Source organism: Euphorbia lathyris, chromosome 2, assembly GCF_963576675.1.
Source record: "Euphorbia lathyris chromosome 2, ddEupLath1.1, whole genome shotgun sequence".
Taxonomy (NCBI): Eukaryota; Viridiplantae; Streptophyta; class Magnoliopsida; order Malpighiales; family Euphorbiaceae; genus Euphorbia; species Euphorbia lathyris.
Genome location: NC_088911.1, coordinates 37,999,214 through 38,070,736, shown reverse-complemented (window position 1 = coordinate 38,070,736; position 71,523 = coordinate 37,999,214). Strand labels below are relative to the sequence as shown.

Below are 71,523 nucleotides of genomic sequence, written 5' to 3'. Positions count from 1 at the left end.
TCCACAAGTTATCACAATAATATTTAAACCAGAAATTACAACTCACTACAAAAAAAGTGCTTTACCGACAAATTTTTATACTTTAGCACGGTTTTAACCTGTACAGATATTTGCGATGGTTTCAAAACCATCGGAAAAGTATTGTGAATGCTAGCATTGCTATTTTACCAACGGTTTTTCTTGGACTTCGGGGTAAGGTTTGTTAACATGGCGGTTTAAACCGCCTCTAATATCGATTTTCATTAAACACAATAACACAGTACCATCGTTAATCCGTCGGTAATCTGTGTAATGTTGTATTCCGTCAGTAATTTTAACATGCGGACTTTTTATAAATTAACAAATAAAATTTTCTGTCGCTAAATTCCTGATTAGTGTTTGCCCTATAAAAAAGTTTTGATGATTTAACCTCAACATTTAGTAGTGCATCATGTCATTTAAAAAGAATATAAGTATAATCAGCCTCATCTTGACACCAAATATTATCAAATTTTAAAGTAAAATTAACAAAATCCAAAATAATTATAACCAAATTCCACAATCTCTGATTTCCATATGTTGCTACAGAAAAGTGTGCATAATCAGTACACACTACCATGTGTTATCAATTCTGGATCCAAGGAAAGGGAAATTTTGAGCCCTTCTCCAAATTTTTATTGATTTCAATCCATAAATCCTTGAACTTCGAAACTTGCCATAAAAAGAGCCTTGTAACAGTCAGTAGAGTCATCATAGCCCAAACCAGAGCCAATGATTCGGACCTGCTGAGATGCCAATTGATAAACTTAGGTTGTCGATGACTGCCCATAACGATTTAGAAAGACATCCGCAAAGCAAAACAAACCTCACTGGCAACCATAACAAGATTTCAATAATTAAGCCTGAATCTCCCTGGATTATTGATGAATCAAATTAATACTACTCTATCATGTGGGTTATGAACTTTACCTGTTTGTCAAAAGACAACGGAACAATAACCAAGATACAGGTTATGAGCAAAACATGTCTAAAAGCATATATTGATGCCAATTTAAATGCAAGAACTAGAATCAGCAGCATGACAATTGTCAAAGCAATGCGAACATTTTGTAGAAGCATTGCATTATTCATTCACACATTTCTTTCGATAATACTTACAACAAGTTCACCAAATCCGGGATAAGCTGATTCAATTGGCACGATTTCCATCCTTAAGGCCCAACTTCCATACCCTTCAACAATTGGAGTTACCTTCGTCTGTAAAGTTATGACATCTAATCCTCAGGTAAATTACACATGCGATATGCAAGAAATGTGAACAGTTTGAAGTCCCACAACATTACCTCGCAGAAACTGAGGACTTTTGCCAAAGTGTGGACAGTTATAGAATACCTGCAATCACGCAATATATAACACTAAACAACCTCACAGTCCTAACTAACCAATTCAAATTGCAAATTAATTTCACATAAATTCATCAAGTGGAGCTTACGATTCCAACAGTATTGTTCACAAGGTTATCATTACTTTCTGCCTTTGCTTTATATAACATCTGGTTAACAACCAGGCCTCCCATGCTGCAATCAGTAGCAGTAGATTATATTGTTTTTATGCAAATAAAGCATGAGAGTTAATAAAAGGAGAGTATACAACCAAAAATGAAAATACTTTTTCTTATCATAGTCCAATAAAATTGGCTGAGTTATAATCCACACTATTAAGAAACTTTTAACCTGGAAGCTATGTTTTGTATAAATTTTTTGCATTTGCTGTAGTCATATCCCAATGGCACAAATGCCAATTTTAGATATCTTATCATGCTAGATATTTGAGTCTCCAAAACACTGCAACTTAGTTATATTTGATGAAACAAAAACTAAAAAATAGTACAAAATTTTAGTTTTCTAATAGTAAAAATTCATTTTGGTTAAAAGATATGAATTATCACATACCTGTGAGTAAGGAATACAACAGGTCAATTCCCAATGCATGCAGTAACAAGCTTCGGCTAACTTCCTACACATTTGAATGCTGACATGAATTATGCTATAAATATAATAGCATAAAAAATATGATATTTACAGCATTGGGTCATTAAAAAAGCGAATAGAGGATCAATTTGAATCTCCAACTTGACTTGCAGGGTCAATTTTGCCCTAAAATGAATTTTAGGTACATTTTGGCCCTTAACTTGCCATTTGGGGTTAAATTAGTTCAAAATGATATGAGTCAGCATACGAAATTGGCATGTGTCAAAAAGCCACCAATATGCTATCAGAAAGCCACCAAGATGCTAACACATTCATTTTGGGCTAATTTGACCACAAATGCCAAGTTGAAGGGTCAAACTGATACCTAAATTTTATTTTTGGTTAGTCCAAAAAATTGACCATACAAGCCAAAGTTTAGGGGCCAAATTGAGCCTTTATCCCTAGAAAAGCAAATGATAAAACTGAAGATTAAATCTTTTTAGGAACTAGAATGCTACCTGAAAGAGGAAGGGTAGCTCCAGACCATTGTGTAAGATTAGTCTGCATCAAACATTCATCAAGAGTTAGAATTAAGCCAATAGGCATCATGAAAAATGTATAATAATTAGAAATATAGATAAATGGGAACAAAATTTCAAGAATCAATCAATGGGGAAAAAAAATACAAATTCCTAGCATATCAAGAAATACTTAAAAAGTATCAATATGAAGACAAACCTTGTATTTGATGGTAAACATGCGCAGTTGAGGCATATCATTTGATAACCACTCAGCATGCCAAAATGTCCCTAGCTTCCCAGCTTCCTCATCAATCTTCTCAACCAAGCCAGATTTAGTTGAGACTTTGTTCTTAGATAAGCGCCAGGATTTATAAGGTCCACCTCGCAGGCCATGAACAAAAACAACATCTAGCTGAGGAGACACTGCTTCAGAGTTATTATGGAATTCACTGGCAGAACCAGAACATTGGCTTCCATTTGAACTTCCAGTCATGGATGAAGTATCACCATTTATAAGATCATCATCAGATAAAGAAAAATTACGGCCCTCAATTGTCTTAATACCCATATTATCACAGCGCTTCCAGTGGCACAAATCAGGACTAATCAAACCAGAATCTCTACGTGCATGGTTACAACAAAACACATTTAGAAGTTGAGACTGAATGATTCAGACAGATGATAAACTAGTGCAACAGATAATCATTAAAACTTTATGTACTAATTTCTGTGGCCTTTTTTTAATCCAAATTATATGCTTTACTCATGTGACACATGATTTTACATGTGATAATTTGTAGCTGCCATTCGCACTGATTAACAGCTCAAGGTTCTTCTTTAATTCGTCACCACCCATGTAGGGAAGCCTAATTTATTTTAGGGAAATGGGATGGATGCTAATTGAAAAACTGAACATTTAAGAAGGCAAACGATATACATAGAACAACTTATAAGTTCACTTTCTTTGAGAAACATAGAAAACACAAAGCAATATATAGCATAGCAATAGTCATACCAAATTTAACCATTCGATCAGATGTGCGAATGGCATCTCCTGGCAAATTGGCTCTACTATATGCTCTAAAAACAAGCCAAAAAAATTTTGGGATTAACTTACAATGCTGATATTCTCTAATCTCCATCAAAAAATCCCATGCTACTATAACAGAGCCCATCACAATCATTGGGAATTCTTCAGCTTCCCTGCTAAAAATAACAATAAGAACATAAAGGAATAGAATCTTTTTGTCAAGTAACTCTAAAGAGATTTGTAAATATTAAAATCAAACAGCTAGATGTGCACGTACCTATAACAAACAAACCACTGAATGGAGCTCAATGGCAACAATAACACTAAACAAATATTAACGGCAAACAGGGAAAACCGATCATAAATAACAGAATTGCTACTCTCTCCAAAATACGCCTGAGTGATTATAATATATAATCTAATCCTATAAGTTCAGAAGAAGCTAAAATCAATTCAAAGTTAGAAATATAAACTCTTTTGAAGAGTGATTGAACACTCAATTTCAATCTAAACTAAGCCCCTATTGAACCTACTAAATCTGTTCTCTATAAAAAGAGTAATTATTCAACAGCTGATCAGATAACTACGGAAACAAACCGTTTCATCTACAATAATAAGATGCTGAACTGAATGACGTCACTTAGACTGTGAAAATATCAGTTTCTGCTAAAAATGCTTATTTTGAGAAATTAAGGTCTTCGTTGGCAAATTTTTTTGGAAGGTATAATGAAATAAGTGAAGTTGAATAAATGTATAATACCTGTTGAACCTGTGAAGAAAGCAATTTGCCTGCAATTTATAATGAAGAAAGAAAGACTAGTGTCAATTTTTGTTCACAAACCTTCACTTTCAATCTAAATTAATCCCTTAAAATTAAAATCAATTGCTCAAACTGCTCACCTTTTTTAATACCGATGATCAGATGGGCCTTTTCTGGCTGAAACTTTGATTTACACCTGGATTGGTGAAATCTTGGACACAACCCTTCTCTTCTTCCTTCAAGCCTTCAAACTCATGCCCAAACTTGGTCAGGTGTTGAAGTCGAAGATGGAGATGCAGAGGAGAAGAAGAAATACAATCTCAGAAGTCCATGAAGAGGTACTTCGAAAGTGAAGAGAAATAAAAATCGTTGATCAGCCACGATGAGAGTGAAGAGAAGAAACTGGAAGCGACCGGAATAGAAAGTAACAAGTTACACGGTATAAAATTCTAAAAGAAACAAATTGATGTGTGCTTGTATTATTGGTTTAGAAAACAAAGTAAATATACTTTATTTTTTAAACATAGTGAGGATAGCAGGCACCATTAAAATAGTAATATACATATTCATTAGAAACGGTAATTATAACTATTTTTAGTTTTTTTTTCTTCAGTAAAACTGAAATAATTTAATCAAATTATGAATGATTTACTCAAAAACTTCTGTAAAATTGTATTTTGAGTACAAACTTTTTTGTTTTATTAAATTAATTGCATTAGCCAATTTTGGTTATAGACTAAGACATGTTAAAGGCCCTTTATTTTTATTGTTTAGTCGAGAAAGCAATATTAAGTTATAAACCCGTGCAATGCAAAATAAAGAGGAGGCAACATTAAGTTAAAACATAAAGACATTGAAGCAAGATTTCACAAAAAAAAAACCATCAACACAACTCAAAATGAAGAGGTATATTGCATCCGTGTTGAAAACTTTTGAAGAACATTTACACAAGTGATTAAAAACACTTGTTGAAAGATTTTAACTTCCTCTCCATCACGTGACAAATAGACTTCTCAAAGAATTTCAATGCCCTCGAAGGGCATGCTCTAGCATCATCCATGTCAGCAACACTCTCCATTTTTAGTTATCTTGTCTACAAAAAAACCAAAGCTTAATCTTGCCTCTTCTATTAAAAATGAGAAATTAACTTAAAACATAGGATCAAGTTATAACTTTTTGAGTTGAATCTGATTTATAAACCAAAGCTTAGAAAAATGAACATTAACCAATACATGTTAAAGCCCGTTATTTTTTAGTTGATAAATTGGATAATAGAAATATCTAGAAAGGTCCAAAACATGTTTTTTTGCCTTCAGAGAGAAAATAAAAAACTGCTGGTTCATCGGTCATTAAATTCTTTTGAAAGGTACTTAGGAGTATACATTAAATTGTCTTTCTCTTCTTAGTGTCATATACTTGAAAAAAATCATATTAATATGTTAATTACAACATCATACTAAAAGCCAAAATGCTAATTCAAGATCAAGCACATTAATCAAAACATTAATGACATAATGCACATTTGTATGTGCAGAAGAGGAAGCAAGTCGGAAGGTTCCATTACAACCTATAGCAGAACTTAAGAGCATGGAAAAGAAAGAGACAAACAACTAAAGCTTTCTAAATAGAAAAAACTGAGAAATAACTACAAACTTCCATCATAGCCAAAACCGAGAAACAATTCATCATAAATATCATTAAAAGAACACGTTTGATTAGTCCATGATTATGTAGACATAATTGCAAAACTCATGAAACATGTTAAGCAACTTAGAGAATTCTAGAAAAAAATGCTCATTTAGTCATAATATGATCTTTTATAAAATTTTGAACTTTGCTCAGTTGAAATAAATAAGATCCAAGAAGATTACTAAATAGAAAAATAAGATAAAAATAGAGTTCAAAATTAGCAACTATATGTATTTGATTTTAGGAAAATTAGGATTTAGGTAAACTTACTCTTTCAAGCTATGAACAACTTCCATAACATTCCTCATATAGTCCTCGAAATTACCTTGCAGGAAATTATGAATGAAAACAAACAATAGTTAGAAGAAAGATGAAGAAATAAGAAAAAGAAGATGCATTAATGCAATGAAAGTGAACTATGCATTTAAACAACCTATTGTATTCCACTATCCATAAGAATGATGCGTGAGATACTAAAATGAAAACCAAGAAAAAGTTTATAGTGACAGCAATAAAGGGAAAAAATTGGGAAATGAATCAAAAACTGATATACATAGACCTCACAACTTTAACACACTTCTAAATGTATTGTGTTTCTAAATGTATTAGAAACACAATGGATAAATACAACACAATTATAGAAAAAAGTGGAATCTCAATTTATACTTTGTGCTTATAAATTGAAACTGAAGAGATTTTGAACAAATTAAAGTTAAGGAATATAAACACATGCCATAATTGAACAGGGCAATCCTGTAAGAATGTTTTACTTGAAATCCATATAATGTGAAGATCTTTAATTGCTAAGTCATCACAATGAACCTCATGAAAGAAAATTGATAGAGTTGAGGTATTTAAATCAGGGAAAAAAATACTTCAAATTCTTGATTGTAATGGTACCTGGTTTTGAGCTTTTTAAAAATTCTCCAATCTTCGAATGTTGGCTTCAAATAGTTGCTCTGTTTCTTCACAATGAGGAACATCAATGGGTATACAGCAAAAAAAAAATCATGATCAGTAAATATGAAAAGAAATCAAGATTTCTTAGAAACCACAAATATAGGAGAAGAGAATCAGAAAAATTCATCGAACAGGGAATTCATACAGTAGAACATCTGGTTTCAGCAAAATGGTAGAAGGAATTAAAACCTTTGAGAAACAATTCAGACTGCAGCACCAATTGACGACTATTAATCTGACATTTCAATTTCACAGTGAATATATATGGAACTATCCAACATCTCAACTTCTCTTTTTCTTCTAGCTTTGGGGTCTCTGTATTTGGTTAATTAGATTTTTTCACCCAACAAAACCATGTCAAAAATGAAACGGTGGAGTGCTGATATTCCATAACTCCAATCTTGAATCTGCCACCAATCACAACAAAATCATGCCTGATATTTCCTCGGAATCCGAGGCCTGCACTTCGTGGAATCAATCAGATGGTTGAGAGACGGTTTTGGATTTGGGAGAGAGAACAGTTGATGGGAGTGGGTTGAAACCATAATAATGAATTCAGTTTGTGAAAACTAAAATAATCTTAGCAAAAGGTGGACATAGTGTGCATAAACTGTAAATATCACTTTTAATAAAATTAAATAAGTAGTATTAAATAATCACAATAAATTAGGAAATTACAACTCAGCTGTTAGAGAATAAGAGAAGGACACAACATTTCTATTTCTACAGAATTAGTATAGAAGTATAGATAACTAACATCTATAAAATGATTTTACTTTTTTCTTTTTATTATTGTGAGGGTAGATACGGTAAGTAGTAAATAAGACCCTAATAATAAATAAATAGGAATACAAAAATTAGAAAAACCAATTGTGAATTACTTGAAAATAACACAATTTTTTTTATTACACTTTAAAGAATATTCTCTGGCATAATTTTATAAAGCATTTTTGGCACGTTGACCATTTTACCTGAGCTAAGGAATATCCTTGAAGATGCTCAAGATATCATCCAGCCATATGGATCAAAGTACTGTTCGGCATAGAATCAGTACAATAAAAGTAGGAGAGCCTTTAGACCATGAGAGGAAGTTACGCAAAGGACACATATTATATGGTAGAGCATCTCCAACATCATAACAGTTTACAGGCCTCGTGGCCAATCAAAATACGACACTTAGTGTATGAGTCACTAGATAAACACTTCCCAATATTACAACTACCCATGAAGCTACTGTATATAGATAATAAGATGAGCACCCTAAAAATGTATGTAAAAACACAATCACATATATTCTAGTTGTCTTCAACTCTCCTTCAACCTTTACTAGCTTAAGTATCAGAGCTGGTTTGTCAGACTATGGTTCCTCTCTGGCCAGTTGTTTCTCCCTTTCAGGTCATCTAGGAAGTTACAAGAAGGCAACATATATTGACCGACATCAATTGGTACCGTGAGCGTAGATCAAACACGAACTCCCAACAAATAATAGATCTAATTACTAACACAGTCCATTGAGCTACAACCAGTCGAGCTCCACCGTCGATGATTCAGGGGGGAAAGGGTAGCGAGATCTCAAGAAGATTCTCTACAAGTCTCTCACGATCGATACTACTAGGAACCTTTAGATCCTCAGCACTAGCGGTTCCTTGATAAGTGTAGTTGAAATGTTTTCAAACCGTTTACCTTATTCCATTGTGTGAATTAGGAAGGGGCACCCATAATAAATTGACAGAGCTAGCAATCCTGTCTGTGGCGGTGGTGCCTGTCAAACCCGATCCAAAATAGAATCGGATATGATAGTGAGACATTACCACAGACATGAACGAGTCGGAAGTAACATCTCACAATCAAATGTTAAGAATTACAAATCATGTTTGAACTTAAAAACATTTTCTACATATACTTTTACATTTGTAAAAGGTCGAAAATCATTTATAATTTCCAATTACGAATCCTTTTCTCGTGCGTTTTACCAAAACGAGTTCGAAACATAGAAAATTACTCCAATTCTAACATGTTAACTTTTAATTTGCCTAATCTCATAAATTAACACCATAATTGGACATTCAAACCAAAATCCGACATACCACAACTTCTTTATCCTTCCAAAATTGGCAACTCGGGTGCCTAAACATTCGCAAGCACAAAACAAACCTATATCTACATGTACAAAATGGTATGCAATACCCAAGAAAGACGACTTGCACAATCGTGGCCGTATCCAATCCTCTCCCTAGTGTCGAACACTTCCCTCAGTACCTCGTACTTCTTCGCCTAAAAACATTAAAACATTTAAAAATATGAGACAAAAATCTCAGTAAGCAATTATCAACTATAGAAACTAGTTTTTACGTAAAATAGCTATATGTATACATTTGTGAAAACATTTAACTAAACCAAACCTTAAACTTATTAACTTGTAAACAACATCGAATTAAAACGGAATCTTAATCAATAATCTCAAATCAAACTTAATCGAAATGTAATGATTCTTATATAAACGTTTACTAAAAACCAAAGTTCGAATCAAATTCAACATCGTATCCATCACCGAGTATCCCTTCGTAAATCGATCCACAACACGTAAACATAATCGAGACGTATCTTTAACCATGCCTAATCCCGTATTGGTCTTACCCAACACTTCGCTGCCAATACCCGACTAGGTCTTTAGACTATGTACACAGGCCATATTTCTCACTGAACATGGTCTTCAAATATCAAACCACCCGTCCGGACTACTCCTGATGGATACAAACTTTACCCAAAATCCAACCAAACTTCAATTGTATACATTTTCTCAACAAATATATCAAACTTTACTTCAATCATCAATAAATCGAAATCCAACGTTTACTGAACCAAAATAGCAATTGAACCCCTGAAGAAATCCAATTTAACACTAATTGACCAAAATATCATTAAAACCCTTAAAGAAATCCAATTGAACACTAATTGAACCAAAATAACATTAAAACCCTTAAACAAATCCAATTGAACACTAATTGAACCAAAATAACATTCAAACTCTTACAGAAATTCAAATCAACATCAATTGAACCCAAATAGCACTTAAACCCTTAGGGAAACCAATTTCAACATCAATTGAACTAAATCATAATCAAACTCTTAAGAAAACCAATTCAACATCAAGGTATGAATCAAAATAGTCCAAAAATTACCATTGTGAACTCATTTTCTTCAAACTTGAACACAAACTCAAATCAACAACCAATACTCAAATCATTTCTAGGAAAACCCTTAGGAGACAAATTCAAGAAAATTTATAGCTCAATATACATATATTTATACATGCAAACCAAAAACTAGTTGATATTTACTTACCTTAGCCTAAATTTGAGAACAACACCACCAAAACCCTAAATCTGTCCCAAATCTGCCTAGCCCGTATTCTTTGTACACTACTCTAAATCAAAATCCCTCCGGTCAGAAGTTGCTTCTATGTGTCTAGATTCTCCAGTTCAAAGTTGAGGTGATTTGGACGGTTAGATCTCAGGCAACACCAAAAACGGTGGAGCTGCCCTGTTTTTGGTGGTGGTTGAAGGTGGAGGAGAAATGAGAGAAAATGGAGGAAGAACAATGTAGAAGGTAGTGTTTTGATCAAAATGATTAATAATTCTGAATTTATCCTATATATAGGCCTTGATTTGAGTGGATAATTATTCACTTTGGTCCTCCAAAAATCTAATTTTTTTTTAAAACTTACCCTAAACTTATAATTGTTATAAAAATGTGCAATTACCCTCAAAACTATACCCGTAACACCCAATTAATCGACTAATCCTAAAACGAATATAATATAACTTAGGGTTCGGGGTATAATAAATAAATAATTAAGGACACGGACGTGACAGTGCCAGTGGATTCTGAGGAGTTTTTTTTATGTCTTTCAATGTCCTGAGCGGTTGTCATAACTCGTTTTACTTTGTCACTTATTTTACACTTCCAATGGAATTAGAATAAATCAAGATACATTATATCATCTATCACGGATTCTCTCCATTAATATCTAGTTCATCGATATTTAATCATTTTTTCATTTACTCTCGAATACTAATTTAAGAATGAAATTGAAAGCTTCAGTCACTGGCTATTCTCTGACCTTTATCTACCTCATTTTATATGATATCGAGACATAACAGACATTAGATTCCCATATTACCCTTTTCTCCATATAACTATACATGTACATCATTTTTTATTAAGAAAGAAAGAAGTGGAAAACAGAAACAAAATGAAAACAATAGGAAGAAACCAAAACCAACTGGAACAGAAACACATCGAAGCAAAAAGAAAAGAAAAAAAAAGAAAAAGAAAACTACATCGGGGCTACTTTAAGGAGCTTGGTCTAGAATCATGATCCCTAAGGGATAAATGTGAGATTGTGAGGCCATAAAATCCGAACATATGTTTCTTTCGCGACGAACATATTTATACTAACCTTTTCGAAAAGACTAAGCATGTTCTGGATTCCCCATATGAGACTACGGACTGAATGGTGAAGGGGACATTTATTTTTATGCTATTAACAAACTCTAGGAAGTCTGCCTCAATCTCTAGGACATTCAAGCCCTTTTGAAGAGCCATAGAAGTTCCAGTAAAGACACCTCATGGCTGTAATTCAAAGGGTGGCACAAACTTGCATTCTGCCAAAAACCAATTACTCATTTACTATTATCGTTGCGGATCAACCCCCCGTCGTGATTTTCTCAGAATTTATGTTCTTTGAGTCATCAATGTTTAGCTTTCGCATCCCTAATGACGGTCTGAAGCAACTCAAGTTAACCAATTGTTTATCAGTTTTATTCATAAGTCTGTCAAGTTTATTCCAGCTGCTGTTGCAAATTTATTGTATTTTCTGATATACAAACTAACCCATGTTTGTTGGGATTTGGCCTTTCTCGTTGAATCCACAGATAATCCATAGTGATTACAAAGGTTGATTTCCACTTATTAGTTTCAAATATATTATCTTTCCTCGATAAGTAGAAGCTAAATGAATTATCTTCTTGGATAGAAAAGAATGTTCTCTCCACTAATTGGGGGATCAATTCCTTTCAAGTTTTTGCACGTACTGGAAAGTCCCTCAAATGGGTAAGCGATTCAACTCCTGTATTACAACTTTGGCAAGTTGCATACTCAACTAAATATTTTCTCTGTCTTTCTTAATTAATCACAAGCTTATTATGGTAGTGTATACATCATTTTAAGAGCTCTTAATTATTATTAATTTGGTTATTAAAATAACATAAATAGCCTTGTAATCGGCATTTTAAAGAAAATGTAGAACATATTATATGTACTTATAAAACTGAATGTTAAAACGATGATATGTTGGCAATTCTTCTTTCTCTAAATGAAGTTTGAATCATACACATAACTAGATTGTCCAAGAGAGGCTTAATGTGTTAAAAAAAAAAATCAAGAGTTTAATGTCTCAATTTAAAAGATTAGAGACTTAATGTATTTATAAATAATTGATTAGAAACTTATTTTATCTATTTAAACAATCAATGACTTAGGAATGAATATTTAGTTATCGCGGGCTTAAATATGCATTTTTTCTTTGTTTTTTCTATTTGCTAAATTTTCTTTTATTCTTTATTTTCACTTCCTTCGCACTGTTAAATAACTTTATTTTTGCATGTTCCATCATGATTAGTAACATCATTTACCACCGAACCAACCTCCATTTCTGTCAAGGTTCTTGATAATTTATATACATATTTACCCAACTATTTTTCTTTCGGCTCTCTTTTTCCGATTACAATTTCTATGATCTCCATACTTTTTCTTGGTTGTTTTGATCTTTCTTTATCCGTCAAATTAGAAATTGGATATGAGAAAAATAGATATTTCATATTTGGCTACAAAAATAAAAGAGAAAGTTAATCTTGATGGAAAAGATACGCCTTTATGTGAATTTTGCTGGTCTTTTGGATGCATTTTAACATTAATATGAAAGAGATAAATTAACATTTTTTCTATTTTCAAGAAAGAAAAGGAATGATAAAAATGATAGATTAAAAAAATGCTTGAAATACAATAATATTGCAAAATTTATGTTTGAGTTGGGATCTTTTAAATAATGTTTTAATATTAGTATTCAATTTTACATGTATAGAAAATATTTTAATTCTAACACATTTAAACTAAAATCTGTTATTTCATAATTTTATTTTAGATGTATTAAATGTGACACGTTAATCTGAAATAAAATGAAGATATCCTTCAAACTTTATACTCTAAAAAATCTACTTATTTTTCTATCATTACTAATTTACTATTCCATGACCGATCAAATTTTCTAAGTTCATCACCTTCCGAAATTTTCCTAGTTTAAATTGTAATACACATCAAATTCAATTAGGCAAATACTCTTTTGATATGATGTACAATATATATTTTTTTGAATCATACAATATATATTACTTTAGTTTAAACATAAGTATTAGCTCTGTTATAAAAAAAAACATACGCATCAGTCGAAATATGATAATAGTTAAATTTAGCTTATATAAAGCCATCAGCTGGAATAGCTCAGTTGGTTAGAGCGTGTGGCTGTTAACCACAAGGTCAGAGGTTCGACCCCTCCTTTTAGCAAAAACTTATTTATTTAAATGCTCTTTTAATATGATGTAAAATGTTCTATATATTAACCGAGCTTAGATATAACTATCAGCTTGAATAGCTCAGTTGGTTAAAGTGTGTGGCTGTTAACCACAAGGTTGGAGGTTTGACTCCTTCTTCTAGCGGTATTAATTTTTTTCCCCAAATTTTTAATATTTACCAACGTTTTTTTTTGGGTTTAATATTAGTAAATATGTAGCAGAATTTTTTCTCTCCAAGTTTTTAATATTTATCAACGTTTTAAAAAAAAAAATTCATATATCACTTGATTTAATTAAAATTAAAATTTTTAAAATTAATTTGAATGATAAAATAAAGAGCTAAGTTAAGACTTTTTTTTCCAAATTTTAAATATTTACCAACGTTTTTTTTTGGGTTTAATATTAGTAAATACCTAGCGGAATTTTTTCTCTCCAAGTTTTTAATATTTATCAACGTTTTAAAAAAAAATTTCATATATCACTTGATTTAATTAAAATTAAAATTTCTAAAATTAATTTGAATGATAAAATAAAGAGCTAAGTTAAGACTTCGTAGTGGTTTTGTAATGGTATTTAGGATTTTTTTATGTTAGTAAATACTTAACAGAATTTTTTTCCAAGTTTTTAATATTTATCAACGTTTTTTTTTTAAAATTTTCATATATCCCTTGATTTAATTTTTTTTTTGACAAAATGGTATTTAGGGTTTAATGTTAGTAAATACCTAGCGGAATTTTTTTTCTCCAAGTTTTTTTTTTGGTAAGAAGGGAAGAGAAAAAAACAAACAAATAAAAAACCTAACCCGGGATCAGTCTAGGAAGACTGACCCCAATCCTATCCTCAAGAAGAGAAGGTAACAGAAAAGAAGGAGGAACGGAAAGGGTAGAAACACCTAACATCCCCCCATGCCCAGCAACTGCCAAGCGATCCGCCACGCGGTTTTGCTCCCTATAAATATGGGAGAAGGCAAGAGAATCGAAGGCAGGACGAAGCCTCAAGATGGCTTTAATGAGATTCTGACTCTTAAGACAAACAACCTGACTATCCGAAATCCTGTTGATAGCCTCCAAATTTTCAGACTCCACCGAAAGCCTTTTAACACCCATGCGAATGGCGAGTTTAATGCCTGACAAGATCCCCCAGAGCTCCGCAGAAAAGGAGGAGCCCGTACCCAAGTTATGGGTAAACCCAGCCAGCCAGGCGCCACCAGCATCCCGAAGAACTCCACCAGCAGCAATTCTGCCATTACTAAGGCAGGAGCCATCCATATTCAACTTGACAACCCCTTCTATGGGCTTACTCCAACCAACTAACTGGACCTCTTTAACCGGGGAAGGGCGAACCAGGGGCTCTCCTTCAAAACTCTTTGTAATAACAGAGAGTTTTTTCGAGAAGTAAAACCGCAGGTCAGGAATAAAGACAGTCTTCTCAGCAAATAACTCTTCATTCCTCCATTTCCACATTTGGTGACAAATAATAGCGAAGAGAATAGCCCCGTGCTCCATACTGGCCAACAAATTCCCATTAACGCCTTCAGAGAACCAGTCAATATCAGAGAAACTCATAAAGGAAGGAAGGATGCGGTGAGGAAGGACCCCTTCCCAAACCTTTCTACTATTCGGGCAATCCTTCAAAGCATGGCACAAGGTTTCCACATGGCCGTTGCATCTGCTACAGGCACCAGATACAGCCAAGTGCCTTCTGTGTCTATCTGCATTCGTGAGGAGCCTGTCTTTGACTCCCAGCCATAGGAAACTCCTAATGCGGTAAGGGACTTTGAGGGCCCAAATGGACTTCCAAATTTCCAAGGGAGGATCAGCCCTATTATGGGTAAAAGCTTCATAGGCCGATTTACAAGAATAAGAACCATTATTGGTCAAGGCCCAGCAGTGTCTGTCCTTATCCTCCTCCTGATTACTAATCTTCACACCTCTAATATTAAGGAGGGTCTCCAGGCTAAGGAAGGAGTCGAACTTAGACCAGATCCAGTCTCCCTCCGAGTCCACCACATCAGTAATTTTCCAGGAGAGGAGATCATTCGGCGGAGGGGCGATGCACACCTCAATCAACGGTTTGTCACCAATCCAGGTGTCATACCAGAAACTAATGGATCTCCCATTACCCAACTCCAAGCCAATCCCCGTACAGAACTCAGCAAAAACAGCACTAAGCCCTTTCCAGAGGAAGGAACAGCTGACAACCCTCTCCTTCGGGCGACCAAAGATTCTATCTTTCCTATACTTGCCGCACAGAAGACGAACCCAAAGGGAGGAGGGGGATTGCCACATTCTCCAAAGAAGCTTCATTAACAGGACTTTATTATTGTCCTTAGCTTGCCTTATACCAAGACCCCCCTGCTCTTAGGCTGGCAGGCTTCCTTCCAAGGGACCAGGTGAATCTTCCTCCCATCCCCAGACTCTCCCCACAGAAAACGCCGATTAATTTTATCAAGGTCGTTGAGGACCGGCTCAGGGAGCTTACAGGCTTGCATGATGTGATTTGGAGCAGCGCAGTTGATAGACTGGATTAAAGTAAGGCGACCTGCAAGGGAAAGAGAATTAGCTTTCCAGCTAGCACACAAACCGTTAGATTTGTCCAAAATGTCTTTAAAAGAGGCTTTGGACACCCCGTCACTATGAAGAGGGACCCCAAGGTATTTCCCAAACGATTGAGTCAGGGGAATGCCAGACATCTCACTCAGTCTTCTACACAAGCTATTATCCATATTCTTGGAGCATAGCATACAGGATTTATGGATGTTAATCTTCTGGCCAGAAGCCTCACAAAAGCAGTCGAGGATATCCATCACAGCCTTAATTTGTTCCTCATTACCCTCCACAAAAAGCATGACATCATCAGCAAAGAGTAAATGGGTAACAGGGGGGCAATGTCTGTTGATGGAAACAGGGTGGAGAGTCCCTTTGCTCACCGCCTCTTGGATCAGGTGAGACAATCTTTCCATGGCAATAACAAAAAGGAAGGGGCTCATAGGATCCCCTTGACGAATACCCCTGGATGGAGAGAACTCATCCGACATATCCCCATTGATCATAACCCGGAAAACAGGAGAGGAGATACACTTTCCAATCAAATTCCTCCAGTTCTCCGGGATACCAGCTTTGGCTAAACTATCCAGAAGAAAGCTCCAGTTCAACCTATCATAGGCTTTCTCCAGATCCAGCTTGAGAGCCACGATCCCTTTCTTGCCTTTCTTAATCTTCATAGAATGGACAACCTCCTGGGCAATAACAACGTTATCCATCAATTGTCTACCAGGAACAAAGCTCCCTTGATTTTGGCTGATAATATCCGGAAGGATCTTCCGGATTCTATTAGCCACAATCTTAGTAATAGCTTTATACAAGACATTACAAAGACTGATGGGTCTCATCTGGAGAAAGGAAGAAGGCTTGGCAACCTTAAGAATCAAGACAATGAGGGTTTTATTAACCAAACTGATATCGTTCGAACCACCAAAGACACCTAACACAAAGCTGTATATACCCTCTTTCACAGTGTCCCAGTGTTTATGATAGAAACTAGCGGGGATACTATCAATACCAGGAGCCTTAGTGGAACCGATGCTGGAGAAGGCCAGATCAATCTCTTTAAGCTCAATAGGATGGAAAGCATCATTAATAGCATCCTCCCCCAAACGAGGAAAGGTAATGCCAGAGTGGGCACTCTCTAGGTCCACAGCTTCCTCTCTGAACAGGTCCTTGTAGAAATCAAGGGCAAGGCGCCGAATGTCCTCCTCCTCAAAAATCCACTCACCACTGGCGTCTTTAATAGCCTCGATCCTATTTCGCTGTCTCCTAATGATCGTTGAGAGGTGGAAAAACCTGGTATTCCGGTCCCTGTCTTGAATCCAAGCCTTCCTAGATTTCTGGAACCACAGAAGCTCTTCCTGTCTAAGCACAGCTTCCAACTCATTCTGAAGAGCTCTAAGGTGACCATTTAGGCTATGATCGAAACGAACCTCCAAGCAACGCTGAACACCTTCCATTCTCCTCAAGAGTTTGTTCTTCCTCCTGATAATATGACCAAAAATATTTTTATTCCAAACAGCCACATTCCTCCTGAATTCCTCAGTAGCGAGGAGAACATCAGAGTGGGGATGCCAATTGCTTTTAACGAAATCCTTAAACTCGGGGTGAGACTCCCAAGCCACCAGATACCTAAAAGGTCTATTACCTTTCAGCCGATTCCCTTTGACCAAATTAATGAGGATAGGGCAATGGTCAGAGTGACGGAAAGGGAGATTAAGCACCTTGACCTAAGGAAACCTATAAATCGCTGCAACATTAGCGTACACCTTATCCAACCTAACAAACACACTATTCCTTTTCCAGGTAAATTTGTGGCCAGAAGCACCCAGGTCCGAAAGCCCGCACATATCCATACTTTGCTTATGATTAAGACACCGGTTCACATAATGATTACCCCCTCCTCTCTGATCACTCAAGAGGGTAATGGCATTAAAATCCCCGGCAACCAACCACGCCTCCACCATGTTAGAGCTAAAAGAATGAAGGACCTCCCACAGCCTTCTTCGGTTAGTCAAAACAGGATCAGCATAGACGAAGGTAATAAAGAAAGGTTTATTACCCGGGTAACACACCTTACTATGGATGAATTGACTGTCCATAGTAACAATATCAATATTGACTTGACCTGGCTTCCAAAAGAGCCAAATCCCCCCTGCCCGGCCAGTAGCCTCCGACCTGACGCAATTCCAATTCTTAAACTTTCTAACCACCTCATCTGCTTTGGCTCCACTGACCTTGGTCTCTAGAAGGACAAAGCAGGAAGGGTTAAACTGTTTAATGAGATCATTGACATGAATGCGGGTAGCCTTGCTCGCCGCACCTCTAACATTCCAAACAAAGAAGTCCATCAGAGGGGAGACTACAGACGCAGGCCCAAACCCTAGATCAGGTATTTGTTCGGGGCTCCGGAGAGCCTAGAGGAAGTCTCAGAAGGACCCCTTTTATCCCAAGAATTCAAACCATGAAGGTTCTTTTTAGGTTTCCCTTTGGGATTCTTCATGTTTAACTTACTCACTCCTATAGCTTTACCAATAGGAGCATCAACAGGAGGATGTAGAATACTTGCCTCCCTACTCAAACCCTTCCCAGCTGACAGGATAGACTGGGGAATCTCTTTGGCTTTAGCAGAAGCATTAGAGACAAAGAGAGGATTAATAGAATTACCCAGACTAGAGGCATGCTCTACCGACTCCAGACCAGGCATGCTTAAATCAATCTGCTTATCAGAAGGATCCGAGTCCTGATCTTCCTCCATAGACAAAACACCGAACCTTGACTCGGAACCCGAAGCTGAGTCCACTCCAGTCTCAATCCCCTTCTTAATATCCGGGGGTCTGACCTTGATCTCAGGAGCAATCTGGAGAGTAGTCATCTTTGTACTGATATCTGGTGAATGATTAGAATTAACATTAGCCCGTGGCTTCCTTCTCACTGGCCTCTTGGCAAGCATCCATGGGCCAAAACTCCTTACTTCCCCTTGACTCTTCTCAGTTTCACCTATGATAGGTTGCACCAACTCCTCCACGTCCTTCCTCCTCTTAGGACAACCCTCAAGGGTATGGCCAAACATACCACATTCATAGCAGATGTTGTGTATACCTTCATATTCAATATGATAGACCTTGTTTTGAGTACAGAACTGAGAAAGAAGAGGCTTAGCGAGATCAATATTGATACAGACCCTGGCAAACTTGCCTCTCACTGCCCCAATGGTAGTCTTATCAACATGGTGGACTTTCCCAACAAGGCTACCAATCTTGTTCAGGAACCTATCACTGTAGTATTCAAGAGGTAGGCCCGGGAACCTAACCCAAGTAAGGATCCTGTTAACAGAGCAATCATGGGGATCAAAATTTGGGACCCAAGGTCTCAGAGCCAACACATGATTGGAGATAATATACGGACCACCATTCACAACAGCATTGAAATCCTCAGCCCTTGTAAATTTAATGACATAATATTCATTTTTAAGGTCTGTGATAGTAACCTTTCCTTTCTTTGCCCATTGAGCCTGGATCCTCTGGGCAAAGTAATTGAAACTGATCCTTTTCCCCAACACAGTGACGATTAACGCCAATTTCCACTTTGATCTCATGACCCGCTTGTCTTCTGAGGATAGCCGGATCCTAGGACACAGCGGGTTATCAGGCTCTCCATCCTCAGAATCGGAATCAGAGAGAAAATCCCCGGAATCATTCTCAAAAGCATCCACCTCCATCATGGGATCCTCCTCTGACACCCCTAGCAACTTATCCCTCCAGGAGGGGGCTCCCAAATCCACGGAAACTCCCGCTTGAGCGGCCTTTGCGGCTTGCGCGGCCAGGACGGCCTGCGTGGCCAGCGCGGCCTGCACGGCCAACGAAAGCCGCACGGCATGCTCATCATGCTGGGGAGAGACGACAGGTAATCCCTGTGGCCTAAGCACCGGAAGCGGCCCTACCACTCCGGATTCATGCGCGCCTCCATCCGCGACAAATGAGTCCAGGGCCGCGGCCGCGGCACCAACACCTTCCAGCCCCCGATCGGTCGCCGCATCCCTAGAAACCCCCAACAGAACCGTCGCACCCCTAGCACCCCCCGTCGAACCCGCCGGATCCGCCTCCCCACCATCCACCCACTCCGATCTGCTCCTATCCCTAGACCGATCCCTCCGAATCCTGTTGCTCCGCCTCCTCCCCCGAGGAGATCCCTCGGATCTCCCATCATCCGCCGCCGCCCACGCCTCATCGATCCCGGAGTCATTGCCCCGCTCGCGCCCCGCCACCACCAGATCCGACACAGGCCAGCCGCCTGCCTTCACCGACCCATCCCCCTAACCTTCACGATCGCCTTGGTCATCGCTTGGAGAGAGAGAGAGAGAATTCCTTATTGGTATTTTATGATTTTTTTTTTTAAAAAAAACGTTGATAAATATTAAAAACTCTTTCCTCTAAGTTTTTAATATTTATCAACGTTTTTTTAAAAAAAAAAATTCATATATCACTTGATTTAATTAAAATTAATTTGAATGATAAAATAAAGGGCTAAGTTAAGTCTTCGTGGTGGTTTCTTAGATTGACATTTTAAAAATTGTGATTATTTGTTTTGACAAAATGGTATTTAGGATTTTCTACGTTAGTAAATACTTAGCGGAATTTTTTTTCCTAAGTTTTTAATATTTATCAAAGTTTTTTTAAAATTTTTCATATATCCCTTGATCTAATTAAAATTAAATTTTTAAAATTAATTTGAATGATAAAATAAAGAAAAAAAAAGCATAATTAAGCCCCTGAACTTTACATGTTTTAAGGATCAAGCTCCTGATCAATTATTTTTTGGATCTTTTACGTAAAGATCATAAATGATAAAAATATTTATAATTTAATCAAATTGATAATTTTATTAGTATTATATCAGATATATCATTTTTTATTTTAAAACTGTTAGATATTTTTGAATTTCTATCCTCTTTTAACATTCTCTAACCATCTCTAACCAATCATTTATTGATAACTTCCTAATTGATAAAATGCAAAATATGATTTGCTATAACTGTAAATTACTTTTTATAAAGGCTTTTCTGTGTAATTTCCTCTTATTTTTTCACATTAAGCCCTTAATCATTTATTTTGTTATGGATTTGACCCTTATTTAACTTTTTCGTTGAGTTTAGGAGATGGAAAGATCGATTTGGCGATTCTAATGTTGAAAATCACAAAATATGAGAGGAGAAAATCGAGTTTGGAAGAATATACTGGAAATTAATTTCTATAATTTCGTTTTAGTTTTTAATTTTTTTTATCTCTCCTAGTCAAAGAATTTTTATTTTTATTTGTCTATGTCAACAAACTAAATTGTCCTAATGATGTATGCAGTCCAAACTCAACGAAAAAGCTAAATAAGGGTCGTATCCATAATAGAATCAATGATCAAGGACTCAATGTGAAAAAATAAATAATCAAGGATTTAGTTTTTAAAACAACAAAAGTTCAGGGGTTTAATTATATATATATATATATTTTTTTTGTCTAAAATAAAGGGCGAAGTTAACTTCGTGGTGGTTTTAGTTTGATATTTTAAAAATTATGATTATTTGTTTTCACAAAATGGTAGGATTTTCTATATTAGTAAAATGGTATTTAGGGTTTTCTATGTTAGTAAAAATTCCCCTTCTAGTCGGAATTTTTTTCCAAGTTTTTAATATTTATCAACGTTTTCCCCCCCATAAATTGATAACATAGATGTTGTTATTGGTAGCATTCTCATTGTTTAGGATGCTATTCTAATTGGAATCCTAATAAAAACAAGAACTAAAATCAGCTAAAGTAAGAATTTCATTTTTTTATAATAATTATATATATATATATATATATATATATATATATATATATATATATATATATATATAAAGTTATTGATGTGTTTAAATTCTGTAAAATTAAAATTGGAAAGAAATAATGTTAAAGAGATTGTTGTTTGACTAACCCGCTTCGATGTTTAAGTCAATTTGATGAAGAATTTAAATCAAAACTGTAATGTAGACTTAATAAATAAATGTAGTAAAATGTACATTAAGTCGTGCTTACTCTATTTATACTATTATCGAATTATAGAAAACAATTTTATTCTTAAGACCGAAACGTATAACGTGTCACCTATCAACAAGTAATATCATGAGCCGTGCTTACTCTATTTAGATTGTTATCAAGCTGTAGTAGACGATTATATTCTTAGGAGTGAAACGTGTCACCTGTTGATAAAGTTTATATATCCTTTAATTTAATTAAAATTAAGTTTTTTTAAATTAATTTGAATGATAAAATAAAAAGCTAAGTTAAAACTTTGTGGTGGTTTCGTAGTTTGGTATTTTAAAAATTGTGATTATTTATTTTGAAAAAATTGGTATTTACTATGTTAGAATATGTATATTTTTTTAAGGGTCAAACACATGAATATCATAATTAAGTATAAAATTACAATTAAGTCATATCACAAAACTTAATTCTTGATATATCATTATTCTTTATGTATTATGATTTTATACCATAATTAAAAAATTATAGACTCCAATTCATAAATCATAAACCCTAGAAAATATATTTGAAACTTTTAATTTATAAATTGTAATCTTTAAAATATATTAAAAGTAATGATTTTAGTAGTTTGACATAATTCAAAATTATGATTTGATATAGTTGTAAATAGTTTTTAAAAGATGAATTTCTGTGTAATTTTCCCTTTTTTTTAACACTGTTAAAGCTGTAAGAATTTTTTTTCCCATAATTCTTTTAACATGTCCTTACGTGTTATTATTTGTTTTTTTAACTCATTTTAACTTGAAAATTTTATAGATTAAGAAACAAACCATGAATTCCATCTAAATTATAATTATTTTTTAAATTTATCTTAAGTTTGTTGTTTTAAATGATTTAGATGAAATAAAATTGATTGAGCATAAATATCTCTATCATGTTATCAAATTCAAACGCTGATATAAAATTTTTTCTCCAACTTTATAATATTAATATTTTTTTTTATTACATTAAAAACAATAATTAACCTAATTAGGATTGTAAATGAGTTGAGTCGCTTATGAGCAGCTCGGTATTCAATTCGATAAAAATTCAATCATGATCAGTGTGATTTGTAAATGGGTCGAGTTTGAGTATGACAAAACTCGACTTAAAAACTTACGAGCATATTTGATTATAGGTTCATCAACATGCTCGTGAGGAAACTTAGTTCAATAGTATAATATTTATAAGAAGTGATACATGTAAAACAATTTAGTTTTGTGTAAACTTTAGTGTGTAGATTTGAAAAGTCTGTAGTTTCGTGTTAAAGAAATTTTTAAAATCAATATAATTAATAAATTATCGCAAGTAAAGTTCATAAACTAAATTAATAAGCTACTTTTAAACAAAGCTCGTAAACATCGAGCAGACATCTTGTGATCAGCTCACAAATAGAATGTTAAATTCAAGTTTGTCAATTTTCTGATAAGCCTAAACTAACTGAATAGAGCAAAGCTCGGCTCCGCTCAATTATGGTTCAAATCAAAACGCGAGGAATTTCCAAGAAACTCTAACTGGTTAACTATTTGATTATGTTGAAAAAAATCCGTCCAATCAGGGAGAAACGCAGTCGTTTCTAAATTGGGACACGTTACCAAAACTAGAATAGAAAAAGAACATTGGAGAAACTTCAGAGTCACAGTGGAACAGTTGTAAATTGAGGTGAGGATCCAATCAGTGGGAGAGCGTTGCTCAGACATGGAAGTAGCGAAAAAGGAGATTGTGATAATTGAAGAATGGAATGGCTCTTCTTCAACCAACCTATCTAAAACTGCTACTGTCAAATCTTCTCCTTCTCTCTCTGTACAAAGGTCTTACCCCCCGCTTCTACTCTCTCGTCTTTTTCATTTTTCTCGCGGTTATATTTGTGAATGAATGAATTATTCGCAGATTTGGTAGCCGATTTAATCACGTTTGGAGTCGCGTCCTTCAAGCATTTGTGCCCGAGGCAAGACGTTTCCTCGTTTGAATTTCAATTTCTGATGGTGATTGTTTGTCAATAGTTGCTCATCTTTCTTCTTTTCTGGAAAATGCAGGGTTTTCCGAGCAGTGTTACTCCAGATTATATCCCATTTCAATTCTGGGATTCGTTGCAGGTAATTTATACACTCTTTTATGAAGTGATCGGGGATGATCTTCTTTGTCCGTGGTTAATGTCTTGAATTTGTATAGGGCCTTTCGACTTACATAAGAATGATGCTTTCCACACAAGTGAGTTCAAATTCTGGTTTGAGTTTTAAGTGTTTTGTTTTGATCATATCATGTCTGTGAATGATTTTTTTGAATCAATTTTTAATTATTCATCCAAGGCTCTCCTGGGTGCAATTGGAGTGGGGGAAAAATCAGCAACTGTCATTGGCGCTACATTTCAGGTTTTCAATTTCACATCACTTTTCTTGTCGTTATTGGGGTTTCTTTGGTCGAACTGAAGTAGTTGAAATTGAACGAAAACGTTAAATTGCACTTGATTTTAGGTTTTTCTTTTTGACATTGTTACAGTGGTTTTTGAGGGATTTAACTGGAATGCTTGGAGGCATACTATTCACATTTTACCAAGTAAGATGTTTTATGCTTTTGATAATGTATTTGATTTATACAATTCACATTATTGTCTTTCAAGGCATACTATCCTTGTCTTCCTATTGGATAAATCCCGAGACATGTTTTCTCTCTTTAGCTTCAAAGTGACTATTAAAGACTTCAATATGTATGGTCAGTCAAGATTATTTTTAAACCTGTCTGTTCTTAAGCTGTGATTCTGTGTTGTTCTATGCTTCTCAGGGCTCAAATCTGGATAGCAATGCCAAAATGTGGCGTTTGGTTGCTGATCTCATGAATGACCTTGGTCTGTGCTCATATCTCTCTATCTCAAAAGCATGCTTATCCGAAGATACATACTGCAGTCACAAATTGATACTGGATTGACATTAAGATATTTTAAGAGTCTTGGTTGACGTGCCACTAGGCTTAAATTTTTTCTTTGAATATCTTAGCATTCTGAAATTAAAGAAATAATATACTGGTTGCAGGAATGATGATGGACCTGGTTTCTCCTTTGTTTCCTTCAGCATTTATATTTGTAGTTTGCTTAGGGAGCTTATCAAGATCATTCAGTAAGTTTCCATATACCTGAAATTTTGGAATAAGGACCTAATAAAAATTTACTGAAGTCTGCCAGTACTTTTAACATTTATTGGGAATTCAGTAGTTACTTTGTCTTTTATCATATGCATTAAAGAGAACATGTTAAATTTGTTCTTGCGCTGATGGATTATATATTAACATGTTAAATTCAGTTACTAGGAAAATCTTACCCACTTTGAATTGCTGTAAATTGTAATAGTATCAATTTTTTTTAAGTATGCTAATATGATACAAGAGGTCACGGGTTCGAGTCTTAGGAGCGGCCTCTTGCCAAATAAATTGGCAGGGGAAGGCTTGCCCCCAGTACACCCTTGTGGTGGGACCCCTCCCCGGACCCTCGCTCAGCGGGGACGCGTAGTGCGACCGGGCCGCCCTTTTTTTTTTTTTTTTTTTTTTTTTTTATGCTAATATGATACAAGAGGGTGAGCCTTGGCGCAACGGTAAACGTTATTGTCGTGTGACCAAGAGGTCACGGGTTCGAGTCTTAGGAGCGGCCTCTTGCCAAATAAATTGGCAGGGGAAGGCTTGCCCCCAGTACACCCTTGTGGTGGGACCCCTCCCCGGACCCTCGCTCAGCGGGGACGCGTAGTGCGACCGGGCCGCCCTTTTATGCTAATATGATACAAATACCCTAACTTAAAGTAAGTAAATGCACTCTTTGGCTATCAGTGTGTAACTGCATACCGTTTTCCCTTTTTTTTTTTTTTTCAAATTAGCTGGTGTTGCTAGCGGAGCAACTAGAGCTGCTTTGACACAGCATTTTGCCCTTCAGCATAATGCTGCAGATATATCTGCAAAGGTACAAGTAAATGAGTTGAATGTCAACTTCTATAAGATTCTATCTTTGTCTGCATGTATGGATGTTAACTTTCCAGTGTAATGATAGGAAGGAAGTCAAGAAACAGTGGCAACAATGACTGGGATGGCACTGGGGATGCTCCTCGCTCGCATAACATTTGGACACCCCTTAGCTATCTGGTTTTCATTCCTCTCCCTCACTGTGTTCCATATGTATGGTAATGTACACTGTTGTTGCCTTTGATATGAAAGTTTTACTTTGTTGCCAAGGATCCTGGAATTCATCTTCCAGGTGCCATGATTATTTTTAGATTCAAAGGGCCATCATTTGTAAAGTATAGTTTATTCTGCCTAGTCTTGTGTGGAAGGTAATTATATTTATATTTTTTTTTTGGTGAACAAAATAAGCAAAATGCAAAAAGTAGAGTTAAACTCTTGTTGATTTGAGAGCTACTTTCCTGATGCAGCTATGCATGGAAAGATTCATAACTTCACAAAGGAAAAAAAATGCCATACTGAATTGCCAACTACTATGTTCATGTTTTTATGTTGTATTTAATTCTGTATTGAAGTATCAAATGGAAATTTGTGCAACATAAATTGCATTTTTATATGCATATTAATGTGTATTTCTTATGTGCAGCAAACTACAGAGCAGTTCGATGCCTTGTACTGACATCTTTAAATATGCAAAGGAGCTCAATTCTTTTGCAGCATTTCATGGAGAAAGGCCAAGGTAAATACAAAAAAATCACATTTCTATGACCCTTAAGTGGGTGAAAGGCCCAAGGGATGTACCAGGCATATCTTAGCCAGAGTTCATATAGTATTTTGGCTTTATAGAACTCTGATATAATTATAAGCTAAAGGCAAACTTATTAGTGTTATTAGTGAGGACTCCGACAGCATTTTTAATTTCCTTGTATACTTCTTAACTCTCTAATTTGAATGCCAATGTATGAATTTGTTGCCAGTTCTCTCCCCTGAACAGGTCTCTAGAATGGAACATATTTTACCTAGATGGACCACTTTTTGGTGCTCAAGGACTGTTAAGTTACTGCATACACATATATGCTTAGGCGCAAGAATTTCTTCGCTTGATCAGCAAGAAATGTGAGTTTTTAATTCATTTAGCCGCTAACCGTTTAATGGACTGACATCCCTGTCATTTGTATTGTGTTGTGGGCTGTCACCCAGATCCTATTTTTAGTTTCATTGTCCTATAGTTGAGTTATTTGGTTGTACTTTAACAACAATAGTTCAGTAGTTGTGGATGCCATCTGAACAGATATTTAACTGGTTAGATGCAGTTAAATAGTTTTTCAGTTGAGACTACAATCAACTCTGTACATATATGCAGTTGAGTTGGTCTGAGCTAGCACCTACAAAGTCGATGCTTTTAATCAATTCCATTCTTGTTCACAAAGCTGATAATTTGAGGAACATCTCAAACAGGATGGAGCTATTACATTCTGCACGATCTCATAAGAAAGGTTGAGCTTTTGGCAATACTTCCTCCTCTGTTTTCAAACAAAAGCCGTACCTAATTTTAGTTTGGGCTTTGCTTTTTCAGCAAAATATTTGCTAGTAGAGAACAAGGGTAACATCAGCATTCTAATGCACAAAAATTCGACATCCTCAGATATCTTGCAATCTTTTATTAATGCACTTGTTATGGCAAACTTTATGGAAGAAAATAAATCTGTTTATCTGGAGAGCCAATCATGGATGGATAAACACTATGAAGTTTTCCTTCAAAAGGTATCTCTACTTTTTTTCTTCAATAGTTCGCTAAATATACATTTAAAATAGCTCTGTTCTGGATATATTATCCACATATGCTTGACAAAGATTAAGAACATAATATTATGTCAGATAGTCAATGCTACTTTGCTAGTGTTTTTTAAGCCTCCTTCATTTGTCTCTTTTATTTTCTTCCTTCAGAGCCCAGTTTTGTGTGAGATAGAGATTTTTACAAATTCAGGCATCAATGTTTAGTTCATCCAGTTACAGATTACAGAATAGTGAATCTTGTATGAGTTACGAGTTGCTATTTCTCGTTATTTCCTCTAATGTGAGCAGGACTTCAGTATACCCCTTATCCTGTCACAAGTCTGACCTCTTCCCAGATGTTGAACATGTGAGGTGAAGGGGTGTGCTGAGGGCCAACAAGTACTGGATTAGCAAATGAGGAGAAAACTTTCATAGTATTTGCACGAGAGATATTATTATCGCTTCTAGTGCATTTGACGTGCATTTTGGTCTTTGCCTCTCATGATACATTTTCAAAATCTTGCAGTTAAGTTCATCAGGTTGGAAAACGCAACGACTTCTTTCCCAATCAATAGTTTGGAGGGCAAACTGGATATGTGAACCTTCAGATGATAAGGCTGACTAGGTAATGTTCTGGATTCTTACATTATTATGAATTGATTCAAAGACTTAGGATGATGAGGGGAATTTATTTATGGAACTATTTGGAAAATCTGAAGATGCTTTTTTCATACAAGAATGAAATCTGCTCCCTGGTAGCTTAAGAGCTCATCATCAACATAGGAACAAATTGATACCCTATCTAAGATATTAATAGGAGAAAAATGTATAACCTTGGTTCAATATGTTCTTTTTTTCCCTTGAAAAAGGAAAAAAAAAGATCCTTCCATGTATTAGGAAACATAAGACCGCATTTCAGTTGAAAAATATTCTCAGGCACTTGACTATGGAGGTTGTTTTATTTGAGACTTCAAATCGTTGCTACATTATACTGATGCTTTCAGAGCATTCCGAGGTGATGATACCAATAAGATACATGTATACTTTTTTCTTCAGATCTGTATTCCCCTTTTCTTATGAAAATATCTTTGATGAAGATGTGATGATAAGGAATTATAGTATTTGTGTATGCCTTATTGCACGTGGACATGTAATAGTTCACAATTGTGACAAATCTTGCTGCCCAGCGACGTGTGACTGCCAACTACTGTGAGAAAGTAAACTAGGATGAAATTCTGAAATCATGCTTTCAGCAGAAGGCTTGGTGCTGTATTCAGTAGCATGCTAATCCTGATATTGTAGGCAATATCAGGCACTGTCTGGTTTCTCGCTTGCATTCGCAGGCGTGGCGTGGCAAACAGTATTTCTATATTTATGTGGAACCGAAGTCAAGTGATAAAGGAAATTACTTGCACTATTGACAAACAAACGGATAAGGTATATTATGGGAGCCATTAAAACCCTTGTGACGAGTGTATTGTTTAAAAAAAAAAAATCAGTTAAGTAGATGTTCTTCCTTGAAGTTCCTTTACAAGGTACTTATGTGCATTTGTGTTGCTTGCTTGTGAAATCAATCCTTTAACTAAGTAGAAAAGAATTGAACCATAGATCATTGATCATCGAACTAATGAAATGGTTAGATGTAAACATGAAATTCAGTTAAGCATGTATGATCTACTTCATTTATGTATAAAATCATGTTTTTTATAGTTCGGAAAGAGGTTTTAATATGTTTGACTGTAAAAATATTATTTTCAAATTGTAAAAATGTACTATGTTATATGCCAATGAAATAGGCAATATATCTTTTTAGCTGATATTAATGTTAACAGCTAGAGGCTCAATATGTATTATTGTAAATTTATAATTGATTGAATGGTCAATGTGACAGATTGAAAAATCGTGGGTTCCACGTATAAAAGCCGAAAAGTTCAAGGCCTCAAGACACTTTTTTTCCAAGCAAGTATAACTGCAAATTAAACATGATAGAAAGCATAAAGAAACTGAAATGAGATGCAAAAAAAAAAAAAAAGAAATACCAATGAATAAGAAAGAAACTGTATCTGTAAAATGTTAAACTTACATGATAAATACAACTGTATAGTGATATAACGCAATAAAGAACAAGGATTGAATGTATCAATTCAATCAAAATCGGTGTTCTTTCCACAATAAAGATCTGTGTCGGTTTCGTATTCACATGACATTTGTTTGAAACCATGAAAGTGAAGTTCAGCCTCTGCTTGCTGCTACCTGACTTCCTTATCCACAATTTGTATATTTCATGCTTTATGTAATACTTGATTGCTCATTTTCGATGCCCTGAAGACGACATGAGTACTCCAACAGCGACAACAAACATAGACAACATACTTACAAGTAAAACATACGTTTTTCGCGATGATTTTCTATACTCTTTGAAGATAACTATTCCCCAAAACGTGCTGACGAGCGGAAGTGCCTGGAATTAATCAATGCACCATGTCAAATTCAGTATAAAATTTGCGCCGTTGTTAACAATTCTACTGTCGTATACTTGTTCAACCACACGTAAAACTAACCTGAACAGCATCTGCTGCTGCATATCCTGCTGCTTGACCCCCCATAAATTGAAGACCATTACCAAAGCCACACAAAATTCCTGCCAGAAAAGCCCAGCCTCGGCCGTCCCAATCATTAACATAAGCCTTCAACGTTGATCTAGGTAGGTTCAGTACCGGCCGGTAAAGGAACGTGATGTTTAAGATAATGGCAAGTACAAAACAGGAGACCGAAAACCAGAAGAATGCAGTATAAACGACCAATTTCGGAACCCCATCTCTCAAGGTGTGCCATTGATCATTTGTTGCCAAGTTGAAAGCTGGTGAAAAGAGTGAAAAGCAAAAACCAGCAAAGAAAGTTATTCCAAGTCCTAATAGAGTTCCCTTCCCAAGCACCTGCAATGCAATTTAATAAATCACTCAACACACCAAACAAATCGAAAACGCATATCAAGCTACAAAATCACGAACCTTGATCGATCTTTTCTTCTCAACTTCTATAAGGAAAGCTGCTGTTCCGGGTTTTATCTTTTCGACAGGAGCATTTCCATTCTCGACATCCTTTTTCGCAGAGGATACTGTGTCCCTGGTAGAATGTTAGGCCAAATAAGCAACATTAGCTCAATATCACAAACTAATCAAAACCCGAAATCCACAAACGTTAGTTCGATTCATACAGTTCGTAATCAGATGATTTCTGCAGCTTTGCTTTATTATCAGCTGCATTGGATGAATGAACAGCTGAACCAAGACAAACAGCAATCAAGAAACAACCAACTCCGGGGAATAGAATCTCCGCCTTGTTGATTCTATCATCCAAGAAGTAGTTCAACGTCGTTCCTGTCAACGAAAATAACTAAACACGGGTTAAGAATCGCGAACTTTACAACTAATACGCGCAATGTAGAACTTAATTCCTTCAATCTGCATACATTACAGACCTATAACAACAGTTATACTAGAAGTGATGACTTCCACCACTGATAAACCAACAAAAGCCCAAGCATACTGTGTCGATAGATTTCCGATACTAAGGACTACCCCGCCCGCCATTGCAAACATAACAGAAGGCCAGTTATTCTGCATCATTGAACATTAGTAATACACATTCTCAATACGAATGCCAACACATTCCGTGTCATTCGCGTAATCGGATTCATAGAACATTACCTGGGAAAGTTGGGTTAGGAAATTTGGTGAGTCAGGTGTGCTCTTCCCAATCTCACCAAATGTGAAAGCTATTATAACAGCAGCAAGTAAATTGGTGATAGAGTAATCGAGGTACGTATGCTGCGGAAGGCGTCCTCGCCTTTCGAGCAGCGTTAGAATTGCAGGCCATGTCCCTAGGAAAAATAGAGAAAGTAGCATACATACTATTGCTCCACCTTTGCTCTCCACCAGATACATTTCTAGATAATGTTGCAGCAATGTTTAACTAACAAATCCTGCAAATTTGAAGAAATTTCTGATTACTGAGAGACCATTGAATTGATGGATTGCCATAACCAGATCATTCAAGTATTAATGGTAGAAAATTAGGCAAAAAAAGAAAGAAAAGTTCAAATGATTTACACCCAAATTATGCAGCTGAAAAAGTAAAACATAGAAAGAAATAATTGAAAGAATCAAAGCAGATACACTATACGTACATAAATGTAAAAGAAAAAAAAATCCCTTGTAAACCTTAAAAGAGTATTATTCCAATCTCCATCTTCAAAGAAGATCTTAAAATCAGAAAGTTCTCAATACTCCTCAATCCCAACCAGTTGATCCGGAGAATATCAATTGAGCATTCATAGATCAACAGAGACGACTCCAAACATCTTCTATTGATGAATTCTGGATCCGTGACTGCATTTGATGGTATATAATTACTGAAAAAACTGAGTTAGAGCCTAACTTCTCCAATGTGTTGTGTTGTGAGGCGAGAGAGTTAGATGGAGAACGTAACAGTTTGACTTTCTTCTTCCTCCTCCTCGAAAAACTTTATCAAAACAGAGAGTTCATAATTCAGAATTCATATGGATGGTGGTGGAGATGAGAGAGTTGGATGGTGAACTTGGAATTATTTGTTGTTTTTGATGACTTTGGAAAGGTAGATTCAGTTTGTTTTTATTTGTGGATGGTGGTCCATGCTGGGCATTGTGATTATTCAAGGAATCTTAAGTCAACACATGTTTTGTATTTATTTTATTTTATTTTTCTCTGTCTCACTAATTAAAAAGGGTATAAAAATTAAAATGATTCTAATTAAGTCAAAGTGTAAAGCTGTCATTGAAATAATAGGTTAGAATATTCAATTAATTTGATGAAAGTGTATCTGAGAAATGCGTTAATCTAATTTATTGATACCAAAAACAAATGCGTCCACACTAACTACAAGAGTTTCAAAATTGATAGACCTTACACAGGATTCAGGAAATGAGAATTAAAAAAAAAATGTAATCATACTTTAAATTAATTTTTTTTTATTCTTATATTACAGTAAAACCTTTATAAATTAATAATGTTGGGATCATGAAATTTTATTAAATTAGAAAGCGATTTGAATTTTTTTTAAAATAAATTTTAAATTACTAATTTAGATAAAGTTTTTGTCTAAAATCAATGAACAAATAAAATTAATGTGCATTATATAAGTTAATTGAACTTGGAAGTTCATTGTATTTATGTTAAAAATATTCAATGTATCGTAGTTAATGAATTACTATAAAAAAAATTATATAGAGTGTTGTTTCAAATCATACCAAAAATAGGCTTCTCATGAATCTGTCACAACGAATTAGAGGAAACAACCACCGAAGACATTCATGAACTTGAGGAAATGATTGGTCAGCTTGGTTACCGCAATCCAATAGATTTCAATCAAATATTGGATTATCCAGGTGAAAACAATGAATACTCACAAGTCCGAAGTTTAGAAGAAATTGCGTCGAGCGTTATGCAAAATTCAATTGAGGATGAAGCTGAAGATGATTCGGTACCTTTGAAATGAGTTACAAGAAAGGAAACAATTACAACATCATCCACTTTTTACAATTTTTTATTACAATTTGACAAGGATATACCGGAACTTTTGAATGCACTGAGAATAGTTAGAGATGAAATTCAACTAGATTTAAATTTCAAGAAAAAACAAAATACTGCAGATTCATATTTTGCTAAATTATCCTAAGTACGTATATCTATATATATTTCGCATATATATTTGAGAAATTATTAATTTATAGAGGTAATAATACAATGTATTTATAAAGGGTTGTTCCAGAAAATTATTATCTTATTAATTTATTAAAATTGATCATTTTTTGAACTGGTCCAAGTCGGGACCAGAAGAAATTATTATTTTAAAGAGTTTATTAATTTATCGAGTGTCAATTTATAGAGGTTTTACGGTAATTACATCTACTAATCTTGCTCCTCCTAATAGGTTAAGTTTCTTATATTTTTCGTTGTTATTATTTTCTTTTAAGTATGTGTTCATATATTTTATCGAATCTCTTTATTCGTTGGAATTGTATATGCTTTATTATTCTTTCATTTATATTTTTTTTCGGATTTAGCAAGAGCGGAAACAGTTTATCTTGTCTATGAACCAATGAATGGTGAAGATTGGATTGCAGTTGTTTTTTTTTTTACGGATTTGGATTTACTAGGTTATATGTTTTATTGTTATTTTGTGTTTTTTTTGTACTTTTTATGGATTTTTTTTTGCTCTTTGTAGTCGTTTACGTCCATTCGTGGATGTTGTCTATACTTTTCTTGGGTTTTATTCTTTACCGTTTTCTTGTTGTCATTTTTTTTATCTAATGAAGATATAAGCATTTTCATCGGAAAAAAATAACATTCACTAATAGATTTGATTTTTTTTTTTTTTGATGAAAGTCTACTAATAGGAAGGTTACCAACCAATTTATTACAGGATGGATGAATAGATAACCAATTCACTACATCTACTCATAGTTGTCAAAGGCGCGCTTGACGCAAGGTATGCATGTTAGCACCTCTACGAGGCAGGCGATGTTCATCAGGCACACATCTTAGTGCATCCCGCGCCTTGACTCAAGGCGTTGCTAGGCGCTAAGGCTTTTAAGGTTTTTTTTAGCTTCTAATCACAACTATAAGAAATATTTAGGATTAAGGTCTCGTGTTAAATTAGAAAAAGAAAGAAAAAGATGATGATGATGTGATAACCTTGAAAAAGAATTTGATGATGGTGACTTTGGTGATGAGAAGGGATTATAAAAACCAAAAACTTCACTGGTTTTGCTTCATGAAAAGTAGTTATTATTTTATTAGTTAATGATTGTTGTTTGTTAAAGAGTTTTTTTCGAGTAAAATTAGAGCATCCCTAGTGGTTGGATACTCAAACACCATCCACATCATTAAATAATACTATTACAAAACACTCTCCATAATAAAACACTTTCCTTACAAAAACTCCTCTAGTGGTTAGATACTTTTACATTATTTTTATGGGTCCCACACGTCATAACATTTTAATTTCTCCAATTTTAATTCAAATCTTTGTATTTATTAATAATATTCAATAATCATTAATAATTAAACAAAAAATAAATTTTACTATGTTATTCGGAAAAAAATAAATTTTAATTATTTGATTAATTTATTTAATAAGTATGTACCAAATACGGAATTTAGATAAAAAAAAAATAAATATTACATAATACATAATTTAGATAAAAAGATAAAAATTACGGGCCCGTTTGGTTCAGCTGTTAGCTAATAGCTGTTGCGGTTGCTGTTAGCTGTTTGCAGTTGCAGTAAGCTGTTAGCTGTTTGCAATTGCAGTAAGCTATAAGACTGTTTAATTATTAGTGTTTGGTAAAATTATATTGAACTGTTGTTGTTCGGATTTAAAATGTCTAAAATGGACATGTTTTAAATTAATCAACGATGAAATTATAAAAGGGAAAATGTGAAAAAATGCCCATAACGTTTACAACTAAGAATAATTGATTTTGGCTGCCAACATTAGAAGTATAATTGCACCATTTTAGACGTTAAAGGTAAAATTGCTCCTAGCTATAAATGTAGGGGTATTTTTGCACCTTATTCTATTATAAAATAAAAAATATGTTACACCAAAAAAAAATTTTAATCTATATAAAAAATAAAAAATTTATTGAATGCAACAAAACCTTGTTCTTCCGATAATTATGTTGTAGAAATATAAATAATGTTAAAGAATAAACATATTTTGTGGAAATAAGAAGGATAATTTTGTCAATAACAAATAACTACAAACAGCTGTTTATGAAAAGCTCCAAATAGGAGCTTTTCGTGAAACGCTCCAAAAAGCTGCAGATTCCAGAAAAAATGCTAAACGCTGCGGTTATATAAACCTAACCAAACGCTATCTTTCCTGCGGTTTGGAGTGAAACGCTAAACGCTCATCCGAAAAGCTAAAACAAACACCCTCTACATAATTTAGATAAAAAGATAAAAATTACATAATACAGAATTTAGATAAAAAGATAAAAATTACATAATTTAGATAAAAAGATAAAAAAAAAACTAACGCCATAACACAAATCTTATTTAAGTCCATACTTAGATTTAATATATTCGCAAACCATAAGGTGATTTTCCAAAGCGGTTCCGTCCATGGTAGATGTATCCACTCGAATAGTTTCAAAATCTTTAGGGCGAACTTGTTCATCATCTATGCGAACTTGTTCGGCCGCCCTTTTTTCTCGTATCTCCAATAAACGGTTGTATTCGACAAACGATGCTTGTCTCTCTACTCGGCTTGCAGCTACTTGTATCGGATTAGTTTCATTAAATGCATTTTTTTACCTCTTGCGGCCTTTTTAGCCACCTTTTGTCCTATTGGACGTTCTTCAGTGACAGATATACCTTCACTTTCATATTGAGGTGAGCCAGATGAAATGTATGCTCCCGATGTATTCTTTTATTGATTTTAAACCAAACTAGTAATATATATATATAGAAGTTAGAAATATTACCATTGCTCAATTCTATTACCGTTGTAAAAATTTTAAATTTTAATATTATACAATTTACTACTTTATTACCGTTGAAGAATATATATATATATATTTCTTCAAAAAAAGGAATACATATATATATACGTAGAAGCATTTCAATTCATTTTTTTTGGGTCTTTTGTATGGACCCCACCATTTTTCACAATTCCTTTGTATTTCCTGCCTTTGACGCGCCCTGCTCTTCATGAAAACCACCACCACCTTTACCATTTGACACATCAGGCAAGTAGCAGTCCCTTGTTCCACCATCTGCTTTTCTTCCTTTCTTCCTTTAATCCAAATATCAGTGTCTACATTTGGATACTCATCAATTCCGGATACAAGAAATTTTGGCCAAAATAATGGTTGGATACCCACATCCATATTTTTTAATTTGCAAGTCAGTCCTTTAGTTTAACCACAAGGGCTGCTCTTAGAGGTTTAAGTCATTTTAGAGGTTTTCACTAGTCAAATCTCGGATAAATTTCATCCATGATATATAACTTTTACCTCATTTCACACTTTGGTATACAACCTTCATTTTGTCTCACAAATATATACGACCTTATAGTTGACCTCCCACTTTAGCAGGTAAAAATGACCTGTCAACGCTTGATCAACGCGCCACCTCAACCCCACCACATGTGCAATGACTAAAATACCCCCATCCCTCACAAAAAAATAAAAAATAAAAATACACCCTCTCTCCCTCTCTACCTTTACCTTTCTCTCTCTAATGCTTCTGTAAATTATAGTTCTTCAAATCAAACATGAAATCAACTTTATAATCAGAAATAGAGAGTTTCCATTAACACGAGCTAATTGAAGAAAGAATATTATACATATATATAATCATCGCCACTCAGACCTCATCTTATTGAGTTGATTCAAAGCTGGCTGTAGAATATTATAGAACACCCAAGCAAGTGTCGGGTAACAACAATCAACAGAAGTTGCCCCCTATTATCATTCACTGCCTCTGCAGCAATTGAAGCAATTTCACTCGCCGATGCTTCAGGCGCTGAAATCATCCCCGATGCAGCCAAACCAGTTAACCCTAACCCAGCCGTTATCCCCTTGTTTTGCCTCATTCGATTGACCTGATTCACCGTTGGTTGCAGAATGTTGAAGAGAACCCCAACTATTTGTTGAGCAGCCAAAGGCTAGATCGGATATGCTCAAGGTTTAAAAGATAGCTCCGGCTATGGCAGTTCCTGCAAAAAAAAAAAAAATTGATGGTTTTGTGATGAATAAACCTAAACCTTTGGGTAGGGTTTGAATTGGGAGAAATGAAATCAGTTTTATTGTTGTTGATGGCTTGATGTTCTTGTTTGAGTTGCTGCTGAAGCATTTTATGTTGAGTATTGGTGTTGTTGTAGCCATAGTTACTGCCATAGATTGATGTTGCGTTGAAGGTGCAAAGATGTGAGCAAAATCATTTTATGTAATAATAGATTAATAGAAAAGATTTTTAATTTTAAAATTTCACGTTTGATTTCTGATTAGGAAGAACTTGAACAGTAATTAATGGAAGCATTAGAGAGAGAAAAGTAAAGGTAGAGAGAGAGGGTGTGTATTTTTATTTTTATTTTTTGGCAGGAATATGGGTATTTTAGTCATTATAGATGTGGTGGGGCTGATGTGGCGCATTGACTGGTCATTTTTACCTGTTGTATACTACCGTGGGAAGTCACCTATAATGTCATATATATTACTGAGACAAAATGAAGGTTGTACATCAAAGTGTGAAATGAGGCAAATGTTGTACACCATTGATGAAATTTACCCGTCAAACCTCTAATAGTGGTGTTTAGTGAATAGAGGTTTGAAAGAGCTTTTTGGGTCCAAAAAGCTAATTTTGAAAAAACTGGTTTTATGAGTTTATTGCCTCATCTCTTTTGAAGGACGATTTCACCCATAATTGCTATCCTTTAACCCTAAATAAAGGTTTTATCATGTATTTATTTGTCATTTTACACAAACGACTATTATCAATCGGCTAAGGTTTACTAAACAAGTATACACAATCAGCTAGACAAAAATGTAATCCTATTTGCCAAACATGGCCAATAGCTTAGTGTTTAGTTGAAGTTGAACTTTGATCTCTAGTTTAGATTTAAATTTTATTATGACTTATACTTCTATATATCTTAGTAGTTAATTAGAATTTATCTCATATATTTTATGACTAAAAGTGTTGTTATTTGATTATTTGTGTCATTTTAGAAATGTTAAGTGTTGTTATTATAATTTTATATGTTATTTTTGTCTTGGTGCGTCTTGTGTCGCTCGGACGCTTGAGCCTTGCACCTGGCCCATTACACCTTAGTGCATCTTACGACTTTCACAACTATGCATCTACTGATAAACTATTAGTCTACCCTTAAAATCTATTTTTCTTTTTTCTTTTTGATAAAATGCAAAATCTATTTTTCTTGAAGTCTATGAATCTACCCTAAAAATCTATTAGTAGACTTTAAAAAAATCTACTAGTAATGATTTTTGAAAAGTCTACAAACTTTTTTTGGTGATAAATTGAGATTTTTCTTATTCATTCATCATTTTTATACATAAGGCTTACCATTCTACATTATATACAAGAAATATAGGGTATTAAGCTAGTATGTAACATGTACAAAAGACAAAAAAGTTAGTTATTTGTATAGGGGTGTAAGGATAATTTTACACTAAGTTTTATCTTCATCCTTTAAATTGATCTTACCATTCATGTTTACTCAAATTTGACATGGCCAGTGTCTTGTTTTTCTTCTCTATATTTAGTTATTTGATGTCGTTTATAGTTTTGAGATGGTGTTGGGTATGATATTTGTAATAACCCCTCAAACTAGGCGTATAAATATTTAGTAACCCAAGTTTGGATTTGAAGGTGTTGAAAGCAGAGAGATGTTGGGCTTTGGTGAAGATATCGACAAGTTGATTTTCAGATCCAATAGAGAGAAGATGAAGAATTTTAGCTTGTAATTTTTCGCGGTCAAGATGACATTCAATGTCAATATGCTTGATCTGTTCATGAAAGCCATGGTTGTGGCTGTGTGGAGGCCAACTTGATTATCGTAGTAAGGAATGGTAGGTGTGGTGTTGCTGATACGAAAGTCATGAAGAAAATAGAGGAGCCATTGGATTTCACAAGCAGAGGTAGACAATGCTCTATATTCTGTTTTTGATGAGATTCGAGAGATTATGAATTGCTTTTTGGACCACCAAGATATGAAGGATTTGCCTAAGAAGATGTAATAGCTAGTGACTAACTTCCTCGTTTCAATGCATAATGCCTAGTTTGAATTGGTGAAGCCTTCTAGGGCTAATGTTTTATTCGCGGAAAGAAAAGTCATTGACTAATTAGTGATCCTTTTAAATTTCACAAGATTTTGTGAACATGTTGTATGTCGTTAGTGGAAGGATTATTCAGATGTTATGATAATTGGTGAACTATATAGCAAATTTTCAGGCTTGTGTGAGTTAGGTAAAGTAATTTCCCAATGAGTTGTCCATAGGATGGGATATTAATGATATGATTATTGTCATTTGATGTTTTGAAATTGGGTCTTGCATGTAGTGTTGGTAGGTTTGGATGCAAGGAACCTTTGCTCTTGTATGAGTTCAAGGCAATATTTGCAGCGGCAAAGATGAAAGCCCCGGTGATTCTTGGTGATATCGAAGCCCAAGAAATACTAGAAAGGGCCAAAATCCTTGATTTTTGAAGAGTTGATGAAGGTATTCTTTTTTTTAACTTCTTCTGTGCAATTTCTAGTAACTAGAATATCATCAACATAAATGTGGACTGCCAAGAATTTATAATCTTGTATTCTGATGAACAATAAGAGATCTGGTTCTATTTGGATGAATCCAAATTTCCTTAGAGCCACAAAGAGCTTCACATTCCATTGTCTTCCTGCCTGACGAAGCTTGTACAAGGACTTGTGAAGTCTAGGGGCAGTTTTTCCATTTACATGTGGTATTGCACAACTTGGCGGAATGTTCTTGTATACTTCTTCGCATATCTCCCCACGTAAGTATGCGTTATTTATATCTAGTTGATCAATGATCCAATTATTCATTCTGGCCAATACACTAAACAATCTGATAGTTATGATTTTTTTCCCACAAATGCAAAGGTTTCTGTGAAGTCCAACTATGTTTGTTGGGTGAAGCCTTTTTCTATGAGCTTATCTTTGTACAGTTCTATGGTTCCATCTGACTTATGTTTGATCTTAAAGATCCACCTGCAACCAATTGCTCTTTTCTTGTGAGGGAGGGAAGTAATTGTCCATGTATTGTTTGAAAGAAGAGCATTGAGTTCATTAAGAAGTAATTGGCCACGTATTGTCCAACTGCATCCTCATATGTGGAAAGTTCTCTATGGCCAGAGATGTTGATGGAGAAGACCTTCTTATTAGTATAATAGATGCTTGGAGGTAGAGTGAAGCCTATTTGGTGTGGGCAATGTGATGACAGAGTTGTGAGATTATGATGATAATAATGTGGGTAATGAGGCACCTGTGTTGGTTTTGTTTATCTCCTTACATGTTCTTGCTCATGTTCTTTATGTTTTTCTTCTTCAACTAATTCAGTCTTTGCAGTTGCAGGAATATAGTGATTGGGATGTGTATGTGGTGGAGCAGTATTTGGAGGGATGATGTTGTTTGGTATCTCATTTGGTTGTTGGGCGTCTTCTAAAATTTGGTAAGCACTCATCAATGTCTAGTGTTGTGTTTGATGATTTTAATTGAGTGGATAGATTGCATGTAGAATGCTTGTTTCTTTTCTTTGTACGGGAATATGTTTTCATAGAAATGCACATTTTGGAGATTGATATGCTATTTGTATGCAAATCCATAACCTTATAGCCCTTGACTCCATGTTTGTATCCTAGAAAGATACTGTTGGGGTATGTGATGCGCTCCGAGCTGTCGCTCAAAGGCTCACTAAGGGATAAGTGTACTCCGTCGTTATCAAGTAATAAATCTGGACAAGTCGAGGTATCGAATCCACATGTTTTATACCGCAAGTACCAAATTACTAGGCTTTTAATGACGATAGGGGCTTAGATTGAGTTTTTAGTAAGTTAATCCTACTCCTAATTGATCTTAAGCAAGACAATTAAACTTGGAAGTGAATGAAGTGATACGATAATACTATTTTCAACATAATTTAACAATTATTTGATAATCTAATCTGAGTTGTTTAGGTCTAAGGCGATTAAACCTACTTATTCTTCTAGGGTTCCTAGCCCGCTATTCCTTTGTTACAAGCCGAGCTAGCTCTAAGGTTCAGGAATTTGGGTCTTACCAACTATGAGGTTGTCAATTTCATAGGTTCTTTGATTAGAGATAATCAAATTCGACTCGCAATATAAACCTAGATGATATTTGGATTATTGTGATATTTGTTTTGACAAAATGGTATTTATAGTTTTCTATGTTAGTAAAAAATATATATATTTTTTAACATTGTTAAAGTTGTAAGAAATTTTTTTCCAATAATTCTTTTTACATGTACTTCATGTAATTATTTTTTTTATGTATAACTTAGATCACTTTAAGTTGTGATTTTGACTTTGAAAATTTTAAATAGTATTTGGTTTGACTGTTAGCTAATAGTTATTGCGATTGTTGTTAGTTGTTTGCCGTTGCAGTGTCCATTTGTTTTCAATTTTTGGAACTGCTTTTTGCATTTTAAGTCTAAAAATGAGATAAAAAAGCGTTTGGTAAAAATTCGAAACTAACGGCTTTTTACAGAAAAATCAACTAATATATATACTATCTATCAGTAACAGTAAACAGTTAATAGCAGCAACAAACAACAAACATGAGTAGGTGAAACAAACAGACATGCAGTAAGTAAGATGTTAGTTGTTGTTGTTAGCTATTTGTTATTAGCTGTTTAATTATTAGTGTTTGGTAAAATTATATTGAACTGTTGCTGTTCGGATTTAAAATGTCTAATATGGACATGTTTTAAATTAATCAACAAAAAAATCATAAAAGGGATAAGGTGAAAAAATACCCATAACGTTTACAACTAGGTGCAATTTTACTTTTAGTGTCTAAAATGATGCAATTACCCATAACATTGGCAGCTAAGAGCAATTTTTAGCCCTAACATTAACAAGTTGGGTCAATTTCAAACATTATTATAAAACACAGATATTTTATTTCATATTCTACATCAATTGCACATATCAGTTAGTTTTAAAAAAGATATTTCATTTTTTTTTTTGTGATTTAATAATAAAATTAAAAATGAATATTTATAAATTCGGCGAAATATTTAAATTTTTTTTGTCCAACTCATACAAAAAATAATATATATTTTTTAAAATTTCATGTCTAATCATATGTTTGTGATCTGTTACTAATTATGATAAAATGATGCACATGTGAAGTGTAGGCAATATTTATGATCAAGAAGACAGTTTGATGAATTATTTATTAAATTAACCCAACTTGTTAATGTTAGGGGTAAAATTGCTATTGGCTGCCAACTTTAGGGTATAATTGCATTATTTTAGACGTTAATGATATATTTGCTTCTAGCTATAAAAGTTAGGGGTATTTTTTTTTTTATAATCAAGTTAGGGGTATTTTACACCTTATCCTATTGTAAAATAAAAAATATGTTACACAAATTAATAAAAATAATCTATATAAACAAATAATAAAAAAAATTATTGAACGCAACAAAACATTGTTTTTTCGGTAATTATGTTGTAGAAATATAAATATTTTGTGGAAATAAGAATGATAATTTTGTGAATAAAATAATGTTAAAAAAGAAACATATTTTGTGGAAATGAGAAGGATGATTTTGTGAATAACAAATAATACAAACAACGTTGTAGTTTTCAGAGAAAATGTTAAATGTTGCGGTTATATAAACTTAACCAATTACAAGGAGCTCTAGGAACTCTGAATAGTTGTTTGACCAACGAGTTACATTTACGTACCATCAATGCTAATCTTGGCATGTTTGGGGCGATAAAAGAAATAACTTATTAGTCCTTCTATTGCTATTGAAGGCATTATTTTATTTTTTTGAAAAAAAAATTAAAAAATACTCATGGTAACCATTCGAGCCGACGAGATTAGTAATATTATTCGCGAACGTATTGAGCAATATAATAGGGAAGTAAAGATTCTAAATACTGGTACCGTACTTCAAGTAGGCGGCGACATTGCTCGTATTTATGGTCTTGATGAAGTAATGGCAGGTGAATTAGTAGAATTTGAAGAGGGTATAGTAGGCATTGCTCTGAATTTGGAATCAAATAATGTCGGTGTGGTATTAATGGGTGATGGTTTAATGATACAAGAGGGAAGCTCCGTAAAGGCAACAGGAAGAATTGCTCAGATACCTGTGAATGAAGCTTATTTGGGTCGTGTTATAAATGCCCTGGCTAAACCTATTGACGGTCGAGGAGAAATTTCAGCTTCTGAATCTCGGTTAATTGAATCTCCCGCTCCAGGTATTATTTCGAGACGTTCCATATATGAGCCTCTTCAAACAGGACTTATTGGTATTGATTCGATGATCCCTATAGGATGTGGTCAACGAGAATTAATTACAGTAAAACCTCTATATAGGAATACACTTGGGACCGGACGATTTGTATAACAATTGGGAGGTTATTACTAAATAGAGTTTGGTATGATAAAATTTCTTAACACATAAAATTTTAAATTTTTATCATAGGCATGCATAGTTTATATATAATGTATAACAATCGACATTAATGAAACAAATTAAATATTTAGAATTTCAATTTAGAGTTTAGGTTTTCAATATATAAATAATTGGAAGAGTTTTATGAGAAAAATGTAAACATCAATGAAAATACTAAATATTATATTTATAATTTCAAGTTTGTAGTTTTTGTTTCCAACTCATAGATAATTTCAATAGTTTTTTTTTAATATTTTATAATTTAGTTTGAATATATATATATAATTATTACTATATAGAGGTATAGTTTCTAAAGGTGAGACTTGAAAAATGTATAACAAATAACGTTTGAGAGGTTATTCCTATTTATAACTGGCCCAAGTTGGGACCGAGTTTTTTTATAACAAAATAGAGGTTATTCCTATATAGAGTATTCCTATATAGAGGTTTTACTGTATTGGGGACAGACAGACCGGTAAAACAGCAGTAGCCACAGATACAATTCTGAATCAACAAGGTCAAAATGTAATATGTGTTTATGTAGCCATTGGGCAAAAAGCGTCTTCTGTGGCTGAGGTTGTGACTACATTACAGGAAAGAGGAGCAATGGAGTACACTATTGTGGTAGCCGAAACAGTGGATTCTCCGGCTACATTACAATACCTGGCTCCTTATACTGGAGCAACTCTAGCTGGCTGAATATTTTATGTACCGTGAACGGCACACTCTAATCATTTATGATGATCTCTCCAAACAAGCGCAGGCTTATCGCCAAATGTCTCTTCTATTACGAAAACCACCAGGTCGTGAAGTTTAAAAAAATGAGGCTAGTCAACAAAGTCTTATGTCCCTCGTGGTGCTTTGAGTCAATGAAATTGTTAGCTTTCATCCAGTCAGCTTGGCTTGTCTCAGTCCTTTGCCGCACGTCCTATCAATGGCAGAGAGCTCTCTTAGTCTACTCTTTCTTAGAAGTCTCATTTCCACCCCAACAAGCCCTTTTGGTTCAGTTCCAAGAGAGATTCTATCGAAAGACGAAGTAGCTACCAAAAGAAAAGGGACGAGAAGGACTTCGGACCTCACACCTACCTTCATTGGTGATCCTAATGCAGCAATCAATCATGTCAAACGATTGGCTCCCCCTAACTGCTAATCCTCCCACCTTAGGAGAGGTAAATGAGAATGAGAATTTGAAAGAATAAATGGCTTTTCAATAGCCAACTCGCCTGGCCGACATAGAGGAAGAAAGCCTATTGAAGCAAGATCTGACTTTTAAAGCTTCCTTTGGGCTTGATAGCGTTAAGGAATTCCCTCTCTTAATCTTTGCCAGCCAGCTAAGTCCTAAGCTCGGGATTTCTTTTTTCCTTGACTCTTGTAGTTGTAGGAACAGAAGCACTCAAAGCATATGAATCTGCTTAATCAACTGTTTTTTAATAATCTTCCAAAGCAGCTCTTTCAACATCCGAACCAGATGAAGGAGAAAGGAGAAGGCTAACTTAACTATATTCCCAGAATCGAATTGAAAGCGTGTCGAGGTAGGTTTTCCACCTTCTCAACCAGGGACGGCTGCTAGGACACAAAGCCGTTAAATGGATACCTCTAATTATGAAAATCTTTCAAGATCCATCCCTGAACACAAGCCACTTTTTTTCGGAGCTAGTAGAGGTGGAGGAACGGGAAGGCTTGCTGGCTTGTTAAGCTAGACTGGCACTTGCTCCTAGCCTTTTTTCAGCTGTATCCTAAGAGTGGATTTCCTTTCTTTTCAAAACAAATTCTGTATTTGTTCCGCGAGTGAATTCATATTTCTCATCACAAAAAGGAAATACCTTAGTTGAGTTCCAAGCCCCATTTGTCCATGCGCTTAGTTCATCTTGCCTAGCAGGCTTGTCTGAAATCCCTTGACCTAACTGTTGGTCCCGTGTAATTAGTTCCAAGGGGGGGGGGGATCCAAGGGGGGGGGGGGGGTTAGGAACTAATATAACTTTTTTGTTTTAATTATGCTGACTTAATATAATTCTTTGAGTTTCATAACTCAGTTTTGGTCAGCACGGCCGAGTGAGGCGTAAGACAGTTTTAGTCAGATACTGACTAGAGCTGTTTTACTTGCAAGTTGGGAAATAACGCTTTTATGGTCAGCTTCCAACTCAGCACTCTAATTTACTCAGTGTCAGCTTAAACAATTTATATACTGAATAAATATAGCAAGCAACACATACAAATATATATTGAGGTAGAGTTAGAAATTACTCAGCACGACTTATCCTGGTTCGGCCTCTCCGCCTACGTCCAGTCCCCAGAATCCCTCCGAGCTTTTTCAATCCAATACTGAGCTCTTTAAAGGTAGAGCACAAACCGTTTACAATGCAGTTGAATATGCAAGAATACCGTCCTCTATTCGTCTACTCAACTCCTACTAAGTGCTATAACCGAACACCTAGATTTCTCTACCACTGAGTACTTAAAACCGAGTACTCAACACAACTCTCTCAATTCTACAATTGATACAGACTTGTTCTTTTTCAGACAAAGAACACTTTAGATGATTACAAAATCAATCTAGCTTTTACACAGAGATAGAAATTTGGTGTAAGATCTTTTTCTTGTTTTGATGTGCTTTGTATGTATGCTCTTTTTCACTTGTATTTTCGGCAAAAGATCCAAGAAGTGTACTTGTCCTTTTATAGTTGAAATCTGAAGACACAATCATTTGAATTCGGATCTATCCGTTGAATCTAAACGGCTCTTTCTTCCGACATTGTTCTTGTCAGCTTCAGATTTGTAGGCCAATCATGTCGTCTGAATTCCGCAGGAGCCAGGCTTGTCTTCTTTTCGCAGGTTTGTCTTTTAGTGCAGGTTTCATCATTTAGCCAGCGGACATTTGACCCATGCGTCTCGAAACTGTATCCATGCATAATTCTAAAGCTTTTAAATTGGTGCAGATCACTGTCAGATCTTGTCTTTTAGCAAACGGATCATTGGTGCTGTCCTTAAAATCATTCAGCATGACTTTGATAGCCGTTGTCTTTGATTGTTGCCAATTCCGATACTGAGTTGCCTTTCACTCAGCTTCCACAGTCAGCTTCGTTCTGCAAGATATAGTTCTGAAGAAGACTTCTCTTCTTTTAAGCTGAGTTGCTTTTCACTCAGCTTCTGTGATCAGCTTCACTTGTAAGCTTCAGTTCTGAAGAAGACTTTCCTTCTTTCGTACTGAGTTATTCTTTACTCAGCCCGTGCTATGTTGTCATGCTGATTGTGTTCTGTCTTAATTTGATTCTTGTTCTTATAAATATTTTTACACTCAACATTGAACAAACGCATTAGTACAATTAAATCAAAGCACTTAAATTTAATTGTCTTAATCATGGATTAACTTAAATAATTTTGTCAAATCAAAATCACGTTGGAAAGGTGTTTCAACAAACTCCCCCATTTTGATGTTGGCAAAAATTTTTAATTATGGAACTCAGTTTTGAAATTCCCCATGATTGAGTTGCCTTACATTCTTCTAAAATTACTCCCCCGTAAGGGTTGCATCCATTATCTTAACTTAACTCTAAACCTTCCAAGATTTAATTGAGAAAAATCAAAACATGCTTGTACTGACTAAGTTCAATTCTAGACCTTCTAAGATCTAATTCAGATGGTCCTAGGTCAGCTTATAGAAGAGGTCAATATGTTGGAACATGTGTTTACTCAGTTTGATACATGGTCAGGTTTAGGTATCAGAGAGATTATATCTATGAATTTTTGTATCAGAGCAAAATGTATTCATGTATCAGAGTAAATGTGTGTTGAGAGTTTCATGCATGTTCCTTCGATTGTTTGTTCATTTAAGACAGTTCAGCATATATCATATTTAAGTAAGCATCATATGTAGATAAGTCAGTTTTAAAAAAAAAAAGATGCTTAAAATAGATAGATGGTTAGACAGCATACAAAAAATAGAAAACGCCAAAACCAAATACAATACTACAAGTCAAGTTCTAATGACTAGTCTATTTCTTTCTGTTAACTTGGGCTTGGTGGGCAGGATTAACTTTGCCTTTTCCCTTGGCGTTTCTTTGTTGCTGCTGACTACCAGATGCTTCTCTTGCTTCCCCTGATTTGTGCTGAGTTCCATCAGCTTGTTCTTTCTCCCCCATTTTGCCAGCATCGGGCGGAGGAGGAATGAAGGTGTCATTCAGAACAGCACGAGTCAATCTCACTGAGTACGCCTTAAGCTGTTTCGTGCTCTCCCTGAGACCGTCGAAGACAGGAACGCCATCGTCTATAATGGATCCAGGGACTCGAATGGATGCACTAAGCATACTGAGAATATATTCTTGTGATTTCCCAATCCAGGTCAGCGTGTCAGTCATCCTAGCATAAGCTTGATGATACATTTTGAGCAAAGCCGAATCATAAAACTGACGTTGAACATTCGTTTGGCGCACATGTTTGAAGGTGGTTTGGGAGTATTGCAGGATTTCATTTGTTTTCACCAAGTCAGTATCCATCTCTTCCTTACTCAAGTTGAGTAGACGGATAGCTTCGCTAATTTGCTCGATCGAACACTGGGAAGAGGAGGAAATTAGTGCACGGGTACCGGTCAGCTCAAAGTGTAGCTTGGTGAAGTGGTGGTCAACCTCAGCAGAGGTAGCATATCCCGTGTTTACTGTAGACAGAGCATTTATTTGGCCTTAGAGGGAATCCATGTGATTCACCATCATTAACTGCAGTTCAGCCAACTTCACTATGGAGTCTTGCTTGGGTTGTTGAGATTGAACAGTTGTCATGACACTCACAAGATTTTTGAGACCCTTGATCTCATTCAGGAGATGAGTGACAGAAGAGAGGTGTGTTGACTCAACATTAACGAACCCAGCAGCATCGGTATGAGAGGGATTCAAATCCTGGAGAATGGATTGAGCTGAGTCAATGATTCGATGCCCAGACTCAGTAGCATTTAGGTAGGCATAAGTTGCCTCAGGAGTTCGCTCAGCGGTCGGTATTTGAGTAGGTTGCTTTCCAGTACCAGATGGGCCAGTATGATCAACAGCTGGACTTTTGTTCAGATCAGCAGCAGGGACTGACTGTTCAACATTCTGCGTTTCAAGATTAGGAGGAGGTGGATCGGAAGAGATATTGACCTGCATAGTATCGTTCTGAAGTTGAGTTGGTGTAGGAGGAGTTACTTCAGAACTTATATGGATAGGATTTTCCTTTGCTCGCTCACCTTCTTGAGCAGCTTGAACTTCGAGCTCTTGCTCGGCAGAAATTGGATTTTTAGGAGTCTTGGCTTGTTCCTCGATATGAGTAACAGAGGCTTGCTTTTGTGTGAATTGATCCATAGTTGGTTCTATGACGGAGGAGAAGAATTCGTACTGAAGTCTAGTTAGGTCAGTAATTGGTTCTCTAAGTGGAGAATCAGCCAATAGGTCTAGGGAGTTGGACTTGTAAGCTTTGCGTTTAAAACGCTTTTCAGAACTGACCTTTTTGGTTTGAGGTGAGGGGTCAGCAGCGATTGAGTCAAGAGACTCAGATGAAGAATTTAGCTCTAGGTCAGCATTAAGGCTTCTCACAGTTTGAACTCTTACCGTCTGGTCAGCTTGTAGTTCAGTTGGCTCAGCATCAACTGACTTAGTTTGCCCAGCAGCATTCTTATCTTGCTCATCATCAACATTGGCTGTTCGCTCATCATCAAACTGTCCTCCAAAGTCTCCCAATTCATTTTTCTGGTCAGAAGGGGTTTTCTCAAGGTCAATTTCTTGGCTTCTCACGAAATGGGAATCGTCAGAGATGACAAAGCCAAGAGGGGCAGCATCAATTGGACTCAGACCATAAGATCTCTTCTTCTTTCTCAGAGGTGTTTCCGGAGTATCCTCAGTTTCTTCTTCCTCAGTCACAACGGGCCTTTTCCCAGCTGAATTGGCTTGCTCAGCAACAGCCTTCTGCACGCTAGATACAATCCGAATTTTCTTCGGGGCAGTATTGATGTCTTTAGCGGCTTGGTCAGTTTTCCGCTTTTTATCTTGCCTGGTGCGGTCAGTACGAGGTTGCTCCACAACCTTCTTTCCCTTCTTGGTCGGCATAGCTTGTGCTCCTTCCTCAACATCAACTTCTTCCTCATTATCTTCAACAACCCCCTTTCCTTTCTTAGACTTGAGAGGTTGGTTGTATGCTAACCCGAACAGCAGTGCCGCTGTAATCTCAGTTCCCCATGACTCAGTTTCACCGACCGTGCTCACCTGATGGTCTTTAAGAATTCTTGTGATGAGGGAGCCCAACCTGAGTTTCCCAGTACTTCGTTGGAATGCACCGATAAGAAAGACGGGCATAATGAGTGGTTGGTAGGTCAGCATGTGCCAGATAAAATTCTGCTCGAAGTTGGAGGCATATGAGGCTGAGTTTACTTTAGGAAAGATAAAGTTGGTCAAGATGTAATGAGCCATCTTTTGATTTTGACCCATACACGTGCTGGCTATTTCTCCCTTGTGGTCCTTTGGCTTACAGAACTCAACTAGGTAGTCAAGTTTGACGTTTGTGGTTCTAACTTTTTTATCCTTGTTGGGCAGTTTTAGTAAAGTTGCAAGGTACGATGGAGTTACCGTGATGTCCTTACCTGTGACCTTTGTGACTAGATGGTCAGCGTTGTCCTTATCCACCTTCAGATTCGAATAGAATTCCCTTACTAATCGTGGGTAAGCTTTACCGGAGAGAGAATAATTCCGACCACCCATTTTTGGAGATACATTCACAGAACGGCTTCTCAACGGTTACAAAACTCGGGGAGAACCACCGGCAATGAAGTACTTCACAGTTCTTGACACTGTTGTACACCATACGAAATTCCTTTTCCTTAGGTTGCTTGTCTTTCTTCTTCTTTTTCTTTTTCGAAGAGGTTGCAAGGTCAGCTTGGGGGCTCTTGCTCGGAGTTTGGTCGTGCTGACCGTGTCCTTGTGACTTGGTGGGAGTCTCGATGTATTCCTGCTGAGCAGGAGATGGAGGGTTTTCATCGGAGTGATTGCTGTCATAATCATCTCCGGAGATGTTTTGGGAATCCGACATGATTTTTAGGGATTCTTTGAGAGTATTTGAAGATTAGGGATTTAGATAGAAATCAATTTGCCAGAGATTTCAAAGTGTAAAGAGATGTGAGTGGGAATTAGTCCACTATTTATAGAGGGTAGAGTTGATCTGGAACGTTGGAGTAGCCGTTTTACCTCGAGATGATCAAACGACAATAATCTGGCATTTATGACATGTTCGGCGCATTTGTTTTCTTAATTATTGCGATTACGTCATCCTAGGTGGCTATTTATGGCGCGTGTGCTAGCATTTAATGTTAAATGGATTTTACTCAGTATTTGGAATTCTAAACGTTTGAAATACTGAGTGCTCAATTTTACGTAGAAGAGATTTTCATAAAAAAGTAACTCAGCCTGTAGTAATCACTCAGCATGTATGTCTAGTCAGCATAGGGTGATTCTATGTTATACAGTTTAGCTCAGTTTGAGTGAGTTACTTAGCATGCAATAACTATTCGGCATATAGTATAATCATTCAACATTTGATCAAGAGTTTATTAAACAGGATTACACATACCGATAGCTTCCCTTAATATGCTGAATTGCTCACGAGCCAGAGGCTTAGTGAAGATATCTGCAAGCTGTTCATCTGTAGGTACGTAGGTCAGCTTGATCTCACCCTTGAGTACATGGTCTCTGGTGAAGTGATGCCTTATGCTAACATGCTTCATCCTGCTGTGTTGGATTGGATTCTTAGATAGGTCAATAGCGCTCTTGTTATCGCATTTGACTTCAATTGTTTTTGTTTTAACTCCGTAATCCTCAAGATGTTGCTTATTCCATAGGACTTGGGCCACACAGCTTCCAGCAGCAATGTACTCAGCTTCAGTTGTAGACAGGGCAACTGATGACTGCTTCTTGCTGAACCAAGACACTAGACAGCTTCCAAGGAAGTGACATCATCCAGAAGTGCTCTTACGCTCTAGCTTGTCCCGTCTATAGTCAGCATCAGTGTATCCAATGAGTGTGAAGTCATTTGAGTTTGGATACCACAAACCTGCATTAACTGAGCTCTGCAAATATCTAAAAATTCTTTTTACAACTATAAGGTGTGATTATCTGGGGTCAGCTTGATATCTAGCGCAATAGCATACTGAGTACTGAATATCAGGTCTACTAGCAGTAAGATAGAGTAGAGAGCCAATCATACCTCGATATAACTTGCTGTCTACTGACTTACCTTTCTCGTCAGCACAAAGGACAGTATCAGTACCCATTGGGGTTGATATGGGCTTACATTCTTCCATATCAAACTTCTTTAACATTTCTTTGGCGTACTTAGACTGACTAATAAAGATGCCATTCTTCCCTTGCTTGATTTGAAGTCCAAGGAAAAAGTTGAGTTCGCCCATCATAGACATCTCGAACTCAGTTTGCATCTGTTTACTAAATTCTTTGCACATAGATTTGTTAGTAGCACCAAATATTATATCATCTACGTAAATTTGTGCAAACAGGGTATTTTTACCCTTCTTCTTAATGAATAAGGTTGTGTCAGCTTTGCCTCTGACATAGTTCCTGGTCAGCAGGAAATTGGTCAACCTCTCATACCAAGCACGAGGTGCTTGTTTCAAGCCGTACAAGGCCTTCTTGAGTTTATAAACGTGGTTTGGAAACTTTGGATCGTCAAACGCAGGAGGCTGACTAACATATACCTCTTCGTTTATAAATCCATTAAGAAAAGCACTTTTAACATCCATTTGATATAGTTTGAAGTTCATGAAACTAGCATATGCACACAATATACGTATAGCCTCTAACCTAGGAACGGGAGCAAAGGTCTCACCATAGTCAATGCCCTCTTGCTGACTATAGCCTTGGGCTACAAGTCGGGCTTTGTTTTTAACCACATTGCCTTGCTCATCTAGCTTATTTCTAAAGACCCACTTAGTTCCTATGGTATTTTGATTCCTAGGTTTTGGTACTAAATCCCATACCTCATTTCTTTTGAACTGATCAAGCTCCTCTTGCATAGCATTAATCCAATGTTCGTCGTGCTCAGCTTCAGCGAAATTCTTTGGCTCATGAACTGAGACGAATGCAACATTGCTGAGATATTTTCTAAGCTGATCTCTTGTCATTAGCTTGTTGTCAGCAACATCAAGAATGGACTTCTCTGAATGTCCTCTTGGAATTTTGATTTCTTTGGGCAATGTTGAGTTGTTTGGAATAGGTGTTTCTACAATATCTGCAGAAGTAGATTGGTCAGCAAAGGTAATTTCGGTTTCGTGTTTACCTTTGGTTAGCCCTTGTACTGATGACTCAACGGCTCCAATTTAGTCAGCGAAAGCTGAGCTTGGTTCATCTTCGGCAGATTGAGTTGTCTTTCCTGCAGGGTCAGTTTCATCGAACTCGATATGGACAGACTCTTCTACAACTTGAGTTCGTTTATTATACACCTTATATGCTTTACTGTTAGTTGAGTACCCTAAAAAGATCGCTTCGTCAGCTTTAGCATCAAATTTAGCAAGATTATCTTTTGTGTTGAGTATAAAACATTTACACCCAAAGGCACGAAAGTAGCCAATGTTGGGCTTTCGTCCTTTCCAAAGTTCATAAGGAGTTTTCTTGAATATAGGTCTAACTAAAGTCATATTCAGTATATAACATGCTGTGTGGACAGCTTCACCCCAGAAACACTTTGGAAGCCTATTTTCGCTCAGCATTGTCCTAGCAATTTCGACTATTGTTCTGTTCTTCCTTTCAACAACCCCATTTTGTTGAGGTGTCCTAGGAGTAGAAAAGTTATGGTCAATGCCACTGACTTCACAGAATTCATCAAACTGTTGGTTTTTGAATTCTCCGCCATTATCACTTCTAATATGAGCTACTCTTAGGTCTTTGTCATTTTCAAGCTTTTTAATCAATGTTGTGAACATCTCAAATGTTTCATCCTTGCTACTCAGCAAGATGATCCAAGTATACTGAGAGAAATCGTCTACAATGACTAAGGAAAATTTCTTACCGCCCAAGCTGAGTGGCTTGACAGGTCCAAAAAGGTCCAAATGTAGTAATTCCAATGGTCTCTTGGTTGAGACAATGTTTTTACTTTGAAAAGACTTTTTCGTTTGTCTGAAATCCATTGACCTAACTGTTGGTCCCGTGTAATTAGTTCCAAGGGGGGGTTAGGAACTAATATAACTTTTTCGTTTTAATTATGCTGACTTAATATAATTCTTTGAGTTTCACAACTCAGTTTTGGTCAGCACGGCCGAATGAGGCGTAAGACAGTTTTAGTCAGATACTGACTAGAGCTGTTTTACTTGCAAGTTGGGAAATAACGCTTTTGTGGTCAGCTTCCAACTCAGCATTCTAATTTACTCAGTGTCAGCTTAAACAATTTATATACTGAATAAATATAGCAAGCAACACATACAGATATATATTGAGGTAGAGTTAGAAATTACTCAGCACGACTTATCCTGGTTCGGCCTCTCCGCCTACGTCCAGTCCCCAGAATCCCTCCGGGCTTTTTCAATCCAATACTGAGCTCTTTAAAGGTAGAGCACAAACCGTTTACAAGGCAGTTGAATATGCAAGAGTACCATCCTCTATTCGTCTACTCAACTCCTACTAAGTGCTATAACCGAACACCTAGATTTCTCTACCACTGAGTACTTAAAATCGAGTACTCAGCACAACTCTCTCAATTCTACAATTGATACAGACTTGTTCTTTTTGAGACAAAGAACACTTTAGATGATTACAAAATCAATCTAGCTTTTACACAGAGATAGAAATTTGGTATAAGATCTTTTTCTTGTTTTGATGTGCTTTGTATGTATGCTCTTTTTCACTTGTATTTTCGGCAAAAGATCCAAGAAGTGTACTTGTCCTTTTATAGTTGAAATCTGAAGACACAATCATTTGAATTCGGATCTATCCGTTGAATCCAAATGGCTCTTTCTTCCGACATTGTTCTGGTCAGCTTCAATTTGTAGGCCAATCCTGTCGTCTAAATTCCGCAGGAGCCAGGCTTGCCTTCTTTTTGCAAGTTTGTCTTTTAGTGCAGGTTTCGTCATTTAGCCAGCGAACATTTGACCCATGCGTCTCGAAACTGTATCCATGCATAATTCCAAAGCTTCTGAATTGGTGCAGATCACTGTCGGATCTTGTCTTTTAGCAAAAGGATCATTGGTGATGTCCTTAAAATCATTCAGCATGACTTTGATAGCCGTTGTCTTTGATTGTTGCCAATTCCGATACTGAGTTGCCTTTCACTCAGATTCCACAGTCAGCTTCGTTCTACAAGATATAGTTCCGAAGAAGACTTCTCTTGTCACATACGTGTCCCTAATTTAAGTTATTATATCTTAATATTAGGTTACATTATATTTATTTATTGATTGGAGAGTTAATTGGGTATTATGAATATAGTTTGGAGACCAATTTCATGCTTTAAATATAAAATTAAAAGTTTAGGGTAAGTTTTAAAAGAATGTAAAGTTTAAAGGGATCAAAAAGGATATTTTTCCCTTATTGGAAACTTAAATAACACATTTCTATGCACTAAATTCGTGCATATCAATAAGGAGTGGACATCCCAAGCATTGGATGTTCATCATCACTCCAACTCACTCTTCTTCTCCTTTATACACTTAACTATACATAGATTCAATGATCTTATGATATTCGGAGTTTCGGTGGTCCGATCGAGCTGATTTTTTTACAGTAGCTTCTAGACATCCTAATACACATTGTGGTCGGTGTGATTTTGATTTGGAGATTTCTATCATGGGTTCGACCTACACTGATTAGAGGGGCAAATTTGAGGTTTAAGGTGCTAATTCTCTCAATTAGTGCTAAAGTAAGTAATTATCAACTACCCTTTTGAGTTTATATATATATATATATATATATATATATATATATATATATATATATATATATGTATGAATAACTCTATATTTTTCAGAAAAATTGAATTTTTATGGTGATTTTTGACATGCATTTGATTAATTGGAGTTTTTATGATTTAGTTTTTAACATGAACTTAAAGTTAAGTTCAAGTAATTATATATATATTTGCATGTCAATTTCAACCTATAATATATATTTATGTATACATGATTTGGGTTTTGTTTTGATGAACTTAGTATATTTGATTAATATTTGTATAAGATTTGGTATTTTGAAGAGTAGAATTCAAAGAGAAGTGTATTTAGAAACTTTATTGATAATTTTATAAATATATATCAAGTGATTTTCTATAAATTTACTTCTCAAAGTAAATTTTAGTTTTAATGAAAGATTGTTAAAATAGTAGCTTTGATGAACTCATGATTTATTGAAATAAAGTTTATATATGATGATTTATGTGTATTTTTAAGAAATTGAAGTTAATATTGATAAGTATATTTTTAAATTATTTATTGGTGATTTTTGTTTGATTTATGAAGTATGATTTAATATTTATTGAAAATTGATTGAGTAAAGGTATTGAGAAAATTTATGATGTTGATCTATGAGTTATATATATATTTACATATATATATATTTCTGTTTTTAAATTATATTATGAAATTATGATATTTTTAGTATCCATCAAGAGTAATCCGGATAGGTGGCTTTAATTAAAGTCCGTATTTAGTGAGAAATACGGCATGTGTACACAGTTAAAAGACCTATCGGGTATGGCAAAGAAGTGTTGAGTAAGACCATGCGGGTTAGGTAAATTATGAGATATCTCGATTCTATTATATTGTGGGGATTGATACATACGGGGATTATCTCTCGGATGGATACGATTTGCGGAATATTTATTGATATACGATTTGCGGAATATTTATTGAGATATGATTTGTGATCAATTTATTGAGATACAGTTTGTGAAGTATTTATTGAGATACAGTTTATGAAGTATTTATTGATTTACGATTGATTTGAGTAAATGGTTAATTGCAACTTATTTATTTTACGTAGTTGATTTCAAAGAAATAAATATACATATAACTATTTTGAACACAAGTTTTGGTATTAAGTATTTAATACAATGATTTACGTTTTTGACTATGTATGGTATTTTGAGAAATAATGTTTATAACAAGTTTATGATATTTTAAATTGCATATTTGGTTAAAGGTACTATTTTGAGTATTTTATTATGAGTTAATCCATAAAATGTTCATTTTTAAGAATATGAATTTTATGTGATGCATTTTGAAAATTTAATATATATATATATATATAGTTATTTTGAGTATAAGTACTTTATGTAGTTGATAATTGCTTACTGAGATTTCTGTCTCACCTTTTTAAATGTTTTAATGTTTTTAGGTGAGAAAGTACAAGATATAGAGAAGGTTACCGACCGATTAGGCGAGGATCGGAAGTAGTTGCTTATTGTTAGAATTATTATTAGAACTTTAGTATTTAACTGTAATATGATAAAGTTGATAAATATGTTGAGGTTTTAATGTAATAGGAATACAGATTTGTTTAGAATATACATTTAAGAGGAATACCTAGAAAAGTGATATTTATGATATTTTGGAGACTATTAAGTGTTGATTGTGATCTTTCTATTTCACGCCCGATGCCGATTGAGGTCGTTTAGGGTCGGGTGTGACAGTTTGGTATCAGAGCCCTAGGTTAATTTCTTCGGACCTAAGGCAAATATAGTGATTAAGATATACACACATTTGGGAATAGCTAATGACTAATTTGAAAATTTCAAGGATTTGAGTAATTACTTAAGTGAATTGTAAAATTGATATTTGATGGTTAATAGTATACTTACATGTGTGTGAATGAAGAAAGTATTTGATAATTGGTATTATAGGTTAAATTCTTCGGACCTAATATTGATAGTAATTGAGGAATATTGATATTTGATGATACTTAAGAAATAATTGATATTAATTGAGGAATATGAATATTTGGTGATAGCTAAGAAATATGTGATAGTAATTGAGGAATATGAGTATTTGGTGATAGTTAAGAGATAATTTGAACTTTCTTGAGGATTTAGTAACTAGTTAGTGAATTGTAAAAATAAGATTTGATGGTTAGTAATATATTGGGTGTGTGAAAATTAGTAAATTATTTGATATTTGGTGACATGGGTTACATATATGATATTACGTATGACTTGGAATTGATATTTGGGAGTTTAATAGTTAGTTTACAACTATATATATTAGATGGAAATAAGGCTAGAAGACTTTGGAATAACATGACGAGTTTATGTTCTTAAGAGTATAAGTAATCGATGAAATGATAAATTGATGAATTAGAGATATTAGATATAAGCTTGAGGAAAATAAAATATGGAAAATTCTTACTAATTATCATGGAGTTTGATTAATATTTTGGAGATTATAATAGACACTAATTTGGAGTTAGCATGAATAGTTGAAGATATATATATTGACAATTGAATTTATATAGTATATTTATTGTTAATGGTCAAGTTATTTGTAGTTGAAGTTTGGGTGATTATAGTCTAAGTTTATATAAGGATCAAATTGAGTGTTTATAGGTCAAATAAGGAAATTGAATGACATTATACACTTATTGACTTTTATATATGTAAGGATATCATTTGGAGTTTGTAAAAACATTGATTGTCGTAATTTAGGTACTCTACATTCATTGTTTATATGGTTTGGAGAAAAGATTGAAGTTTATTTAGATTGATAAATGGTATTCGCCGTGGTGATTATAAAAAAGAAATAGCATATAGTAGTTCAATTGAATTTAAGGAAATAAATGGAAAATTTTAAGAGTGACATGGATATTAAGATTTTATGAAAGGAGTCTTATTGATAGGAAATTGTATTAAAATAATAAGGTTTACATTTGATTGATGATGATTATTGAAGATTATAATATAAATAATGATTGGAGTGAAATATTATAGATACAAGTATTATTGTCGGTAGTTTCCGTTGATGATTATGTTCATCGGTCGGCGACTCGTTGAATACCCGAGTTGAATAGCCTATTATGATGAAATAAGATTATATTCGGATTATTTGAAGTTTAAGAAAAACATAATATCGTACATATTAGAGGTTCAAAAGTGATTTTTTTAAGTCTATAGAATTTGGAGATTGGTGAAAAATATTTGATATATATATGATGGATGAAATCAATTGTGGTTTAAATTTATTGAAGTGAGATTTGGTTTAATGCTAGGAGGATATGGACATAAAGTATATCATATTATATAAATTGAATAAATGATATTTGGAGTTCTATTGTGGATTTATTGGTGATGGAATTAACTAGATTGAAGTTTAGAGTTACTTAGAGTTATATCTAAATGATTGATAGAGATATGCCAATGATGATGATGATAAAGGAAGTGAGATGAAATATTAGAGTTTATAATTTGATTATTATTATGAGAAATCTTGGTAATTTGAAATAACTTCGTAATCTTGGAGATTATTTGAGGAAGAGAATTAAGACAGATTAGAGAATATGAATTTCGAGGACGAAATTCTTTAAGGTGGGGAGAATTGTCACATCCGTGTCCCTAATTTAAGTTATTATATCTTAATATTAGGTTACATTATATTTATTTATTGATTGGAGAGTTAATTGGGTATTATGAATATAGTTTGGAGACCAATTTCATGCTTTAAATATAAAATTAAAAGTTTAGGGTAAGTTTTAAAAGAGGGTAAAGTTTAAAGGGATCAAAAAGGATATTTTTCCCTTATTGGAAACTTAAATAACACATTTCTATGCACTAAATTCGTGCATATCAATAAGGAGTGGACATCCCAAGCATTGGATGTTCATCATCACTCCAACTCACTCTTCTTCTCCTTTATACACTTAACTATACATAGATTCAATGATCTTATGATATTCGGAGTTTCCGTGGTCCGATCGAGCTGATTTTTTTACAGTAGCTTCTAGACATCATAATACACATTATGATCGGTGTGATTTTGATTTTGAGATTTCTATCATGGGTTCGACCTACACTGATTAGAGGGGCAAATTTGAGGTTTAAGGTGCTAATTCTCTCAATTAGTGCTAAAGTAAGTAATTATCAACTACCCTTTTGAGTTTTTATATATATATATGTATGAATAACTCTATATTTTTCAGAAAAATTGAATTTTTATGGTGATTTTTGACATGCATTTGATTAATTGGAGTTTTTATGATTTAGTTTTTAACATGAACTTAAAGTTAAGTTCAAGTAATTATATATATATTTGCATGTCAATTTCAACCTATAATATATATTTATGTATACATGATTTGAGTTTTGTTTTGATGAACTTAGTATATTTGATTAATATTTGTATAAGATTTGGTATTTTGAAGAGTAGAATTCAAAGAGAAGTGTATTTAGAAACTTTATTGATAATTTTATAAATATATATCAAGTGATTTTCTATAAATTTACTTCTCAAAGTAAATTTTAGTTTTAATGAAAGATTGTTAAAATAGTAGCTTTGATGAACTCATGATTTATTGAAATAAAGTTTATATATGATGATTTATGTGTATTTTTAAGAAATTGAAGTTAATATTGATAAGTATATTTTTAAATTATTTATTGGTGATTTTTGTTTGATTTATGAAGTATGATTTAATATTTATTGAAAATTGATTGAGTAAAGGTATTGAGAAAATTTATGATGTTGATTTATGAGTTATATATATATTTACATATATATATATTTCTGTTTTTAAATTATATTATGAAATTATGATATTTTTAGTATCCATCAAGAGTAATCCGGATAGGTGGCTTTAATTAAAGTCCGTATTTAGTGAGAAATACGGTCTGTGTACACAGTTGAAAGACCTATCGGGTATGGCAAAGAAGTGTTGAGTAAGACCATGCGGGTTAGGCAAATTATGAGATATCTCGATTCTATTATATTGTGGGGATTGATACATACGGGGATTATCTCTCGGATGGATACGATTTGCGGAATATTTATTGATATACGATTTGCGGAATATTTATTGAGATATGATTTGTGATCAATTTAATGAGATACAGTTTGTGAAGTATTTATTGAGATACAGTTTATGAAGTATTTATTGATTTACGATTGATTTGAGTAAATTGTTAATTGCAACTTATTTATTTTACGTAGTTGATTTCAAAGAAATAAATATACATATAACTATTTTGAACACAAGTTTTGGTATTAAGTATTTAATACAATGATTTACGTTTTTTACTATGTATGGTATTTTGAGAAATAATGTTTATAACAAGTTTATGATATTTTAAATTGCATATTTGGTTAAAGGTACTATTTTGAGTATTTTATTATGGGTTAATCCATAAAATGTTCATTTTTAAGAATATGAATTTTATGTGATGCATTTTGGAAATTTAATATATATAGTTATTTTGAGTATAAGTACTTTATGTAGTTGATAATTGCTTACTGAGATTTCTGTCTCACATTTTTAAATGTTTTAATGTTTTTAGGTGAGAAAGTACAAGATATAGAGAAGGTTACTGACCGATTAGGCGAGGATCGGAAGTAGTTGCTTATTGTTAGAATTATTATTAGAACTTTAGTATTTAACTGTAATATGATAAAGTTGATAAATATGTTGAGGTTTTAATGTATTAGGAATACAGATTTGTTTAGAATATACATTTAAGAGGAATACCTAGAAAAGTGATATTTATGATATTTTGGAGACTATTAAGTGTTGATTGCGATCTTTCTATTTCACGCCCGATGCCGATTGAGGTCGTTTAGGGTCGGATGTGACATCTCTTCTTTTAAGCTGAGTTGCTTTTCACTCAGCTTCTGTGACCAGCTTCATTTGTAAGCTTCGGTTCTGAAGAAGACTTTCCTTCTTTCGTACTGAGTTATTCTTTACTCAACCCGCGCTATGTTGTCATGCTGACTATGTTCTGTCTTAATTTGATTCCTGTTCTTATAAATATTTTTATACTCAACATTGAACAAACGCATTAGTACAATTAAATCAAAGCACTTAAATTTAATTGTCTTAATCATGGATTAACTTAAATAATTTTGTCAAATCAAAATCACGTTGGAAAGGTGTTTCAACACTAACCTCTCTTTGACTTGCTGCAGCCAAGTCTTCCCCAACCTCTCCTGATGTTCTTGGTGAGCTAGCCTGTCATCCAACCACCCCAATCCTCTAACTCCCTAACTCTAATCAATATAGTCTTTTCTTGTTGTGTGCACATGTAGCAGTCATAGCTTGGTCACCGCAGTAACCTCCTTCTTTTTCGTTAGTCGGTTCGTACATCAAATCCTAACAATCTTAGCGCCCTAGTAAACTATACCTTATACCTGGAAGCTATCCTGAGGCATTGAAGATAAGTCTTCCCTCTTCCTTGCCTACAAGAGGTGAAGAATGATGCCTCTTTTTTCTTCGTAATGCCCGACCAAAGACCTAACTCCTTTCGAGGTGAGCGAACCAAGCAAGCCATCCCCCTGCTATTGAATCGGCCATCGCTCGCTACGCCCCTTAGGCGAGTGAAGTCGGCGGGGAAGATAACAATCTATTCAACTAGAAATATGTACAGAAGAGAGATAGAAATATCTTAAGATAAGAAGAGAAGAAAGTACGAAATATCGCGAAATATCTTAAGAAAAGATGCTAGAGGCTGCCCTCATAGGGTCTAATCGAGGAGATGCAGACAGTAAGCCCGCTCTCTTTTTACGCTATTCGAGAGGAAATTAAGTGATTCCAACTTGCATTTTATCGTCTCTTATATAGTATAGGAAATTTTTTCAATGAGAATTGCGGCGTGAACCAATCCCCACCAGCCTTGATGGCTGCCCGATGAAAGGCAGGAATCAAGACGGGTAACCCGGCCCTAGAAAGGGGCACCTTTGCATGATGGTAACGCCCCAATGCTTTGCGATATACTACTCTAATGGCTGAGAGCTTCTCTTGAAGCAATAGTGCGTTGATCTAGTTGCTATCAGAGCCACAAAGCACTATCTAAATTGATTCTTTTCTGCCGATAAGCACCAATTGCACCATAAGAATTAGAAAAGAAAACGACAAGCAATTACCTCTTTCTTTCCCCACGCCTTTTGCCTCGATTCGGATGATGCATTCCACTTTGTTGACTTTTACTTTTCAATCCCTGACCGTTCACTTGAACACGGAAGCACTATATTTCATGCGGTTTGGAATGAAACGCTAAACACTCATCTGAAAAGCTGAAACAATCATCTCCTAAGAAACAAACAATAAATTCCATCTAAATTATAGTTATTTTTGAAATTGATCTTCCGTTTGTTGTTTTAAATGATTTACCTGAAATAAATTTGATTGAGCATAAATATCTCTGTCATGTCATCAAATTCGACGTGGATATAAAAAATTTTCTCCAAATTTATAATATCAATAATTTTTTTTTTTGGTATTACATTAAAAACAATAATTAACATAATTAGGGTTGTAAATGAGTCAAGTCTCTCATGAGCACCTCAGTATTCGGTTCAATTTGTAAATGAGTCGAGTTTGAGCACGGTGAAACTCGGCTTAAAAGCTCATAAATATGTTTGATTATAGATTCATGAACAAACTCCATTAAAATGTTCATGAACATACTCTTAAACAAACTTAGTTCAATTATAATATTTATATAAAGTGTTATATGTAAAACAGCTTAGTTTTGTGTAAATTTTTGTGTTGTTTTGTGTTAAAAGATTTCAAATCAATATACCATGAGTTGTTAGGGAACAAAATTTATGAACGGAATTAATCTAAGTGTTGGCAAATAAAGTTTGTGAACATGCTCCCAAACAATTCATGAGCTCGCAAACACAATATCGAGTTCGAATTCCTCAATTTTCTGATGAACTGATCGACTTAATTCAATTACTGCTCTAATGATAACCCTCAAAACACAAGAAATTTCCGATCAAGTGAATTTGATTCGTCAATAAAGAGTTGTAAATTGAGGTGAGGATCCAATCGGTAAGAAAGCATTGCTCAGACATGGAAGTAGCGAAAAAGGAGATTGTGATAATTGAAGAATGGAATGGCTCTTCTTCAACCAACCTATCTAAAACTGCTACTGTCACATCTTCTCCTTCTCTCTCTGTACAAAGGTCCTTCCTTTTCACACCTGCTTCTACTCTCTCGTCTTTTTCATTTTTCTCGCGGTTATATTTGTGAATGAATGAATTATTCGCAGATTTGGTAGCCGATTTAATCACGTTTGGAGTCGCGTCCTTCAAGCATTTGTACCCGAGGTAAGGCGTTTCCTCGTTTGAATTTCAATTTCTGATCGAGTGATGGTGATTGTTTGTCAATAGAGTTGCTCATCTTTCTTCTTTTCTGGAAAATGCAGGGTTTTCCGAGCAGTGTTACTCCAGATTATGTCCCATTTCAATTCTGGGATTCGTTGCAGGTAATTTACACACTCTTTTATGAAGGGGTCGGCTTCGGGGATGATCTTCTTTGTCCGTGGTTAATTTAATGTCTTGAATTTGTATAGGGCCTTTCGACTTACATAAGAATGATGCTTTCCACACAAGTGAGTTCAATTTCTGGTTTGGGTTTTAAGTGTTTTGTTTTGATCATATCATATCTGTGAATGATTTTTTTGAATCAATTTTTAATTATTCATACAAGAAACAGTGGCAACAATGACTGGGATGGCACTGGGGATGCTCCTCGCTCGCATAACATTTGGACACCCCTTAGCTATCTGGTTTTCATTCCTCTCCCTCACTGTGTTCCATATGTATGGTAATGTACACTGTTGTTGCCTTCGATATGAAAATCTTACTTTGTTGCCAAGGATCCTGGAATTCATCTTCCAGGTGCCATGAGGATTTTTAGATTCACAGGAAGATCATATGTAAAGTATAGTTTATTCTGCCCAGTCTTGTGTGGAAGGTAATTATATCATATTGGTCAACAAAGTAAGCGGAATGCAAAAAGTAGAGTTAAACTCTTGTTAATTCGAGAGCTAGTTTCTTAATGCAGCTATGCATGGGAAGATTCATAACTCTTTTTAATCAATTTCATTCTTGTTCACAAAGCTGATAATTTGAGGAACATCTCAAACAGGATGGAGCTATTACATAAGAAAGGTTGAGCTCTTAGCAATACTTCCTCCTCTGTTTTCAAAAAAATTAAATACCAATGAATTGTATCTGTAAAATTTTAAACTTGATAAATACAACTGTATAGTGATATAACACGATAAAGAACAAGGATTGAATTTATCAATTCGATCAAAATCGATGTTTCGTATTCACATAACATTTGTTTGAAACCATGAAAGTGAAGTTCAGCCTATGCTTGCTGCTACCTGATTTCCTTATCCACCATTTGTATATTCATGCTTTATGTAATACTTGATTGCTCATTTTCGATGTCCTGAAGACGCCATGAGTACTCCAACAGCGACAACAAACATAGACAACATGCTTACAAGTAAAACGTACGTTTTTCGTGATGATTTTCTATACTCTTTGAAGATAACTATTCCCCAAAACGTGCTCACGAGCGGAAGTGCCTGGAATTAATCAATGCAACATGTCAAATTCAGTATAAAATTCACGCTGTTGTTAACAATTCAACTGTTGTATACTTGTTCAACCACGCGTAAAACTAACCTGAACAGCATCTGCTGCTGCATATCCTGCTGCTTGACCCCCCATAAATTGAAGACCATTGCCAAAGCCACACAAAATTCCTGCCAGAAAAGCCCAGCCTCGGCCGTCCCAATCATTAACATAAGCCGTCAATGTTGATCTAGGTAGGTTCAGTACCGGCCGGTAAAGGAACGTGATGTTTAAGACAATGGCAAGTACAAAACATGAGACTGAAAACCAAAAGAATGCAGTATAAACGACCAATTTCGGAACCCCGTCTCTCAAAGTGTGCCATTGATCATTTGTTGCTAAGTTGAAAGCTGGTGAAAAGAGTGAAAAGCAAAAACCAGCAAAGAAAGTTATTCCAAGTCCTAATAGAGTTCCCTTCCCAAGCACCTGCAATGCAATTGTCACTCAACACGAACATACCGAACTAACCGAAAATGCATATCAAGCTACAAAATCATGAACCTTGATCGATCTTTTCTTCTCAACTTCTATAAGGAAAGCTGCTGTTCCGGGTTTTATCTTCTCGACAGGAGCATTTCCATTCTCGTCATCCTTTGTCGCAGAGGATACTGTGCCCCTGGTAGAATGTTAGGCCAAATAAGCAACATTAGTTATCACAAACTAATCAAAACCCGAATTCCGCAAATGTTTTCGTACAATTCGTAATCAGTTGATTTCTGCAGCTTTGCTTTATTATCAGCTGCATTGGATGAATGAACAGCTGAACCAAGACAAACAGCAATCAAGAAACAACCAACTCCGGGGAATAGAATCTCAGCCTTGTTGATTCTATCATCCAAGAAGTAGTTCAACGTCGTTCCTGTCAACGAAAATGACTAAACACGGGTTAAGAATCGCGAACTTTACAACTAATACGCGCAATGTAGAACTTAATTCCTTCAATCTGCATACAATACAGACCTATAACAACAGTTATACTAGAAGTGATGACTTCCACCACTGATAAACCAACAAAAGCCCAAGCATACTGTGTCGATAGATTTCCGATACTAAGTACTACCCCGCCCGCCATTGCAAACATAACAGAAGGCCAGTTATCCTGCATCATTGAACATTAGTTACTACAAATGCCTACACATTTCGTGTCATTCGCGTAAACGGAATAGAACATTACCTGGGAAAGTTGGGCTAGGAAATTTGGTGAGTCAGGTGTGCTCTTCCCAATCTCACCAAATGTGAAAGCTATTATAACAGCAGCAAGTAAATTGGTGATAGAGTAATCGAGGTACGTATGCTGCGGAAGGCGTCCTCGCCTTTCGAGCAGCGTTAGAATTGCAGGCCATGTCCCTAAGAAAAATAGAGAAAGTAGCATACATACTATTGCTCCACCTTTGCTCTCCACCAGATACATCTTTAGATAATGTTGTAGCAATATTTACCTAACAAATCATGCAAATTTAAAGAAATTTCTGACCACTGAATTGATGATTGCCATACCCAAATTAGGCAAAAAAAAAAAAGTTCAAATAATTTATACCCAAATTATGTAGCCGCAAAGGCAAAATAATAGCAAGAATCAAAGCAGATACAGTAGACTATACGTACATAAATGTAAAAAAAAAAATTCTCAATACTCCTCAATCCCAACCCGTTGATCAACAGAGAATATCGATTCAGCATTCATAGATCAACAGAGAACACTCCAAACACATCATCGCCGGAGAATATCAATTCAGCATTCATAGATAAGCAGAGAACAGTCCAAACACCTCGGGTCAATGAATCATGGATAGATATATAGTTACCAAGAAAGTATGAGTTGAGTCTAATTTCTCCAATGTGTTTGTTGTGTTGTGAGGGTGAGAGAGTTGGATGGTTAACTTACAATTATTTTATCTTTTTGATGACTTTGGAAAGGCTGTGTGGACGGCGGTCCATGCTGGGCATTGTCATTATTCAAGGAATCTTAAGTCAACACATGTTTATATTTATTTTATTTTATTTTATTTTTCTCTGTCTCACTAATTAAAAAGAGAATAAAAATTAAAATGATTCTAATTAAGTCAAAGTGTAAAGCTGTGATTGAAACAATAGGTTAGAATATTCAATTAATTTGATGAAAGCGTATCTCAACTAACTTCCTATAATTTATTGCTGCCAAAAACAAATGTGTCCACACCAAGATAAGATATCCATTACTCAAAGCGTAAGTAAGAAAAATATTACAATTCAGAAATATATTATTGGAGTTAATATCGTAATGTTTGAAATTATTTTTAATACAACGGTGGAAACGAATTCCATGTAAAATCGATTTTGGAATCTTTTTTTTAGGAATGACTTCATAGTCTTTCGATAAGTTAAATCTGTGTGATGGTATATTTTCCCCTGAAAGAAAACATTATGACACATTTAAAGACACAAACCACAATCACTAATGTAAGGAAAAAGATCACAACTACCTGTATAATGAGAAATACAAGGAAAAAGAAAAAATTCAAATAAAAAAGATTGATTAAAAATATTATTCAATCAAGAAAAAACCAAAGTAGAGTAAAGTAAAAAAGAAGCTTATCTTTCGGTTAAAATCTAAAAAAAACCCAAAAATCGGGATGAAGAACAACTTGACAGCTAAACGGTATACATGTGGTTCAGAGGTGGTATGTAATGAGGTGGAATCCATCATTTTCAAAAAAAAATATATCAAAAAAACTTTTACACATTAATAATAATATAAAATTTTAATCACAAAATTCTAACATTTTTAACCTATGGCATCTTGTGTAGTTATATGTTAAACCATATAAATACAAGTTATAGATGCATTTTCATATAGGAGAAAAGTGATTGACAATGTTGTAAAAGCCAATATCAGCCATACAAACAAACTGATAGGACGCAATGGTTGAAAAGAGAGAGCACTAAATTTTTTTTTTTTTTTTTTTTTTTTAAAAACTAGGAAACTATTTCTATTAAAGTGACATGGTTGAAAATGCTGGACAATAAATACAGGGTGCTGCGAGAAAAACACAACCTTTTGTTGAACTTCCTTCTCAATTATGTCATTCATATGTAGAAATGGTTTATCATACTTCTCTCAGTTTTAATTCAAAGACTTAATGAAATTTTAGAAAACTATCAGTTTTGCCATTTTAAAAAACATATTAGAAAATATTTGAGTTTTGATAAAACTAACTACTTAGTAATAAATGACAAGTTGGGCGAATGAGAACCTCGAAATGGCGGGCACATGAGCAGTGTGACCAAAAGCTGCCCGAAACTGTGAGAGACTGTTGGAAGATTCGAGAGTCCTTTCCTATGGAACCTCAATTCGTGAGCCATGGGCCCAGAGTCTGTCAAATGGGCCCATAACAGCTTACAACTGCCTAGAACCTTTTAGGAGCGCCCATAACCACCCTTACACTTCGCACAAGTAGTGTTTGTTGATTTTTCTAGGGCTTTTATGTGAGCCATTGGATCAAAATGATCTTGGACATTCCTTAGGCCAGTTTGTAATAAATAGCTACATAGGGCTCATTTGTAAGAACCAAGTGAGATGCACGTGGCATAAGAGATATTCAAGGCTTGTAGAGTGTCTGAGAGAGTTTGTTTGTAAACTTAACCTTTGTAAAGCATTCTTTTAGTGAAAAGGAGTGTATTCCTCAATTGACTTTGTGCAAGGTACAATTTATTCTGCTGCATTACGTTGCCTAGCACTCTAGCTAAGCAAGTTCGAGGGAAGACTTGACTAGCAATTGGGGCGGAAATTTACTAGTGTCGCACGGTTGACAATTAGTGAAAGTCTGTGTCTGTGACAAGTTGTAGTAGAGCCAAGTTCAACGCATGTCAGAGCGAAGGTTCGAGCTGTAATCTACCACTTACAGTGAAGTGGTATCAAGGCCTAGTTTTTCCGATGAAGAGAGTCAAGGTTTCCTGATAAAGAGAGCCAAGGTTAGTGACAGATCTTCGACAGGGTAACCTACAGATTGGTGACTTTCTGATGAAAGCACAATGTCACGGAGAAGTGAAAGCGACTAGTATGCAAGAGGAGCAGAAGAACCATAAGCGGGGAAATCGACGTCACGAGACGTCCTTATAGACATCAACAATAGGTAGAAAAGGTGGAGTTTTCCATAGCCGATGGCCTAGAAAAGTTCAAGGAGTTGGACAAGTGCTTAGATGGAATCGACAAAGATGAGTCAAAAGGAGAGGTGCTGGACACTATGAACCTGGTCGCCACTAATTGTGAAGAAAGCGACAAGACCTTAGAAGCTGACATTTGTTTTTATAGGCAAGAACTATAGAACGTTCTTATTGAGTTAGTCACGATGAAGGAAGAATTATCCTTGTGCAAGAAGGATATCACACACGACGAAGCATCTACATCAAGTGTATATAGTCCCAACGGCGAGAAGTGCCGAAACCCAAGGTATGTGGTGGTTTAAGGAATTCCAAGAAGATCGAGAAGAGAGCCAAGCTGAGAAAATTGAAGCAATGTGATAGTTTGCGGGAGTATATCAAGGAGTTCTCTAAGATACTCTTTGAACCGACCAACTATCCACAAGAGGAGGCCTTCTATCTCTTTTTGGAAGGATTATATGGGCTAGGCTAGAAGTTCAATATAGGGGTGTCAATGAACTTCCTGCCGCAATTTCCATAGCTTGCTCGTTAGTAGAATTCGATAAGTGGAAGAGGCACAACTTTGGCCAAGACATGAGAGCCAATGTGAAGAGTGGAGGAGACACCCACAATCGTAGCAAGACCGATGTCCCAAAATCGCAGATGGCTAAGCCATTCAAAGGAAGAAATGAGAACAACAGAGACAGACCGTCAAAGTGCTACTTATGTGAAGGACATCATATTAGTGAATGCCCGCAGAAGAAGATTCTCACTGCACTAATCGAGGAATGTGAGCAATGAGGAAGCAAGCATGAGTCCAATATGCATATGGGGTCGTTATGGTACTAGCAGCCATGTGTAAGGGGGAGTTTGGCCATATCAAAAATCAACCCCAAGCATTGGCAAGGCTATAAGGAGGCTTCAACAAGGAGTGGTGAACGGAAAATAACAATGTACGCTGACCATGGAGGTCGAGTTGGTATAAGGAGCACAATAAGGTGTTGGTCCCTGGTAATTAGTTCCAAGGGGGGGGGGGTTAGGAACTATTATAACTTTTTCGCGTTTTAATTAAGCTGACTGGAAGTTATTTTGAGAGTTTATTAACTCAGCTTATGGTCAGCTTGGTGAGATATGTTTGAAGACAGCTTTAGTCAGATGTTGACTAAAGTTGTTTTCTTGTAAGTTGAGAATTGACACTCTTGGAGGTCAGCTTCTAACTCAGCACCACTTACTTACTCAAAATCAGCTTAGACAATTTATATGCTGAGTAAATAAAGTAAACAACACATGCAATTATAAGAGAGAGTTTAGAGATTATTCAATATCACTTATCCTGGTTCGGCCTCTCTGCCTACGTCCAGTCCCCAGAGTCCTCCGGGATTTTTGAATCCAATACTGAGCTCTTTAAAGGTAGAGCACAAACCGATTACAAGGCAGTTGAATATGCAAGAGTACCTTCCTCTATTCGTCTACTCAACTCCTACTAAGTGCTACAACCCAGCACCTAGATTTCTCTACCACTGAAATGCTTACAGCCAAGCACTCAGCTTTACACTCTCAATATTCCTATTGATCACAGACTTGTTTCTTTTGAACTAAAGAACACTTTAGATGATTACAAATCAATCTAGCATTTACACATAGACTAGAAAAGTTGGTGTAAGATCCTTTTTGTATTTGAGTGCTTTTGAGACTTTTTCTCTTGTATTTTTCTTTCGATGCTTCAGTGTCCATCCAA

At 35.1% G+C, this 71,523-nt stretch overlaps 4 protein-coding genes, 1 non-coding gene and 2 pseudogenes across 8 annotated transcripts; 4 read left to right on the top strand and 3 right to left on the bottom strand.

Moving 5' to 3' along the window:
* Nucleotides 1-13,459: 13,459 nt before the first annotated feature.
* Nucleotides 13,460-13,533, top strand: TRNAN-GUU (transfer RNA asparagine (anticodon GUU)). The gene has a single exon. It is a non-coding gene; the product is annotated as a tRNA-Asn (tRNA).
* Nucleotides 13,534-23,766: 10,233 nt separating this feature from the next.
* LOC136217833 (protein root UVB sensitive 3-like) lies at nucleotides 23,767-28,987 on the top strand. 2 transcript variants are annotated; one of them, XM_066004504.1, is made up of 16 exons: nucleotides 23,767-23,954; nucleotides 24,034-24,091; nucleotides 24,180-24,239; nucleotides 24,316-24,354; nucleotides 24,453-24,515; nucleotides 24,643-24,699; nucleotides 24,925-24,988; nucleotides 25,173-25,256; nucleotides 26,004-26,086; nucleotides 26,174-26,303; nucleotides 26,729-26,821; nucleotides 27,060-27,198; nucleotides 27,541-27,578; nucleotides 27,659-27,846; nucleotides 28,385-28,483; nucleotides 28,596-28,987. In XM_066004504.1, the coding sequence occupies exons 1-15, from the start codon at nucleotides 23,842-23,844 to the stop codon at nucleotides 28,481-28,483; spliced, it is 1,308 nt and encodes a 435-aa protein (XP_065860576.1). In that variant the 5' UTR covers nucleotides 23,767-23,841; the 3' UTR covers nucleotides 28,596-28,987. The 2 variants fall into 2 exon arrangements, with proteins under 2 accessions (XP_065860576.1, XP_065860577.1); XM_066004505.1 differs by lacking the exons at nucleotides 27,659-27,846; nucleotides 28,385-28,483; nucleotides 28,596-28,987 and having other exon boundaries at nucleotides 27,446-27,578.
* Nucleotides 28,988-29,900: 913 nt separating this feature from the next.
* LOC136217834 (ureide permease 1-like) lies at nucleotides 29,901-32,495 on the bottom strand. Its single transcript, XM_066004506.1, has 7 exons — nucleotides 32,082-32,495; nucleotides 31,569-31,843; nucleotides 31,340-31,478; nucleotides 31,076-31,238; nucleotides 30,870-30,984; nucleotides 30,420-30,794; nucleotides 29,901-30,319 (listed from the first exon to the last, which is right to left on the bottom strand). Exons 2-7 carry the CDS (start codon nucleotides 31,803-31,805, stop codon nucleotides 30,167-30,169), a joined length of 1,182 nt encoding a protein of 393 aa, XP_065860578.1. The 5' UTR covers nucleotides 31,806-31,843; nucleotides 32,082-32,495; the 3' UTR covers nucleotides 29,901-30,166.
* A 4,093-nt stretch (nucleotides 32,496-36,588) lies between these two features.
* Nucleotides 36,589-38,098, bottom strand: LOC136220368 (photosystem II reaction center proteins PsbY, chloroplastic-like; annotated as a pseudogene).
* A 5,391-nt stretch (nucleotides 38,099-43,489) lies between these two features.
* Nucleotides 43,490-44,909, top strand: LOC136216864 (ATP synthase subunit alpha, chloroplastic-like; annotated as a pseudogene).
* An 18,919-nt stretch (nucleotides 44,910-63,828) lies between these two features.
* On the top strand, nucleotides 63,829-65,041 carry LOC136217832 (protein root UVB sensitive 3-like). 2 transcript variants are annotated; one of them, XM_066004501.1, is made up of 5 exons: nucleotides 63,829-64,199; nucleotides 64,286-64,343; nucleotides 64,442-64,501; nucleotides 64,589-64,627; nucleotides 64,726-65,041. In XM_066004501.1, the coding sequence occupies exons 1-5, from the start codon at nucleotides 64,087-64,089 to the stop codon at nucleotides 64,741-64,743; spliced, it is 288 nt and encodes a 95-aa protein (XP_065860573.1). In that variant the 5' UTR covers nucleotides 63,829-64,086; the 3' UTR covers nucleotides 64,744-65,041. The 2 variants fall into 2 exon arrangements, with proteins under 2 accessions (XP_065860573.1, XP_065860575.1); XM_066004503.1 differs by having other exon boundaries at nucleotides 64,732-65,037.
* Nucleotides 65,042-65,125: 84 nt separating this feature from the next.
* LOC136217831 (ureide permease 1-like) lies at nucleotides 65,126-67,503 on the bottom strand. 2 transcript variants are annotated; one of them, XM_066004500.1, is made up of 6 exons: nucleotides 66,841-67,503; nucleotides 66,627-66,765; nucleotides 66,324-66,525; nucleotides 66,168-66,282; nucleotides 65,718-66,092; nucleotides 65,126-65,617 (listed from the first exon to the last, which is right to left on the bottom strand). In XM_066004500.1, the coding sequence occupies exons 1-6, from the start codon at nucleotides 67,075-67,077 to the stop codon at nucleotides 65,465-65,467; spliced, it is 1,221 nt and encodes a 406-aa protein (XP_065860572.1). In that variant the 5' UTR covers nucleotides 67,078-67,503; the 3' UTR covers nucleotides 65,126-65,464. The 2 variants fall into 2 exon arrangements, with proteins under 2 accessions (XP_065860572.1, XP_065860571.1); XM_066004499.1 differs by having other exon boundaries at nucleotides 66,363-66,525.
* Nucleotides 67,504-71,523: the final 4,020 nt, after the last annotated feature.

What these genes read in the sequence shown, in the direction of transcription:
- LOC136217833 (XM_066004504.1), top strand. Translation starts at nt 23,842, where the DNA reads ATGGAAGTAGCGAAAAAGGAGATTGTGATAATTGAAGAATGGAATGGC. An exon ending in TTTCATGGAGAAAGGCCAAG is followed by an intron (nt 26,822 to 27,059) that starts GTAAATACAAAA and finishes ATTTGTTGCCAG; the next exon opens with TTCTCTCCCCTGAACAGGTC. An exon ending in TCGCTTGATCAGCAAGAAAT is followed by an intron (nt 27,199 to 27,540) that starts GTGAGTTTTTAA and finishes CATCTCAAACAG; the next exon opens with GATGGAGCTATTACATTCTG.
- LOC136217834 (XM_066004506.1), bottom strand. Translation starts at nt 31,805, where the DNA reads ATGTATCTGGTGGAGAGCAAAGGTGGAGCAATAGTATGTATGCTACTT. An exon ending in TCCTAACCCAACTTTCCCAG is followed by an intron (nt 31,479 to 31,568) that starts GTAATGTTCTAT and finishes TCAATGATGCAG; the next exon opens with AATAACTGGCCTTCTGTTAT. An exon ending in CAGCAGCAGATGCTGTTCAG is followed by an intron (nt 30,320 to 30,419) that starts GTTAGTTTTACG and finishes GATTAATTCCAG; the next exon opens with GCACTTCCGCTCGTCAGCAC.
- LOC136217832 (XM_066004501.1), top strand. Translation starts at nt 64,087, where the DNA reads ATGGAAGTAGCGAAAAAGGAGATTGTGATAATTGAAGAATGGAATGGC. An exon ending in TTCAAGCATTTGTACCCGAG is followed by an intron (nt 64,344 to 64,441) that starts GTAAGGCGTTTC and finishes TGGAAAATGCAG; the next exon opens with GGTTTTCCGAGCAGTGTTAC. An exon ending in AATTCTGGGATTCGTTGCAG is followed by an intron (nt 64,502 to 64,588) that starts GTAATTTACACA and finishes GAATTTGTATAG; the next exon opens with GGCCTTTCGACTTACATAAG.
- LOC136217831 (XM_066004500.1), bottom strand. Translation starts at nt 67,077, where the DNA reads ATGTATCTGGTGGAGAGCAAAGGTGGAGCAATAGTATGTATGCTACTT. An exon ending in TAGTATAACTGTTGTTATAG is followed by an intron (nt 66,526 to 66,626) that starts GTCTGTATTGTA and finishes TTTCGTTGACAG; the next exon opens with GAACGACGTTGAACTACTTC. An exon ending in AGAAGAAAAGATCGATCAAG is followed by an intron (nt 66,093 to 66,167) that starts GTTCATGATTTT and finishes ATTGCATTGCAG; the next exon opens with GTGCTTGGGAAGGGAACTCT.